The sequence below is a fragment of the Carassius carassius genome, chromosome 21 (assembly GCF_963082965.1).
Source record: "Carassius carassius chromosome 21, fCarCar2.1, whole genome shotgun sequence".
In the NCBI taxonomy this organism is placed as follows: Eukaryota; Metazoa; Chordata; class Actinopteri; order Cypriniformes; family Cyprinidae; genus Carassius; species Carassius carassius.
Genome location: NC_081775.1, coordinates 12,029,784 through 12,101,872, shown reverse-complemented (window position 1 = coordinate 12,101,872; position 72,089 = coordinate 12,029,784). Strand labels below are relative to the sequence as shown.

The window sequence follows — 72,089 nt, the reverse complement described above, 5'->3', positions numbered from 1 at the left end:
CAAATGTAGCTAAGAAATGTCAATTAAGAGTGTGATTAAGAGTAACCAATGGGATAAAAGTGGACCCTAGAAAGTGTGTTAAAAAATGAAGAAAAGTGAAGAAATAAACAACATACCTGATACTCCAGAACAAAAATGAAGATGTTATCAGCTCCCACAGCAAGCACAAGGAAAGGTACGACCTGCAGAATGACCAGAGAGGACGGAACCCCAATCCAGGCATAGAAACCCATTGAGGCTATGACAGAGCAGCCCACGACCAGAATACCACCCAGACCAACCAAGAACTTTGAATCTACCTGAGAAAGCAATAATATGACCTTGTCATCATACTAGACAGGTTTTTTTTTTTAAATTCTTTTGGAACATGGACATGTTCTGAAGTCTGACATGCTAGTGTATGTATACTCCATCTAAAACTCTTTTATAATAATAATAATAATAATAATAATATTAAATTTTACTTATCAGCACCTTTAACAGCACCTTTTTTTAATAGACACTTTTATAAAGCTTTTATAATTATTATTAATTATGCTTTTATGACCTCAAATCATAAATATTCCACATCTGTACAAATTCCATTTAAAGTTTTGGAAATATTTAAAAGGGCCATTTTAAAAACAAAACAATGGTCACTATTTATATGACATCATAAGTATATTTTAAAAGAAGTCTGTTATACTGTATATAGAAAAAAATATTGTTTATAAAATAAGTTTCTATAGCTAATGAATCTATATCTATTTGTTTAACTGTTAGTAATTTCCAGTAAGCCATTAACTACTCTGTAATGCACTCACCAGGATACGCTTGCATGATGAATATTCCCCAAGAGCCACGGCTATGTACAGGAAGATGACAGCGTAGCTTATCATGAATATGGGGATATCCTCTGCAGTTGTTCTGTTTATCTCATCCTCCAGGGACCTCTGCAGAGCACCCAGACAGTTCGATTATGAAACTGTTAAACACTGACATCTCTAATCATTACAGTATGGTCAGCAGCTTCTCACCTCGGCCATGTAGGCAAATGTGAAGTTTATGTTCGGGTTTTTTTGATACTCCTGCACAATTTTAAGGAACCTGCTTTCCCACTCTTCAGCTACCTTAAATTTAACATCGGTTCGTGCGTAATTGTTCAGGGAGAAGGTAAGGATCAGGGCCTCAGCAGTGATGTATTCCTCATCTGAAAATATAATATAAAATGAAAGCCAGCTCAGTGAATCTTTAAGATAATGGTGAGATGTTAGCCACCAGATTTGTATCTTACTCTCATATCCTCCTACAGCCAGGAAGGGGAAAACAGGTCCACCATAGTCTGCCATACAACTCATGCCAAGAGCAGTGATGTCTTTAAATGATAACGGAGAGCTGTGGGGAAGCAGAATATAATTGTGTTATGTATGATATTGTTTTTATAAAGCAGTTCATTAAACAAGAATAATATGAATAACATGAGCAACGCTTCCACAAATAAAAACACTTCAAAATGAAGCCACACTCAGTAGGTGGCATTTTGTTCCTTAGAGTTATCTAAATGGTTGAGTGAATGTTTCAATGACTCATGTCTATGTCTATGTCAATGTCTCATTAATACAGTAACTGACTTATCATAGCATAATTTGTGGTTACCTTGGTTTAGCTATATTAACCATGGCTTTTTGGTTTAATTTGTAGTAAAACAATGGTTAATTTTCATAAGTTATATATCTTAACATTTATTTTATATTATAGTAATAGTATGATATTATAATAAATAGGAGCTAGTCACTGGTTATATCTGAATGGGCATAGCATGTACAGATTATATTCATACTACACACATTACCTGCAGTCTAGGTAACGAGACGACTACAGATATCTGACTTACTTTACGCAGTAGATGAAGTGGTCCCTCCAGTCCACCTCTTTCGTCACGCCGAGCTCTGTCATGTTTGCTTTGGCGTTCAGGTTGTCGATGCTATTTTGGAAGTACTGCGGTAGACTGTTGACAGCACAGTCTGTTAATGAGGGGTTGTCTGGATTGAGTGGTGCATAGCAAACATCTTTAAGACTTGCAGTGCGGTTTAGTCCATCTGACCAGAATTCAATTGCCTGGATTTTCTGCTGAAGCTCCAACAGCTCTATGATCAAATCTGTGAGAAAGAAACGTACACCCTATATTTTAATATGGCTGAAGAACAGAATTTTTTTAGTATGGAAGCATTTGGATCAATTATATACTAGTATACTAAAGCTATACCGTATACTAGTAATGACTGCTTTGAAACTGCTTAAAGAAGCTTCGAAACATACAAATCTTTTATTTCGAATCAGTGTTTCAGAGCTCGAATGTGATTTTGGTGGTTCACTGCTAGGGTGAGTGATATTGCGAACAAATTAAACAGTGTCTAAATATTATTTTCACCGATCGTGAAATGTAATTTTTTTAAGACCTCTCAAAAAACACAAACAAAAAAAGAGAATGTAAGAACAGACACTTCCAATAAAAAGACTCTCTCTAAAATGTTGTTTTTTTCGATATTGTTTTTCTCAGGTGAACATACTGAAGAAAAGATCTGTTACTACTTCTGTTACATTGTGAAATACATTTAAAAATGTGCTTTCAACACTTTTCATGATAAATTAATTTGAGGTAATGTCACCTTTAGAAATGATGCCACTGAAGTTCTGCTCGCCAAAGAGTAAGGAGTCATAGTAGTGGCTGGGCTTGTCTGGAGCGGTCAGGATCAGCTGATTGGTGCGGTAAAATGGATCAAAATGTGCATCATGGAAGGACTTCTCTCGCATGGCACGACTTTCGGGCGCTGACCAAAGCTGGACAGGATCTGTTGTGAGTTCTATGTCTTTTATTCCCACTGCAAATACCAACACAACCACAAGGCAGACTGGGAGTACTATCAGAGGATATTGTGCCATTATGGTTCCCCAGGCCTGGAAAAGAGACCCCAGGAACTCCTGAGTGGCAAGACTGGCTTTATCAGAGCATGTGACATCTTTAGGACTGATTTTATGTTCAATCTCATTTTCGTTTTGGTCCTTAGTGCTCATGCTCATCTGAGTACCTTTTGACTTTCGGATGTGGATAGTGCACTCTAAAACTACGTAACACATTATAAGGAAAAAGATGCAGGAGAAGACCGTGATGCTGATGACAAGGACACCATCTAGTCGACCAATCATGAATGGTTTTGGTAAAGGTGGTGGCTGTGGTACAGCTGGACAGGATTGTTCGCAGTCCTGACAGGAACAGGCCTCGCCACCTGTCGGTGTCATCTCATTACAATTCAATGCTGTTCCTGCAAACAGAACCGCTCCAGGTGGGAGTCCAGCGGTCTGGCTGTCTGACAAGAGCTTGAAGTTAATATCCAGAGGAGCCAGTCCATTGCTCGAGTCACCCTGGAAATCTAACCAGCGTTGCGGCGTACACAGGGTCGAACCATAGCGGCCACACATTGTGGCGATGGCGAAGCCTCCAGTGGCTGGGATTCGTACGTTTTTGCAGGACCTAAACGATGCATCTGAGAAGTTTGTGGCTACGTAAGCCTCGTAACCCACCACAGCTTCCTTGACAATGCCAGTGGGTTGCGTGATGTTTGCGGTTTTCGTAATCTTTAAAATCTGACTTTGGTTGGGACTGCAGGTGGTGGCGCAGTGCATGTGCGCAAAGTTGTCGGCGCAGGATGGGCAGCGGATCAGCACAGCTTTGGACAGCGTCAGGCTGCTCTGAAGAGCTGTGAGCTGTCTGATGGAGCAGCAGGCCAGTGTGTTACCCTCCCCATGGGCCAACATTGGGCACACAGATTTAAAAAGTTCATAGTGGTCTCCTGTGACATTCACAGCTTTTCTGTAGTCCTTACAGGGAACCCTAGGGGGGATAAGAGACCCCTCAACTGAAGGGTTTAGGCCACAGTCCTCATAGAAAGAGCAGTAGCCTGGTTCATGCTGAGCACTTGCGAGAACCTTCAATAAACAGAAATATGACATACATAAAGATATTTAGGTAAACCTAACGTTATCCTATAAATCTGTATAAGTGAATCTTTAGCACATCAATAATAACCTTTCTTCTAAATTCAGCTTTTAAAGTTTCTCTGCATTTGTATATTATTATTTTTTCTTATAAAATAGAAGTGAAATGTATACTTAATAATTTGGAACAATAATTTATCAGAATGATAATATATGATACAATAACTAATATTAATCAAATGACTACTATTCATAATAATTAATTTATCCTTAATATAAATATTTTATGAAATGTAATTAAATTAATAAACAATGTCATTTCTTTTTACAGAGGCCCCACACTTTTTAACCAAAGAATTTACATTATGATTAAAGATGTTATTAATTTTGTATTACTTTTCCAAGCTTAGGATATTGTAATATACTCTTACAATGGAGGCATTAGAAAACCTTAATATGATCATAGTTTTTGCCTAAACATGATATTTTCTTAGATGCATGATACTTTTTTATTTAATGGCATTTATCCTTTTCTGCCTTACATTCCACAGTAAGGAAAGAGTGTGAGTATGAGGTGATATTTGTTTCACATTCACAAAATTTGATCAATCTGAAATAATACACAGATAAATTAAATGAGAATTCTATTTTGTGCCACAATTAAGTGTTTAACAAAGCTAGAGATTGTAAAATCTAGATGTATATCAATAGAAATCTGATTTAACCATTGGCAAAGACCATAAACTTAAATGTTTAACCCTGGAATCTCTATGTGGAAAATCCATACGTATTTCAATATATCATTATTGTAAAGACATTAATTTACATACAGTCATACATTCCTTTGTGGATCAATTTTCTGTTTGTGAAAAAGAAACAAATATCACTCCAACTCATGTTACCGATCCATATCCAACTAATAAAGCATAGAATATAACTACACAGTCACAGCCAAAAACCTTCAATTTCAACATATAAGAGTTTCACATATGTTGTAATGTGATGATTCTCTCCCTCAGTAAAATTAAATATAGAAAATATGTGAAGACCTACCATGCAAGCAGCAAGTGTAAACAATAAAACGGACCAAGTCCAGCTCTTTCTGTGGAAGTGCATTTCTGTTGTTGTCCTGCACTTCTTTGCGTATGGAGTGTTATGTCCAGTGGAGAGAAGGAGGCGGGAGGATGTAAGGAGTTTCAGGTAACAGAGAGATCTCTGCTTGACCTCTGCCTGTTCTGGTACAGTAGAGAAAGACAGGAGGAAATAAATGGCTTTCTCACTCTCATTGGATAAACATAAGTGATACTGATGATGATCAGAGTCTTATGTGGCCTGATGTTTCCACCACCAACCAGAATGGATAAAAGCCAATCCAGCTCATAGATCATTAACTAGATGGGCAGACTATGCCAAAGGCGTGTTACTGACGCGATGGAACACACCTACCAAAACCTGATAAACCCCTGATGACTCTCATTAATAAAATAACCATTAAACAATGTTCTGCACAAATGCAAAACAACTTTATTTATCTTTTTTTCAGTGGTGCGGTTCATATTCATACTCAATATATAACATTATACAGTCAGTATTGTTTATAATTAATAGTTTATATGGTCTGTATTGTATTTTTTGAAAACAGTTCAGACAAGTAAGATTTATGACACAAGAATGAAGAAGCATGTAGGTCTTGTTTGGCCATACATTTTGTATGTTTTTGAAAGAAGTCTGTAATGCTCACCAAGGCTGCATTTGTTTGGTCAAAGATACAAAAAAACAGCAATGTTGTGAAAAAAGTATTACAATTTAACATAATTGTGTTCTATTTGAATATTTTATATATTTTTTTAAAATATAATTCATTCCTGTGATTCAAGGCTGAATTTTCAGCATCATCAGGCCTACTCCAGTCTTCAGTGTCACATGATCCTTCAGAAATTATAATATGCTGATTTGCTATTGAAGAAAACATCTCTTCTTATTATGAACAATTTAAACAGTTGTGCTACTTAATGTTTTTGTGTAAACCATTAAGGTGACTAAACTTTTGAATGGTAGTGTATGTGACATTATATGCCTTTGTTGCTGTAGCAGGACTATTGATCACAAAAAATGTTATTGAATCAAATTAATTGTATATTTCATGTCTATGGATATGAACATCTGTGGCATTTCTTCAGGCTTCTTAGCAGACGCTATTTTAATTATCTAAACAATAGTCTATTATTCGTTTGGTAAGCTTTGAAATAATCCCTTTTGCTATAGCACTCCTCATTGGTAAATGGCCTACAAATAAAAGTGTTTACTAAAGGAATAGAAGTCAATTATTAAGGGACAATATACAGTAAAGCATGAACAAACCCAAAATATTTCACAAACCAACAAATGACAACAACAGAGAGAAAACAGAAATAGGAACAGAGAGTATTAGCAATAGTACATGGAGCAATTCACCACAATGTGCAACATATGAAATGTCTGCAAGTGATTGTTTAAAAAATCTGCTAAATTTTTGTTCTTTATTCTAATCTACCTTTTTTTCCTATATAGTGAGAGTATTTTTAAAATATTTTTCCTTTGCAAAAACGTAACTGGCTGTTATATCCTCTTTCCTTGAACCAACACCAGATAGGACAAAGTTTAACATAATTGTCCTTCAGAATTGTCAGTTAAAGCATTCATATAAGGTTCAGATCTTTGATAAGATTAAACATGCAACTTGATAAACTGATACTTAATGTGCCAAAATTAAGCTTATAATTAATAACAGGATTACTGTTATACAAGCTATAATGGAACAAAGCTTAAGAAACAGTGTGATATACCGTATCTGATGAGATCTTTTACATGTTTACCTAGTTTTACCTTTGCAACAGTAATACAAATAAAAACTTTGAGATTTTTTGTGCATTTTTGGCAGCTGACACCTTTTAAATAATTTAAATAGTTTAGTAGATATGCTATCGTGCTTGTCTTTTGGCACTTAATAACTTAAGGCCTAGACATTCTGCACTGTTTAAACATCCACAGTTTTCTATTCACACAGTGTATAATGAGGACAAATGGTTCATGTAACCTATAAACAAGTGATTCTGACAACATTTGACTTGTGCATATAATTCTTAAAGCATTTTTATGAGAAATTTGGAATACGGCAGGAAAGGACATGCAATTGTGCATAATCAAAACACATTAATAATGAGAGATGTTTGAGGTATTGCTGAATCTGACAAAGGATATAGGAAGGATGGGATAAGTCCTAGGATGTAGGACATAGGAAGAGTGAAGAGTTTGGAGACAGAGATAAATGTGTATTAGCAGACATGTGAATGGAGAATGGAGACTTAATACAATAGTACTCAAAAGAATAAGTCAAAAATCACAAAAATGTCAGCGCACTTTTGCTCCCAAAAAGACTTTTGTAATATTTTAACTAGAAAAAAAAACAAGACTTGTGGCTTTCACTCCATTGTGTTTAGAGGCTGATTAGTCATATTCACATAGATTTATATTTTATGTAAAACTATTTTAAGTATTTAAAAAGCATGCCAATGTTTTTGAGCTCCTGTGCCTCTGTGATTTGTAGTAGTTTGTTTAACTCTGCATGAGTCTCAATGTGCTGAATTATCCTCTAATTTACTTAACGTAAACTTTTACCAAAGATTATTTTTGGTATTTAAATCTGCTTAATATAAAACTATATGAATGAGAACAAGAAGGAACAAGACACTTATATATTTTTTAAGTCTTCTATTCATTTTAATTTATTTGAATTATGTTGCTATATATATATATATATATATATATATATATATATATATATATATATATAAATCCCTCATATTTGGAAAAGTAATTAAAAAAAAAAACTAAAACTTACTAAAAACGTACTGTTGCATTCTATCTTCACACGTACAGTATATCTTCAAGATTGTAAGACAATTAATCCTGTGTAGTTGTGAATGATTACCTGTCCTGTCCTTGAGAATCGAGTTTATTAAGATTAGTGTTATCAGTGTGTACAAGATGACCGATACTCAGGACAGAGTGCCCGTTGCTATAGGAACAGGGAACATATGTTGATCCCTGATCATTCTGAAAGTCTCTTAGGGGTGAAGGGTTTTTTCTTTTTTACATACCTTGATGTATAAATGTATATATTTGTATGTCGACTGAAGAATAAACAATTACATCAGGTACAAAATAATGTTCTTAATTTTCATCTGACTCACCGTCCACTTCCTAAAATTCAAAACACCAGCATTGTCATGTAAATATTGCAAGCTTTAAAATTCTTAATAGCTTTATATATATATATTGTTGTATGTTAGTACTTGAAATGAATGAATCTTTCAAATGCTGAGTAATAAAAGGGATTTTCCTAGCAAAAAAATGTGTCTGACAAAGTAAATGTTAATTAGAATCACATTTTAGGGGTTTTCCAGCTTTTTTTTTTACATTTCAAGGGTGTGTGTCTCTTTAACAGTTATTTTGGATCTTCAAAAGCGTGATGCATCATGCCATCAGAGAGCAGAGTTCTTCAGTAAACAGCTGTCTGGAGATTGAAGATTGGGCACAATAACTTTATTATTTAAGGTGTGGTGTCACAGTGATTATGGTTTCTGAAAGGGTGTGTGAGAATGTTTTTTTCTTAAGTGTCTGACTGTTTGTTGTTGTGTCTCATACATAGTCTTATATTGTGCAGTCACTGTAAATGTTGTAAAACTGTTGTAAAGACTGTAAAAACCAACCAACAGTCTCATGTAAAACATATCTATTTTACAAGGTGGTGATTTCACATGAATTCTTACAATGTGAATCATACGAAAATATATGTTTTTTATAAAACCAGTAGCCTAACATGAATGTCCACCTCCAAAACAGATATTTCAGATTGTACGAATGATCACACAAATTAATCTAAATTATCCAAATTTTCACCAAAATGTAACATAGTTACCCCACTGAAAAATATCTATACTAAAATGTATTTGAAATACATTTGCATTAGAAATACCTTGCAATCATACTTTTAGTATACTAAATTGTTATACTAAAAAAACTGCTAAATTGGAACAAATCATTTTGTACTTAATGCACTTTAATTGTGTGGAATTAGTGCTGAAGTCCAGCTAAATATATAAAATAAACATAAAATAAATTTAGGCATAATATTAAGAAATGTGCATTCTTCACAAGTAGAGCTCCAAATACAGTTAGTTTATTTTTATATCAGTCTCAGACGATATGTCAGTAAATATGTAATTGATTTAAACTATATTTAAACTATATTTATTATGAAATAAATGTATTTTAAATATATAACTTTTTTACTAGTGTATGAATTAAGATTGTAAGAAACAATGTTCAGTTCTTCTAATAATGCACAACAACTATGCTCTTTTTCTATTAGAATATAATCAGATTTTTTTTTTTTTTTAGGTAAATTGGCTTAATACGTTCTATTTAGCTTATTTACATTCAAATAAGCATAATTTAAAAAAAAAAAGAAAAAGAAAATGCCTTCCAGAATATTTGAAGGTTTTCTAGGGGTCTTTACATTGTTGGTTTTCTTGTTACAGAAGCTTCTCATGATGATTTGCTTCCCAACTTTTAATTAATTACACAAAGCAGTTACCGTAAGCAATGATAATGAATTTAAATGTTAAAAAGCAAAAATTCCCATGCTTATTCTTTTCAATTTAGAGTTTCTGTATGGATGTACTGTACAATATATGTTCACCTTTATTTAAGATGTTCTGGCAAGTGATTTCTTGATTGCGGTGATGTCTTGAAAAGTTTAGCATTTCGGCTTTTTGTACCAGTGGGTGGCAATATTACGTAGATTTTGAAAAATCGTTTTGGATTATGCTGTTTGTACATATTTTTATGCATGTTTGTGTGTGAGCATACACAGTAAGTTCAAAAGTCTAAATCCACTGCCACCAATGTTTTTATTTTTTTGAATCCTGATGATCATGTTTTTTAAGGACGTGGAAACATCAAACTTTCCGATATCCTCATGTGAATACGTTCATTGTCTTCACACTTACGTAATCAGTGCACGTCATGAACGACGCAAAGGATTTTGCAGTTGTCACCTACATCAGGCCTGTGCAGAGGTGGGACAGACCGCCGTTTTCATGGTTAACCACTGAGTGAGCAAAGTTGAATGTGATGATGTACTTTGACAACAAGACTCTCATCTATAGGAAGTAACCTGCCTCAACCCACACCCTTTAGGCCGTGCAAGATGTAGATTAATTTGTTTATTCATCAGAACAGACGCAATGGATCCCCCGCAATGAATAGGTGCCATCAGAATAAGAAAAAAAAAAAAAAAATCACAATAATCCACTAGTAATCCACATAACTCATAAATCCATAATTAAATGTCCTGGGGCAAGTTGCATATAAGGTTTAGACTAGTCTTAAAAGTTACTCATAATTTTTTATTTTTTATAATTTATTTGTTTTTATTTTTTGGTGAACATTTTTCAAATTTGGTTACATTAAAACTTAGATTAGTCTAAGCTGAATCCAAAATATAAAACTGATTACCCCTTGGTTTACTGCTAGTTGGTCAAACTAGTTTTTAAGACACTGTCTTAAAACAGAGGCCACGTTTTTTGCAACTGGCCCCAGAAGTGAAAAACTGCAAGTTTGCAAGAAACAAATCCATCATCAAGATGTGTAAATGATCACTTCTGGCAAGTCCTTTATCTTTAATAACACTTTCTCCAGTGAAATGTCTTGATAATTTTGTTTAGTACATGCTTTCCACTTCACTAGACTTTAAATTATGGACTAAAGTTGTGTGAATTATATGTTTATTTTTTCCCCAAACAAAATGAGAAGTTAGGGATGTAAATTTTTTATATATAATATTTATAATTATAATAAATTAATAATTATTTTTATATGAATATTGAAAAAAATATGTAGTAAAATTGAAATAGAAATTATAAAATTAGATGCAGTCTATTTCCTGTTAACTTAAATGTTATTTTGAAGAATAAAGGTTATTCATTTCAGTCTTATAAATGTTTATGTTAATTCAGTGGCAAAAGCGCTAGTATTTGTAAAATTTGTGATATAAAAAATATTTATTTGAAGTCCATAAAGTTCCTTTGTCTTGCTTTAATCACTTTGTTGGCATTCTGGGATGCACTTCAGTGGTTTTCGTCATATTTGACCTATAGGACCTTTTCTGTAGTTATCACACCACTTCTCTCTATTGTGGCGTGCCACAAGGCTCTATTCTCAGGGCCATTTTATTTTCACTTTACATGCTGTCTTTTGGGTCCATTATAGCCAGGTAAGCAAGTAAAGGAATTAATAGAAGAACACCTTATATGTTTGGGGTTTATACAGTAGAAATGCTGGCAATATTAATCTCTGTATGATGGGTGGAAAAGACAGGGCAGTATAAAGTTTGGGTTTGTTCAGATTCATCATCAGTTTTAGCAAGTACAGTATAAGGTCATTCTATTAAAAAAGATATACTGTTTAAAGTCCTACAGTCAGTGACAAAAATATCTAATCAAGGAAGGCAGATAAAATTTTTATGGTTAACACCAGGACATGTAGGGATAAGGGGAAATGAAATGGCAGATAAATCAGCTAAAACTACGTTAACAAAAGGAAACATAGAAATGCAAGTAAGTATCAGTATAGCAGAGGTTAAAAGTGTGATATGGAAGACAATAGATCAAAGGCAAGAGAGGTGGGATAGAGAGAGGAAAGGAAGGCATTTATATAAAATCCAGAGGGATGTTAAATACTGAGTGATTGGAAGTGGAAATCGCTGAGAGTAAGCAGTCATACTGTATCTAGGTTAAGATTGGGGCAATGTTTATTAAATAAAACACTCAAGATGATAGGAAAGCATGATACTGGATTGTGCGAGGTTTGCCAGGAAGAGGAGTCAGTGGAGCATGTTGTCTTGATATGCAGCAGGTATGATGTTCAAAGAGAGCTGATGGGGAATAGGTTGAGAGAGGTTCAGGACATGACATTAAAGGGGCTATCGAGCACACAACATAGAACACAGACTAGAATTCTTATGGATTTCTTAAGGGACACAGGGGTTTTAAATAGAGTATGACGAGTTATAGGAGAACTAAGGAAGGTTAAAAATATTATTATTATTATTATTATTATTATTATTATTATTATTATTATTATTATATAGTAGAATTTGTATTTGTACTGTATGCTTGGGGGAAAAGGGGAAAGGAGGGAATTGGTTGAATTAGTCTGTAAACGTATCTAATCCACACTCCGGAGCAGATGGTGGCAGTAATGCACCAATTAGGCTGGATTCCAACTGCAGAAGAAGAAGAAGACTTTGATACACTGATTTCAAAGCTTAGAGTAGACCAACTGTCAGAAATCTCAGTGTGACTTTTGATAGTAACCTGAAATTTAATAAATTGACAACATGGTTAAAGCTTTTTTTTTTCAGCTTTCTCTTTTGGCCAAGGTCAAACCATTTTTGAATCACTCTGACCTTGAAAAAGCTATTCATGCTTTTATCAGTTCAAGATTAGATTATTGTAATGCACTTTATGTTGGTGAGAGATGCTGGCCTTTCGTTGGCCAAACAGGGCTGTTAGGTCAACAAATTAACTTTTGCTGGATGTTTTGAGGTAATGGTACAAATACTGGGGTGACCAAGCTTTTTCTGTAGCTGGACCCAGACTCAGGAATAAGCTTTCCCCTGAAATGAGTGCCATTACTGACCTAGACCTATTAACAGCTTGGTTTAAAACTTATTTATTTAGAATGGCTTTTAATATCTCGCAATGTTGTGACATTTGTGTGTATTTTATGTCATTTTTGTTGTTGGGTTATATTTGGTTTTTTATTGCTCTGTTTTTATTTGAAAGCACCTTGGTTCACCTTGAGTGTTGTGAAGGGCTATACTGTATAAATAAATGTTGATTGATTGATTGATTTGGATGAGGAAATAGCCAAAAATACATTGTATGGGTCAAAATTATAGATGTTTCTTCTATGCCCAAAATCATAGGGTTATTAATTAAATCATATTCTATTAAGATATTTTTGTACATTTTATACTGTAAATATATCAAAACCTTATTTTGTTTAGTAATATGCATTGCCAAGAGCTTCATTGGGACAACTTTAAAGGGTATTTTCTCAATATTTAGATTTTTGTTTTTTTGTTTTTTACCTTCAGATTCCAGATTTTCGTATAAATCTCAATTAAAAAAAACTGAACCTTACTGGTCACATATGCATTCCTAAATAGCATGTGTTGCTATAGAGTTTAGAATGTTTCTGCATGTATGACATCATAACCCATCTTTGGCTCTCAAGTGACAGAATGCCAAATATTAACAATTAATATTTTAAGGGCCACAGCTCGCTGTCTCTCCTAAATGGCTTTTGCATTTCTTTTCAGCTGGCTTTTGATTCTTGGTTCATGCCCCAGTGTAAGGTCCTGTTTGCAGTGTGACCAGGTGGCTAGTTATGTGCATGAAGACTTCCTGTCCACAATTGAAGGGTTCACTGTCCATGATCAAACTGAAGCAAATCATTGAGCATGTTTACATCAGCTATCGGGACACCAGCAGACAGTTTCACGGTGTACCTATGGTACTGCTGTAAAATAGCTGGGAGACACTGCTATTCATATCTGCAAAATGCTTTAAAATGTAGAAATTGTAGGAAAATGCTTAGTGTTTTGAAAAATGTGAGGATGTTGAGTGCTACCTGATGATTGCTTTAGATCCCACAATTCTCTATCGTGCATGGACAGAATACCAGAGTGAATTTAAGAGGCACTGGATAGAGGACAGGACAGGTGAGCGCTTGTGGAGGCAGATTATGTCCTCTTTCATGTTTTATAGAGAAGAAAAGTCCCAGTCTGAAGTCTAGAGCAAGAAAAACGAAGATGCTTTAGATCTGACAACATGTAAAACTAATGTTGTGTTCTGCTTGTTTAGATTCTGTTCAGTGGGATATGATTAATATAATGGAGAAAGGCAAGAGAATATTTTAGAAACATTAGGAGATTTTTGCTGCCCACGGTATGGCATACATTAGTTTTTATATAGCAAAAACGTGTCAGAATTCTAACTAATTTTGTTTTCTTCTTCTTCTTTTTCAAAGGTCTGTGTCCAAATAAATGTGGTAAGTACTGAGATCCCTCTATATTTCTTTATAATATTATTCTGAATATCTTAACACAAGAAGTCCAAATTTTGTACCAACATATTCTTTGTTAGTAAACCGGAAAAAAAGTGTAGAAATAATTTTAATTTAACTCTGTAAATTTCACAGATAATTATAGTGAAATAGCAAGTAACACATGTAATAAATCAAATGTGATATGGTGTATGTGTTACAGGACACTGAGCGTGTAAAGTATGATATATTTATTGCTCAGTGGGTGTGTGGGTGCATACGGATGCTTGTTTGCTACAGGGCTGTTGTATCAGAGAGTGATGAACTGCACTTCCTGTCAGCATGGGCTCTTTACGTGTCAGTTTGCCACGCTGCCACTAGACTCTGGAGGTGGGACAGACAAACGCCCACGGATACACACACCAAGATGATTTTATTTGACTTCATGAACATGGCACACTTCTCTTTTGTCCTTCTCTCTTCTTTGTATTCTTTCTCTCACACGGTGTTCCTATCAGAGCATCATCTTAAGGCAGATGAAGGAGAGGAGGTGGTGCTGGACTGTTTCCTGCCCTGGCACGCTCTTGTAGTTGGGCAGACTGAGTACCATTACTCCTGGCATCCTGGAGAAAATAATGTACGTGCACACAGACAAACAAACACATCTGCTGTTTTCAAAGAATCCTGAAGCCATTTTGAATACTGTTTTAGACAACATCAGAAATACACTGTACAGTCGTGGCCAACAGTTTTGAGAATTACATAAATATTGGAAATTGGAAAAGTTGCTGCTTAAGTTTTTATAATAGCAATTTGCATATACTCCAGAATGTTATGAAGAGTGATCAGATGAATTGCATAGTCCTTCTTTGCCATGAAAATTAACTTAATCCCAAAAAAACCTTTCCACTGCATTTCATTGCTGTCATTAAAGGACCTGCTGAGATCATTTCAGTAATCGTCTTGTTAACTCAGGTGAGAATGTTGACGAGCACAAGGCTGGAGATCATTATGTCAGGCTGATTGGGTTAAAATGGCCGACTTGACATGTTAAAAGGGGGTGATGCTTGAAATCATTGTTCTTCCATTGTTAACCATGTTGACCTGCAAAGAAACGCGTGCAGCCATCATTGAGTTGCATAAAAATGGCTTCACAGGCAAGGATATTGTGGCTACTAAGATTGCATCTAAATCAACAATTTATAGGATCATCAAGAACTTCAAGGAAAGAGGTTCAATTCTTGTAAAGAAGGCTTCAGGGCGTCCAAGAAAGTCCAGCAAGCGCCAGGATCGTCTCCTAAAGAGGATTCAGCTGAGGGATCGGAGTGCCACCAGTGCAGAGCTTGCTCAGGAATGGCAGCAGGCAGGTGTGAGCGCATCTGCACGCACAGTGAGGCCAAGACTTTTGGAAGATGGCCTGGTGTCAAGAAGGGCAGCAAAGAAGCCACTTCTCTCCAAAAAAAACATCAGGGACAGATTGATCTTCTGCAGAAAGTATAGTGAATGGACTGCTGAGTACTGGGGCAAAGTCATATTCTCCGATGAAGCCCCTTTCCGATTGTTTGGGGCATCTGGAAAAAGGCTTGTCCGGAGAAGAAAAGGCGAGCGCTGCCATCAGTCCTGTGTCATGCCAACAGTAAAGCATCCTGACACCATTCATGTGTGGGGTTGCTTCTCATCCAAGAGAGTGGGCTCACTCACAATTCTGCCCAAAAACACAGCCATGAATAAAGAATGGTACCAAAACACCCTCCAACAGCAACTTCTTGGTGAAGAACAATGTATTTTCATGGAGCACCGTGCCATAAGGCGAAAGTGATAACTAAGTGGCTCGGGGACCAGAATGTTGAAATTTTGGGTCCTTGGCCTGGAAACTCCCCAGATCTTAATCCCATTGAGAACTTGTGGTCAATCCTCAAGAGGCGGGTGGACAAACAAAAACCCACTAATTCTGACAAACTCCAAGAAGTGATTATGAAAGAATGGGTTGCTATCAGTCAGGATTTGGCCCAGAAGTTGATTGAGAGCATGCCGAGCATGCAGTCGAATTGCAGAGGTCCTGAAAAAGAAGGGCCAACACTGCAAATACTGACTCTTTGCATAAATGTCATGTAATTGTTGATATAAGCCTTTGAAACGTATTAAGTGCTTGTAATTATATTTCAGTACATCACAGAAACAACTGAAACAAAGATCTAAAAGCAGTTCAGCAGCAAACTTTTTGAAAACTAATATTTATGTAATTCTCAAAACTTTTGGCAACGACAGTAGTATATGTTTTTAAAAGAGTCCTTATTACAGTTCAAATCTGATAAAAAAAAAATAGAAACAAGTGCAAACTGACTGTAATGTTTTTGGATAAACCTTATTGAATGAAAATTGATTATATTTACTGCAGGCATTTAATATATTTAAATTAAAATAAAATGTATGCATTTAGCAGACACTTTTATCCAAAGCGAATTACAGTGCATTCAGGCTATCAATTTTCACTTGTCATGTGTTCCCATGGAATCGAACCCCCAACCTTGTGCTTAATTAATAAAACAAAGCTCTACCACTTGAGCTACAGGAACACTATATATATATAGCCTTAAATGTAATATTGAAATACACACTACATGTAAAATTACAGTCAAGTACTTTTCATAAGTAAATTAAAATATATGTAGCTACTATTTTCAAAAAATTACCAAAAAGATGATTTAAAATGTACTTTAAGGTAAAATGTGAATTTGTCAGTATTACAAAGTGCATTTTTCAAAGTTTACGTGTATGTGTTAAGAAACAGCCATTAAAGTGGCTCTAAATACACTTGAGTGGCCTTTTATTTCCATAATATTATAAGCAAGTAGCTACAGTTTTTGAATATTATTTGTGCTATTTGTATATGTTGGAGAGTAGCTAGCTAAAAATAGAGATGCTAACTTTCTTCTAATTTTCTTAGTAGCATGACAACAGCTCAGCTGTTTTTTTCCCCCAGTAATAATCTACTTTCCCCAACAAGTTCTAGTTATAGTATGTACATAATGTGTCATTTTATAGTAATGTTAAAGAAAACATTGAATAGCTTTAATATACCTTGTAGTCTACCAGGTAGCCTACTTTTAAATCATAATGTTTTGCTTGATATAAGCTGTAGTTTTAAAATATACTCTCAAATATTGATCTTTCCAGACCAGAGAACAATGATTTAAATTTGAATTATTCACTAAAATGTACTAAAACGCAGTCTGTTTATTATTCACTGCAAGCTGTCAGATGACATAGAGTATGAAGCGTTGACAGGGGAGTCTAAAATTGTCCTCAATCAGCTGAAAGTCAATGAGGAAGGCATGTGCCGCTGCCTCCTACAGGATCAAAAGGGTACTATGCTGTCCAGCATGTATTTCGAACTGAAAGGTAGGTGATGTTTATTGAATTTAATAACTCATTGCAGTCTAGATTTGTCCTCCTCTCATCTGTCTCTCTTTCCTTTCAGTCAACCCACTGCTGTCTACAACCCCTAGACTGATTGTGGCTTTGCCGTCCCTGCCCTCGGCTTATGATACCACACTTCTCGGCCTTCAGAGGAGCAGTCTCATCATTATAGTGATTTTACTGTACTCGGCATCACAGGCAGCCTTGTCATCATAGCGAACCTCATAACAGGATGGTTAGAACATATTAAAAAGGGGCTTTTGAATATAGATCGAACAATAACAAGAACAAAATAGAAACTGGGCGAAAATAAAGACAGGGAAGGAAAGAATGAGTAATTAACTGACAATAACAGTTATTAAGCATTTTGTAGAAAAGGACTTGTGGGCCTTTCCCTAGATTTAGCTTGACATAACAATTATTGGATGGTCTTAAATAATTGTCTTTCTTTTTTTTAATGATTTATTTATATACTTTAAACAACAACAATAATAATAATAATAATAGTAAATAATAATAATAATAATAAAAAATACAAAATTTACAGAAACAGGGAAAGATGAAATGATTGTCTTTTTGTGCACATTTTGTGCTACTATTATTGTATATAGTAGCTGTATTATTTTTTAAGTCAAGTTTAATTTCCATTTAAGTGTAATTTGTTTATATTTTTATTAATTTTCATATTTTCATTTTCATATCAATATTTCATATTTTGCAAGACATAAATGAGATATAATCAGGCCCACATGGAGTTAGAAGATCAGCAGATATCCACAGAAGTGGAATGGATTCACTGTCATTGTTTGTTTATGAAATATCATGGCCAGTGCTCTTACTGTTAACTAAAACTATTACATATCATTTCCATTAATTGCATTAAAGCTGAGCTAAAATAATGTCTAAGTATTAGATGTGGTTCTGTCATGTTGCTTTGTGTCGCTCTGACAGAGTGACCATGAAGGAAAAGAGAGAGAGCAGGAGAGGAGGAGAGAAATGTGACAGAAAGAGGGATGTGATCCAAAGAGAAACGAATAAATGACTACAGACACCCAAAAGACCGATGAGTTCCAAACGCTACAGTGTGAACGTTTAAAAGATCATCTATTTTATTTCACATAGGCTATACAGATTTTTTTAAATAACGTTAGGGTCAGTGTTTTTTTTATTATTATTATTTAATACTTAAGTACATTAAAATAAACACATTTATGTATCATGTGACACTGAAGACTGGAGTAGCAGCTGCTGAAAATTCATCTTTGCAATAAATTCCATTGGAAAACATTACCATGATGCAAGCTCAAAACAGCCGTAAAACAGACACTCATTTCCACTTCCATTTATTTATTTATTCCACCTGTATTCATTTCTTTTTAGTATTTAAATTAATATGGGAAGTCTATGGCCATTTTAAGACATGTAAATGAAAGAAAAAAAGAAGAAGAAACAGCATTTGGCAAAAGCTCATTCAGAAAATAGTGACATCATTATTTGACATGAAGTCATGTGACGAGCTCTGGATTTTCATGGGTAATTTATTTTGGGTTTGTTTCAGTGGTTAATGCCATTTGCATTATTATCTGTCCACCAGGTGATGTCTTATGTTATTCAATTACACACCGAGTTCACAAACATGCACACGCTATGTAAAATAGACCCATTCACTGGAAATGCAAAAGGAAGACATGTTTCAGACACGTTTTGGTTGGGCAGACAAGTTGGAGAGAATGAGAGATCAAGTGAGAGAGGTAAATCTCTTGGATTACAGTGTTTTCTACAATTAATATTCCCCTGCCTACTGGTTAATCCTGGGGATTATCCGCTCTTCTGGCCAGAGGAGAGTACGCTGAAAACTCTCAAACGCTTGTTTTCAAATGAAGTTCCCCTTCGGTAACTGAGAGACTGTCAGACTTCCTGTTCTGAATGGCTCCATTACATCTGATCGACTGTTTTTCAGTTCTTTCAGTTACAGTATTCTGTTGTTCAGCGTGAACAGGTGGCTGCAGTCTTTAGAAGATATTTCAGAAATTTGTATAGACTTTTTTTCACAGTATTTCATACTTCAAAGCAGCATTATAGAAAATCACAGTGTTAAAGTTTATGAAATCCTTATTTTATCGTGTCACTAGGGATTCTGGGGAAAGTCCTTTAAGTAACAGGAAATGATCCATTTTGAAAGTTCTGCTCAGTTGTGATTTTGACCGACAGTTTTTTTTTATTTTCGGCTATTGTTTACCATCTTTCTGCATTTTCCTATTGTTTTACAGAGACAAGTGACATCATGGGAGGCAAGAAACACTGCCAGAGAAAACACAGGTCGAATAGTTCTTCCAAAACATTTATTTATTTATTTTAAACTAAGCTGATTACATTATCTTTTTTTATTCCTCCAGCTTTCTTGCTTGAATGGATTATTTGTTTCTCTGGAACAAAACATAGAATACAAAACAGAACACGTACATTTTTTGATTTTCAAGTTTTGATTTTCACTGGCTTACTCATCAACTTCCTTTATGAGACACAGACGGTTTGATTAAACAAACATGGAGGAGGCATCCCTCAAGCAAATATTTTTGTGATCAAGATGTAGTCATGAGTGTTAATATTAGGCTGTGTCGAAATACCTGATGTATAAATCATTTCTGGAAACAACTAACACAGGAAATATTAAGTAAATAAATAAATAAATATATATATAATATATAAATATCTTCATGTGCACACATCTGTAGGTGATTATTAAAGTATAAAATATTTACATTTCAGTTGTTTTAATTAATTATTTTATTTATTTAATGCAGTAGAATTTGTGAAATATTCATCACCATTGTATCATATAATACATTGATTATATAATGATGCGTATGATAATATATAGTTAAGTTGAATTGTTTTCCGACAGTAAACAGGCCCTGTTTCTGCAGCAAGTAGGGACAGTTCTATATTTTTTTCTCTGCCAAACAGGAAGTTGTGACATTATATAGCTCATTACACTAACCTCAGCCCACAGCAACGTCTTCACAACAGTTTACACATTTAAAATGAACACCCTCATGCTGACACCCTCACAAAACCACATAGATTAATCAATGCTACACTCACACACACACTTAATGCAACAAGTGTTTATTCTGAATTCACGTAACATATGATACAATGGAAACTTTATTTTTTATGCATCTACTCATTCTGAACTCTTGTTTTTCAGTTATTATTAATCTAGGTACAGGAGGCATATTCTTTTTTTTTTAATTCATTGCACTAAATTAACACATGCAGTTAGTTAAAACATGAACAGTTAATCTCATATCAGCAGTGAAGCGAGTCTTCACTAAATCATTTGATGCAATGATGGTATTGCGTTACAAACCAGTTCCCTTTCAGTCGGTCACTCTCGACGCCACGTCGGTGACCGACGAATATGGGATATCGCTTCGATAGACCAATCTACTTCGAGTGTAAACTAAACGAGCCAATGCACATTGGCATGCAATTATTGCATCCAGCTGCCGCTGATCACTGCGTGAGTATAAGAGGGCAGCAGGTGCAATGCATACCAGCTTTTCGCTTCGGAGCCGAGCATTAGTATCGCTCTGCTCAACTGTGTCTGCTGTGAACTACGAGTTCAGCACGCTCTCGGAAGCTTCGTGTGTTGGCGAGACGGCCCTTCAGCGGCGGTCGTTCCTGTGTCGAGTGGATTGCACACTTCAGGCTGCATTACCCCTGTCGTGTTGCAAACGGCCAATTCCCCGAACGGGCACCGCGAGTTTCCTGGGTCGTGCGATGTCCACATTAGTGGTCCAGGAGCGCCATCTCTGGCTGGGTCTGGCTGACATGAGGGACACCGACAAGGTACGGTTTCTTAATGTCCCTGTGTCCCAGACCGGCCTCTTTGGCGACGCAGTCGAGAACTTGGCCCAGCAAGTCTCGGCTGCCCAGAAGCAGACTGAGGCGATCCGACACATCCTGCCCTGGCGGGCAGCTGCTGCCTCTACCCGCCCGCCGGCCGCGGTGCCCCAGCCTGCTCGTCGCCAAGGGCAGCCCCCTGCATCCGCCCCCGCTCACGCGCCGCATCTGCAGCAGCCTCCAAGTGGTGCCGTGGAGCTGGGCGCAGGCAGGCTGCCCCTCCCGCCTCGGCCCCCGTCAAACTTGGCGGTGAGCAGAAGAGCAAGAGGCCCCGGGACGGGTGACCCGGAGAGAGGTAGCTGCTTTCTGGGGGATGGTGAAGGCACCTCTCCCTCCCCTGGAGGAGGGCCAGGCAGAGAATCTGGAAATCTCGACAGGAGAGCAGTTTTCTTCCTCTCTGGGTCCCAGGAGGGCACGGAGAGTTGCGGACGGCCAAGCTCCGGACCTCACTCATCCTCCTCCTTCGCCAGATGGCAGCGGGCGGTTCGAGAGCGTCAACAAAGGCCCTACTCACGCACCCTCTGCCAACCCGTGGAACCAGGTGAGCCCTGCACCCCACACTCGCACCACACTCCGGCCTGCTCACAAGCCGCCCGAGTTGGGTCCCTGTGTTCCACCTCGCTGCCCCACTGCGGGTACGGCTGTGGTTCCGCTGGTCCCGCTTGTACGGTTTTTAAGCGCCTGGTCAGCGCTACCCAGCCCGTCTCGCTGGCTTCTGTGAACCATCAGCCTCGGCTATTCGATTCAGATCACCCGGCTCCCCCCCAAGCTCTGCGGTGTCCGCTCCACTACAGTGAAAGCGTCCGATGCCCCTGTCCTGCGGGAAGGGATCGCAGTCCTACTGGCGAAGGACGCGATAGAGCCGGTCCCTCCAGCCGATATGAGGATGGGGTTTTACAGCCCGTTCTTCATTGTACCCAAGAAAGGCGGTGGGTTACGACCGATCTTGGATCTGCGAGTTTTGAATCGGCTCCATCGGCCTCCATCGGCTACCATTCAAAATGTTGACACAGAAACGCATTTTCGGGTGCGTCCGTCCCCAAGATTGGTTTGCAGCAATCGACCTGAAGGACGTGTACTTTCATTTGTCCATCCTTCCGCGCCACAGACCTTTTCTGCGGTTTGCGTTCGAAGGACTGGCATATCAGTACAAGGTCCTGCCCTGCAGGCTGTCCCGGTCTCCCCGTGTCTTTACGAAAGTCACGGAGGCAGCTCTTGTTCCTCTCAGAGAGCAGGGTGTTCGCATTCTCGACTACTTAGACTATTGGCTGATACTAGCACAGTCTCAAGATCAGTTGTGCGAGCACAGGGATGTGGTGCTCCGGCACCTGAGCCTGTTGGGCCTTCAGGTCAGCTCGGAGAAGAGCAAACTCCCGTGGAGGATCTCTTTTCTCGATATGGAGTTGGATTCGGTCAAACAGACAGCACGCCTCACAGAGGAACGTGCGCGGTCGGTGCTAGCCTGCTTGAATACGTTCAAGAGCAGGACAGCGGTCCCACTGAAACTCTTTCAGAGGCTCCTGGGGCATATGGCGGCCGCGACGGCACTTACACCGCTCGGCCTATTACATATGAGACCGCTCCAGCACTGGCTTTATGGCCGAGTCCAGAGGTGGGCGTGGAAGCGCGGCACTCACCGGGTCCAAGTTACACCGGCCTGTCGCCAAACCCTCACTCCGTGGTCAGATCTTGCATTTCTCCGGGCAGGGGTGCCCCTAGAGCAGATCTCCAGGCATGCTGTGGTTTACACGGATGCCTCCACCACCGACTGGGGGGCCACGTACAACGGGCATGCAGTCTCAGGGGTTTGGACGGGCCCGCAGCTGCAGTGGCACATCAATTGCCTAGAGTTGCTAGCAGTACACCTTGCCTTGAACCGTCTCAGTTGTTCTACTCCCTGACCGAGGGAACTCCCGGCACGGACACACTGGCACACAGCTGGCCTCAGGACCTACGCAAGTAGGCGTTTCCCCCAGTGAGCCTTCTCGCACAGACACTGTGCAAAGTCCGGGAGGACAAGGAGCAAGTCTTGCTAGTAGCACCATATTGGCCCATGTGGACCGGTTTCCCCGAACTAGTGCTCCTTGCGACAGCCCCTCCTTGGCCAATTCCTCTGACGAAGGATCTACTGACTCAGAGATGGGGCACCATTTGGCATCCGCGTCCAGACCTTTGGAAACTCCATGTCTGGTCCCTGGACGGGACGCGGAGGTTCTAGGTGACCTACCCCAAGAGGTAGTGAACACCATCACTTCGGCGAGAGCACTGTCTACGAGACACGCTTACGCCTTGAAGTGGAACCTGTTCGTTGAGTGGTATTCTTCTCGCCTAGAAGACCCCCGAAGATGCCCGATTGCGGTCGTGCTATCCTTTCTGCAGCAAGGGTTGGAGCGAAGGCTGTCTCCCTCCACCCTCAAAGTCCAGGTTGCCGCTATTGCTGCGTACCATGACCCCGTGAATGGGAAGTCTCTGGGTAAGCATGACCTCATCGTCAGGTTCCTTAGAGGGGCCAGGAGGTTAAATCCTTCCCGCCCCCCCTGTATACCCTCTTGGGACCTGTCTCTAGTGCTTAAATCACTACAGCAGGGCCCATTCGAGCCTTTGCATTCAGTTGAGCTAAAGTTTCTTTCATTGAAAACTCTGCTCCTGCTTGCACTGGCCTCCATCAAGAGGGTAGGGGACCTGCATGCATTTTCGGTCGACGATTCGTGCCTACAGTTTGGGCCGGCTGACTCCCAGGTAATCCTGAGGCCCCGGCCTGGCTACGTGCCCAAGGTTCCCACTACACCCTTCAAAGACCAAGTGGTGAACCTGCAAGCGCTGCCCCTGGAGGAGGCAGACCCAGCCCTGGCTTTGCTTGGTTCCGTCCGAGCATTAAGGTGCTACGTAGACCGGACACAAAGCTTCAGGACCTCAGACCAGCTCTTTGTCTGTTACGGAGGCCGGCAGAAGGGGAGTGCCGTCTCTAAGCAGAGGATGGCCCACTGGATTGTGGATGCCATAACCCTGGCTTATCAGGCTCAGGATGTGCCCTGCCCGTTCAGGTTGCGAGCTCACTCAACTAGAAGTGTTGCATCCTCCTGGGCGCTGGCTCGTGGCGCCTCGCTGACAGATATTTGTAGAGCTGCGGGCTGGGCGACCCCTAACACGTTCGCTAGGTTCTATAGCCTTCGTGTAGAGCCGGTATCCTCCTGTGTTCTCACCTCAAACGGGTAGTGGCACTGAGAGGCCCCGGTTAGTGTCGGCTTGCTTAAACTGCTCCAGAGTGTCCGTATTGTAGACCCTGTTGAGATCCTCCATCACCCTAAGCAGCTGGACGCAGCGGAATGTCCGGCGCCAGACCTTCATGATGAATCTGTGAGAACCATGGAAGGGTGGGTTCCATATTGAGACCTAAGCAGTACTCATATGTGTATAGTCCACAGTATAGCCTTAGAGCTTGTGTTTCCCCGGCAGACTTCTGCCTTCCCAAGAGGGTTTTAATCACCTCAAATTTCTCCTTATACTCCTAAACGGATGCTATATGTGTATCTGCCTCCGAGACCTCCTTCGGGAAGGATGGGGCTTCCGCAGCGTCCCGGCTCCAAGCGGACCGGGTACGTTTTCCCAGTGTTATCCAAACCTCACCCAGTGAGGTAGTGCTTTGACAACGGTGAGTGGAGCTACTTGTTCAGAGCCCCGGCCTACGCCTAATAGGGGCGCAGGCGGCTCGCACAGGGCACTGGAAGGGGCAGCACCCATGGCGCTTTGATAGGGATCCCATATTCGTCGGTCACCGACGTGGCGACGAGAGTGACCGTCTGAAAGGGAACGTCTCGGTTACGTATGGTAACCCTCATTCCCTGAAGGAGGGAACGGAGACGCCACGTCCCGTCGCCATGGTTGCTGTACCGCCGCTGAGCTGCCGGGTCCCCGGCTCGGCTCCTCAGCGAAAAACTGGTATGCATTGCACCTGCTGCCCTCTTATACTCACGCAGTGATCAGCGGCAGCTGGATGCAATAATTGCATGCCAATGTGCATTGGCTCGTTTAGTTTACACTCGAAGTAGATTGGTCTATCGAAGCGATATCCCATATTCGTCGGTCACCGACGTGGCGTCTCCGTTCCCTCCTTCAGGGAACGAGGGTTACCATACGTAACCGAGACGTTATCTGACATGCAAAGACATGTGCTTAAAGTCAGACTAATATGAGGCAAGTACAAACACAAAACCTCATATTCTTAAGCTTAAAAGGAGGAGGAGTGTGGGATTGAAGAGTAGCCGCAGTTGTGGGCGAAAGTGTAGGGGAAAAAGACGGGGGAGAGACAGAGTGAATGAAGGGAAATTCAAGACTGAGGGAGTGAATGAGAAAGAAGGACGGATCTGAACTCAGCTGCTCTTTACACACATTCAGGGAAAGAAAAACAGTGCATGGGAGGATCCTCCTCCCCTTCATTTAACAAAAGTGGTTTTAGTTTTGCTTTGTGATTTTAGGGTGAGCTGAATATGTACAAGTGTTTATTTTACAATGTTGAGAAATCCTGTATATTTTGGCAGATAAGAAATGATTTCAATCAGTGCGATGCTACCTTTCATTAAAGCATCAAAATGTGTCTTATCATTTTAACCCTCATGTCCTGTTCGGGGTTTCAGAGAATCATGCAAATAGCTCAGATTGATATAACAATTGAAAACCTGTTTATGTTTATGTGCTGTCAAACGATTAATTGATTAATAAAAGTTTTTGTTTATATAATATATCTGTGTGTACTGTATATATTTACTATGTATATATATATAAATACACACACATGCATGTATATATTTAGAAAATATTTACATGTATTTACAATGCATATGTATATTCATATTATTTTATATTATATTTAATAAACAAAATATTTTTCTTGAATATCTACATGCACGTGTGTGTGTTTATATAAATACATAATAAATATACACAGTACACACATATAAATTATATAAACAAAACCTAATCAAGTTGAATCATTTGACAGCACTAATATATAGCCTATATAAAACTTTTGTTTGGGGGTCTCATAGAGCCTGAAATAAAATATTAAATAAAACAATCAAAAAAATAATTATAAAGTGTAGAGATACTCTCCTGCCAACTGTTTATTTTAATTTTTATCTTAGTTTATAATTATTAGTTTTTCATTTTTGTGAAGTCGTGGCCTGGTGGTTAGAGAATCGGACTCCCAATCGAAGGGTTGTGGGTTCGAGTCCCGGGCCGGCAGGAATTGTGGGTGGGGGGAGTGCATGTACAGTTCTCTCACCACCCTCAATACCGCGACTGAGGTGCCCTTGAGCAAGGCACCGAACCCCCAACTGCTCCCCGGGCGCCGCAGCATAAAAAATGGCTGCCCACTGCTCCGGGTGTGTGTTCACAGTGTGTGTGTGTGTTCACTGCTCTGTGTGTGTGCACTTCGGATGGGTTAAATGCAGAGCACAAATTCTGAGTATGGGTCACCATACTTGGCCGAATGTCACTTCAGTTCATTTTTTAGCTGTGTCAGTTTGATTGAAACAAAATTACTCAAATCGTTACCAGTCACATGATAAACAAGGCAGTTAACAATTCAATAATATCTGCCACCTGGGTTTCAGTGAGGGCTGAGGAAAAATAAGACAAAGACTTAAATATCTAAATTAATGTAATGATATACACGTACATCACCTCACTTAATTGTAATAGAACGTGAATGTTAAGAATAATCTCTCTCTTTTTTGTCAGCATGAGGTATAATGATGTCATTTTAAGTCATGCTGGTTATGTTGACCGCAAGGCGTTTTTAGTTATCTTATGGGGGTGTTTATGAGCAATAGCATAAGCCTGTATTCTTGTGATGATGACTCAAACATCCTCCCTCATGTTAGTAGTGCCATATGTTTGTTGTTGTCATTTAAAATAAATAAAAAGGTGAGCTCAGACCTGTGGGTGATGTTCCACACTGTACAGAAATAAATGTGGGTCAATTTCTTTATACTATTTTTTATTTATTTTTTATCACTGGCTATTAGTTTCTACCTTCATTTAAATATACAATTGGTTACTAGTTTCTATACATTAATTTGAATCTACATTGCATTCCTGGCTACGATTTGCTGTACTTTCCCTCAGATTTTTACAGTAGTGGTTCTACAATAAATGGCAACTGCATACCGTGACAATAGCAGGAAATGACTGTGATCAAATGACTATCAACAATAACTCTAATTATGTGTTGTGTTTATTAGCATGATTAAAATTAATTTTGTTTCTTTTTTATGTTTGATGGACAATTATCATACATAATTGTATAATATAATCATTATATAATAATAATCATAATGTTGACTTACAGTGACCAGTGTTAAGTTGCTGTCCTGGTTGATGAGTCATACTTATACTGTAGTTCACCTGACTCAGCTCACCACAATAGCATAAAAATCCCCAGCCACTCATTAAGGAACAGTTCACCCAAAATTGAACATTTGCTAAAAAATTACCCTATGGCTTCTAAGATGAGTTTGTTTCTTCATTAAAACAGTTTTGGAGATCAATGGATCCTTTGCAGTGAATGGGTGCCGTCAGAATGAGTCCAAACAGCTGATAAACAACATTACACAGCTAATCCAAACTACTTCAATGTATCATTGGATGTCTTGTGACGTGAAACACTGTGTGCTTGTAAGAAACAAATCCATCATTTAGGCGTTTTAACCGAAGCCATTACGTCTAGCCAAAACAGCAGCCCATAATCCATAATAACACTTCCTTCAGTGTAAAAGTCCATCCACTGTTGTCCTCTCACATAAAATCCACTAATATATTTGTTTTGAACTTTTTTTTTTTCTTTATTATAAACAGAGCTTGGTCTGTTCATATTTCTCTCTTAATTCAAAAGTGATTTTTTTCTTTGGGGAAAACAATATTCTGGATAGAAGAGCTAGTTGGAAGCAACAATTTATGATCAGACTTCAGTCAATCACTTAAGTAGCTGTGTTTGTTCATAAAAAACACATTACAAGTTTTAAACAAAAAAAAATTCTGGACACCTTTGTGATGAAGTTGTCCTTGCTTATCCATTAAGATCGGATAAGTGAAGTCAAGTATAATTATAAACATATAAAAGTGCAAATTAATAAGCTTGTGTCATTTTTGCTATAACTGTGTTCTGTAACACCATCACACTTGCTAGGAGAAAATGAATTCAATTATAAAAAGATCCAGGTTCCCTGCCAAAGTAAACCCAAATTATAGTACTTAAGCTGTTATCCCACTATGCAGCACAATATGACTAGTTTTTATTGTATTTAATGGCAGAAAATGACATAGTCTGCACTGATCTCACTGTTAAGTTCTTAATACACCATTTTATTATAAGAAATCATTATCTTGAATCTTGTACAAATCTGGCACTGCGTGATTAGAAATTATTCTGTATTTCTTATGCTTAAGCAGAGGGCAAAACAATGAATACCAAATACATTGCATTCAGAAGTAATGATATTAGTCTTTAAAGCTGCATACAAAGAGCCAGTGCAGAGCCAAAAACAGTGGGGGAAAGTGCAGTGAAAGACAAACAAGCTTTCATAGGAACAGAGAGAGAGTGAATGCAGGGTTTGTGAATGTGACCTCAGATTGCAGACTGCTGTTAAAGATTATCCAGCCCCTTGGGCCGTTTAATTCCAAACATAATCCTGCATCCAGTGTCCATGTTGTTTTTCCACTTTATACCCCATGGCCTATTTCTCCACTGCACATCATTTCATTCACAAGTACAACAACCCCCTCCCCTTTATAGCACCTGTGTGTGTGGACGTGCATGGAGAATGTGGAGTCCTGGACAACCACAATAAGGTAGATGTGTGGGAGGCCGTGCTATTAGCCTTGTTCATGCATCCAGAGAACAACCTGCTCCTTAATGTCTACAACTTGTTCTTAGGGGTTAAAAATAGACGTACATTTGAAATGGGGCTGTTTGTCTTTGCGTTTGTGAAGTCACATATAGAATTGATTTCAGAGTACTTAAAAATCATTCCATAAGGACTTAATGTATTGTATACTTACTGCATATAATCCTAATAATAAACCTTTGGTATTGTAATTAGGCTGAGTTGAATATGTAGTATTCATTCTCAACTGTCATCTGCAGGCAGAGAAAGATATTACCATGTTGTGAAATACTGTATATTTTGTCAGGCGAGAAATTATTTCAGTCAGTGCAATGATTATTTTTATTACAACATAAAAATATTTCTTATTCTTTTAACCCTTGTTGGGGCTTCAGAGTCCCCAGAGCTAATAGATCAAAATATTATTCATCATGATGATATGTCATGATACATTTCCTAATCTTGTGAGAGTTTATCAAAATTTATATTGAAAAATAACTTGTTTGGGGTCTCAGAGACACATTGTGATAAAATTGTAATGAAATTGTCAGATAAACACTTGTCTGATCTGTTTATTTTAATGTCTTCATTAAAATCGCTGCCTGGGATTTGATGAGGTCAGATGAACATATTAAATAATTGAAAGGAAAATAAATAGGTACATTTCTAAATTACTATTATTATTTACACCTAAATGCATTGCAAATATGCTTAATGCACATAATCCTAACAAACCTCTAGGATTTTTATAATCAAATCAACTAGAAATGTCTAGGGTTCAATCCAAACAGTGTTTAGATAATATGCAGATTTCAGATTCATAGTCAGATGATGTGAAAACAACTTTTTACTTATGACTAAATATTGGGATGAGAATATATTGTTTTAATCTAACTGGCATTTACTGGTCCACTTATTTCTAATAAATATTTTTTGTTGTTGTTGTTTATTTATTTATATTTTTATTTGTTTTCAAAAGCACTTACCTTTATAAAATGTAGCCTATTATATCATTGTGTGTTTTGCTTTTTCTTAGCATCTTTTATATCTATTTGTCATTTTAACAAATTGCATCATCCACTGAAACCGTACACCTGTATGGAAAGTTGCAGCGCGGTGTATTTTACCCACACAAAATGACATGGTATGGTCAAGCATGAAAACACATGATCTCCTTCAGCGCGTGGTTTGATGTTCGTGATTTAACGAAGTGACCTTGCAAAAAGCCCTCAAGCCAACCACAAAGGTGTTATAATAGAACGCATTCTAACGTGTGTGTGTGTGTGTGTTGCGGTTCTACGGCTCTATAATGGTACTGCTTAAACTCTCGTCACAAAATAAAAACACGGGTAACCCCAACGACCACGTGCCAGTGGGAAAAGTGTTGCGCGCGTCAAGAGCCATATATGGAATGTCGGTCTAAGTCAACAAGCCATATATGGTGCTTCCGTGCGTGACGTCTGTTCCTTTTGTGGAAAACGAAGGCGTGGCTGTGGCGAAGGAGAGGCTATACAAATACTGTTTCCAATCCTGCCTCGCTGTAGAATCACATCTGCTGACAAATAAAGGACTTTAAAAACTAAGCTTTGACGAAAAACGAAATTGACATTTAAAGACAAAATTATTCGATGTTCATTTTAAAGTAATAAAACTGTGAAAACACGCCAGGCATCTACGAACAAAATAATACAGAATTTATATTTTTTGTCATCTGTTTTTGTTATTGTTTACAGTTCTTCATCTCTAGTGCACAAACGAATTCGTTCCCATTTATTTTAAAGCGCTGTGAAGAATATCCGTTTCTCCTCACGGCTGTTGTTTGTCTGGAGAGGTCATGGGTATCGGCGACCCTCTGGAGATCTCCGGCAGTGAGTTGGTTCAGATTTTGAGGACTCCCTCTGAGCTCTTCGCGTCTGGGGGGTGCATCGCGTTGGACTGCCGGCCGTTCCTCGCCTTCTCACGAGCGCACATCCTCGAGTCCCGCAACGTCAACTGGAATTCCATGCTGAGACGAAGGTCCAAGAGCTCCGTGGTGTGTCTGGAGTGGCTGGTGGCCGATAAGTCGCTGCTGGCCCAGCTGCGGAACGGGGACTTCTCTCCGGTGGTGGTCCTGGATGAGAACAGTCGCTCGGTCCGAGATCTGAAGAGCGAGAGTCTGGCCAGTCTCCTGCTCAGTGCCCTTCAGTCAGAGGTCCAGTCTGCCTCGACGCACATCTGCTTCTTACAAGGTAAACTTCACAGAACTACACATGTTGTCATTGTTTTGGGGGGAATCAATGCTTCAGTTCAGTTCTGAACTATTTCATATATTTCTTTACACTGTAAAATGGTTCGGCAGATCATTTAAAAAGCTTGTGAAAAAAAAACCTTGTGAAAACTATGTGGTAACATCTAAAATACATGTAACAGTAACGAAAAAATTAGATTAAAGAACATTTATAGATGAAAAAGCTATATCTGTCTATCTGTCTATCTATCTATCTATCTATCTATCTATCTATCTATCTATCTATCTATCTATCTATCTATCTATCTAATAGTAGTACTTTATATTATTTACATAAATTTATTTTCACTGTAAAAATGGAAAAACGGTTTGGCAGTAAACTACAAAACATTCACATGGTAACTTCTGATTTGATTTGGAACAGTATGATTTATTATGACTATTTTATATCAACAAAAGTAATTAGATGCTAGTTCAATATTCATATTCATTATGAAATGTAACTTATTTGCATACTGCATAAACCAAAGATTTGTCAGGTAACATAAACATGTGCGTCATGTGGTAACATCTGTATTTATTCCAGTCAAAAAGAATTACAAATATATAAGATATTACAAAGGAGAAAATTACCTTGTTTTACAGTGTATTACATTCGCACCATAGGTTATTTTTAATTCAAAATGTAATTTTTGCTACACTTGGAGGTTTGTTACAAATTTGTTGAGATGTGTGCTTGCTCTGTTTGTCGAATCCTGTAAAATGAAATGCAAATTATCAACAACAAAATGTTTCCTTTGACCAATTCTAGGTGGATTTGACGGGTTCTTCGCACTTTATCCAGAGCTCTGCTTTAGCCCTCCTGTCATGTGCTCAAATCATCCTGCTCTCAGTGATTCAGAGCCCATTGTTTCCGGAAGAAAGACTCCTCTCTATGATCAGGTTAGCTATGTGAAATCTCAGAAACATTATGAATTATCTAACGGCATTTAACATGTCAAAATGTACTTTAAAGACACTCATTGATTTTGTCCTTCGTGATTTCTAGGGTGGTCCAGTTGAAATCCTCCCCTTCCTCTTTCTGGGCAGCGCGCATCACTCATCCAGACGGGAGACTCTGGAGCGATGCGGGATCACCGCTGTGCTCAACGTATCCTCTTCCTGTCCCAACCTGTTCGAGGAGGAACTTCAGTACAAAACTCTGAAGGTGGAAGACAGCCTGGCCGCAGACATACGCGTCCTCTTTCCAGAGGCCATCCACTTCATTGGTAAGTCCTAGTGGCATCCACAAAAATACATTTCTGAATCCTTAAGGAATTTAATAATGACCTAAAAACTAACGCTCAACTTCATTGCATCTGCAGATTCGATAAAAGAGAGTGGTGGTCGAGTGCTGGTCCACTGTCAAGCAGGAATCTCCCGGTCAGCTACCATCTGCCTGGCGTACCTCATAAACGCTCGACGTGTCAGTCTGGACGAGGCCTTTGACTTCGTAAAACGCCGCCGACAAGTCATCTCACCCAACTTAGCCTTCATGGGCCAACTTCTGCAGTTCGAGACGGATGTTTTGTGCCCCTATTCTGTACTAGACAGAAATAACGGTGGCACTGCTTTTTGAACTTTAATATCTTGAACTGGCTCCACTAACTTTCAGAAGACAGATCTACTGACCACAGCTTTGACTTCAAAGACTGTGAAAGATCTGCAAAGGTGCTTTCAGGAAGCTTTAGTTTTATGCTATCTATGGGTGTTGTTTGGGTAATAGAGGGTATCAGCCGGCCACCTGTTCTCGATTGTTTATGGCAATATAAAACTAAACACAGAGGAATGGCTTTCAGTGTTTTCGCAACAACAATGGCATCGCTGACACACTGCTACACCCAGTAGCCCTCATGGAAAATGTAATAATCACATGCCATTGTGATATTCTACTACTATGATCATATAACATCGACCAAAGATAACTTGCATATCGGATATTGATGAAACAGACAAACAGCTTACCCAAAAATGGGCAATAAAGCATTTCGCTTTCATTTTGGCTTGAGCGCTAATATACATTTAGGATGTATGTGTGCAAATTGTTGCATCAGTCAGTGTTCCAGTTGACTGCCGTGACTGATGCTGTGACCATATAAGGCTGTGATGTGTGGTGAGTCTTCTGTCTGGTAAATGTCAAGTTTTTCCATGAAGTTACTGTCTAATTGTCAGTCTCAAACACGTTTTAAAGGGCAACGACCTGACAAACTGTGATCTAAGCTCATTTTAAAAGCAAGTTTAATTGTGTTATGACAGGCACTAAAGCCTTTTTGTAATTTATTTTTATTTTTTATAAAGTGTTATTTTATTCCCTTTATTTTTGTGAATATTTATTTATATATTTTCATCCAAGCAATGCACTTTAAATTAGATTTGTTTGATCTTTTGTAAGCTATGTGGTTCACTTATTTCAGTATGTCAATAAAATGATGGACTCATTTTCTTTAAAGCAGAAGTCAATGTTTTTGTCTTGTATCTTGTTTTAAATTATTACTCAGTAACAAATTATGGTCCCAATTATTACTATAGGCCACAGGTAATGCCACTTTATTTAATATGATTTTCACAATAATAATCTTATGCTTACCAAGGCTGCATTTATTTAATCAAAAATTCAGTTACATTATAAAATATTATTACAATTTATTTACTATTATTTATCATTTACAATTATTACGATTTAAAATAACCTGTTTTTATTGTAATATATAGCAAAATTTACATTTAATTCATGTGATGCAAAGCTGAATTTTCAGCATCATTACTCGAGTCTTTACTGTCACACGATCCTTCAAAAATGATGCTTTTTTTCAGATTTTTTAATGAATGAAAATATCAAAAGAACAGCATTTACGTGAAACCGTAATCTTGAGTCTCGCTAAAGGTAGCCTACTGGTCCCAAACATTTGCAAGTTAGTGTTGCAATACTAAAGCATTCAGAGCAGCGGAGGAATCATAAACAGATACCACTGCTTATTTCTTAGTTTATTTCACATTGCAATAGTCTTTAGCGCACATTTAGGTACTGTCTGTTTTTGCTCGGTGCTGTTGTAATCACGCGAAAGTATTAAAATGGAAATGTAATGCCTTTTGGATTTGCTACATATGATATAAAGCAGCTGAAATATTTTAGCACAGCGCCATCTACTGACAAAGTAAAAAAAACTGTTTCATACAGGTAATACAAGTAATACAGGAGGCCACAAAGTGGCAGTGTTAGTCAAAAAATCTATAAGTATGAGCTGATCTCTACCATGCTCGATTTATAATTATGATTATCATTTAAATCTTATATCGCACTGAAATCGTTGAATGTGTTGAAGGTGAGCAAATGTTAATGAAGAAGTACAGCAAGAAACAGAGGAGTTTGTTTTGTAACTTTGGAGCATTGTGTGGAATTCATCACAAAATCAGAGATCACCAATCAAGTAGCATGTGGGGTGATTCGTGATTGTGTAACAGAAGGTCATTCTGCTTACAGCCATCAGCATCTACAACTCTTTCATTGTGAGAGTGGGCGTGGAAAACACTGATTTGTTTAGCTTTCTGCCACACTTTGATGGAAGTTCTAAACACTTAGGGTAAAACAGATCGCTGTAGCCCATGTGAGGCAGGTCCTGTGATGACAGCATTGACATGGTCTCATGTCCCTCAAAACTCAGAACATCCTCTGTGTGATGCTATTTGGCAAACATATGAACTTATTTGCTTACTCAGGCAGTTTTAAATTTACATTTAAAGTGGATCAAGCCATGTTTCATTTTATTTGAGTTTCAATGATGGCCTCTCGATGTTTCTGAATTACATTTGACCCAGTAAATATTTAGGCTGTTAAGCTCTTACACTGTGATTGAAATCATTAACTATCTCATTTGACACTATTATTCTGACAGCAGCAACAGCTGCCTCTATTTTACTTTGAATGCCTAAACAAATAATTGAAATAATTCTTTGAGGAATATTGGCAGTCTTGTCAGCTCCAATGCACTTTGTCAGCTAAATGAATTTGGAAAACCTGCATGTTGTCCAGGGTTAATTCTGTTTGTGAACTCTTACAACAGCAGGAACATCTCAGAGGGTTTGTTTTTGAGAATCAAGGTTGCTTCAAATGATGTGTGTGTGTGTGTGTGTGTGTGTGTGTGTTTGTAATGATTATGCTGCAATTTAGTGCACATACATTATATTTACAGTGATGCTGTATTATATATATTCATTAGCCTATATATATATATTTATATAATTTATATATTTATATAAATATATTTACTGTAATATTGTATTAAACACTACAGTTAATCAAGTATAATAGTATGAGTCAACACATCAAAATAATACTTTAAACATAACGATTTAATGTACTTTAAAGTAAAACTTTTCATTTGACTTTATTTTAAAGTTAACTTTCTAAAAATTTATTTACAGTATATATTAAAAACATGAAGCTATTAAATACTCTCTCTCTCGAGGATTTGTTTCATTAATATTATATAAATTGCAAGCACAGTTGTTTTGATTAACTTTTAAGATTTGAAGAACAATGCAATTATATATTCAATACAATTAAGTGCACATCTTTTTCACAAGGTTCATCAAATTAAACAGCCTATCTAATATCTCAATCATTATTATCATATGGTTAAATATTCCTGTGTTTTGTTGTCCATAAGAGGGCAGACCTCACCACTGGTTTATAAATGCTCAACCTAACTCTTCCCTCCCACCCATCTATCTATCTATCTATCTATCTATCTATCTATCTATCTATCTATCTATCTATCTATCTATCTATCTATCTATCTATCTATCTATCTATCTATCTATCTATCTATCTATCTATCTGTTATACAGCTATGTTATATACAGCTATATCTGTTAAAAGCAGTCAAATATTTATATAAACCCAGCACTCCACTGAAGAGCTCCCTGTTCGAAATATATATATATATATTGCATACTGGAAATGGTGCGACTCATTCGTTGCATTCGACCCTTTTGACACAACGTCCTGAGTTTTTGCTAAAATCACGACGGAAACACGGGTGATCGGGGAATATAAATCCACTGATCCTAATGGATACGCTTGAAGAGCTTCTAAATTGCGTTTGGGTGTATGTTGCACTTTATCATCTGAAGAGAGCATTAAACCACTTGATCTTTATGAAATGAAGCGCGAATACGGAGCGGAGGAAGCGCTCGGCCGTCACGAGTCCTTTTACGCACGAGAGCGCAGTCTGTCATTAAAGTTTGAAACATTTCAAACAGGTCTCTGTTGCTTTTAAAGTTTATTTACTTTTTAATGTATTGATTTTTTTGTTGGGTTGGAGGTAATCAGCAACACGATCAAATGTAGTTTTGTACAGTTGCGCACCTGTAAAAAAAAAAAAAAAAAAAAACCTATAATTTTTCATTAATATTTTGGTGCTCCACAATGCAGTTTGAGAAGTAAACTTTTCAAACGAATATATAGTCAATTGCATACTCCACTCTTCATTGTGTAAATATCATTATAAAAATCCTATAAAGTTACCTTTATCCGTTTTGGATACAAGTTGTTTGGATTGTTGACTTCTCCAAAATGTATTATCTGAATTGCATCCATTATACGCCTGTATTTGTTTTATGTTTGACAATAGAGTGTTAGGATAGGTCAGGCTTTTAAGTGGGTGGGAAGAGTTCGCCTTATGACGCCCGTCCTGACATCACTTATACTGGGGTACAGAGGAGAACCGCTGCGTAGAGATGAAGCCAGAGCGGCTCGCGCGAGGCGCACGGATACTCCAAACTGTCTCTGAGGTAATGCGCGAGGCAAGTAGGAGACATTCAACTCGATGACTGATGCTGTGACTAAAACGGGGGAAACACGGAGGGAGACGGACGACAAACTGTTTTCAGACATTATACTTCATTTCAGTGCTCTGACATAGTCGGACAATTTCGGCATGCCTCTGATTCTTTATTAAGCCGACTTTCTCCACTCAGGAATGTAACAACGACACAGCTACATCAGACTCCATCATTTATCAGGGTAGTTGTTGCGCTTAAATTCTTTTTGCAAACTTGTGAAAACTGCGAGGGGAAACTGGCACATCGCCGCGCGCTGCTGCGTGCTCTCTGGAGATTTATATTTAAAGCCTTGTGCTCCGTGGAGGCTTGTGCATCTGGGTAACCTAGATTTAAGCATTCCAATATATTTGTTTTGTAAGAGCTTGTTAAGAATTTATACCGTTTTTATTCTTAATTTGAACTTTTGAATATGTAAAATGTTCAAACTGAATAACTGCCAGTCTAATCATTTATGGAAGCACAATATTAGAGAAGATTTTTCATATTGGAAGTTGATCGATCTTTGGTTCTTAAAGCTTGTATTTCTGCATTGGTTTTGGGCGATTTTGTTTGTTTTGTTTTAGTTTTCCCCCTCACATTATCTGTCGTCTATGTATATATATATATATATATATATATATATATATAAATACTAAAAAATAAACCCCTGAAGTTGATAATTTCTTGACAAAGCTGTAAATTCTATTTTTTATCAGAACAGTAAATTATAATTACATGAATGTAATCTATCCGACATCTAATTTATTTGATGCCTGCCTTTTAAATCAAGTTGCACTTTTCCATTATTATTCCATAACCCAGATGACGCTTATTCCAAATTTGAGGCAAAGTAATAAACTATCAACACTCGATGAGATGTGACATAACAATGGCTGACAGAATCTTTAGCTCAGTTAACAATGTATTGTTTAGTTTAAATTAATTTAAACCAAACATATTTTACTAAATTCTAAGAAGCCAAAAACAGCAGCTAAACAAGATTTTTTTTTTCTGGCAACATTCGGATTACTGATAGAGACTTAGTCCACGTGCACCCTCAGTTGCCGCGCTTTGGCAGTCATGGCAAGCGCGTGCTCTGCCGGCACGGGTCTGACTGGCAACAACATTAATGGCACCGGAGTCACGTCTTCACCGACTTGTAACCAGAGCATGATAAAACTCCCTCCATACACTCCAGAAGCCACAGCAGCCTTTGCAACAGCCATCACATTGATGATTCTTTTTACAATTGTTGGCAATATTCTGGTCATCATCGCTGTTTTAACCAGCCGCTCGCTTAGAGGACCCCAGAACCTCTTCTTGGTCTCCCTTGCAGCCGCGGATATTTTGGTGGCCACCCTCATCATTCCATTTTCACTGGCCAATGAACTGATGGGCTACTGGTATTTCCGCTCTGTATGGTGTGAGATTTACCTGGCGCTGGATGTGTTGTTCTGCACTTCCTCTATAGTACACCTGTGCGCCATCAGTCTAGACCGCTACATGTCTATCTCACGCGCTGTCACATACGGTGCACAGCGGACGCCCAAACGCATCAAATGTGCCATTTTGGTGGTGTGGCTGATCTCAGCAGTCATCTCCTTCCCACCGCTACTCTCCATGAACAAGAACAAAGGTGGCGGCGATTCAGATGGGCTGCCACAGTGTCAACTCAATGATGAGCGTTGGTACATACTGTACTCTACTATCGGTTCCTTCTTTGCTCCATGTCTGATTATGATCTTAGTTTACATGCGGATCTACCAGATTGCCAAGCAACACACAAGATGTCCACCAGGGGAGCCCCGCAAAGAGGTCCCAGCCATTGCTACAACCCCTCAGCTCAAGGTCTACACGGAGGGTCTACAAAACGGAAGAGAAGATGAAACGCCCTCTACCTTGCAGAAAAAAACCAGGCCTCCGACTCTGGCCGTGTCCCAAGTGGAGTCCGCCCAGGAAGCAGCGAGCCCCCCAATCTCCATCAAACATCTGCAACCCGCTTTGACAACCGTGACGCCGACCACGCCGTGCCCTTCCCCATCTCCTCCGAATTCATCCGAAATGGCACCTAAGAAACCTAAAGAGGGGAAAAAGGCGAAAAAGATCATAAAACAGCCCGACAATAATAACGGAGAAAGCATGAGCTCGGACTCGGACACAGAGCAAGGTGGAAGGGGGTTAGAGGTCCCTTGCACCCCAGGCGTGACACCCAGTGGCATCCATTCTCCCGCAACCATACAGAAATACAGAGATATGATTGCCACCGCAAAAGGTGCCAAACTAGTGACCTGGAAGACGAAGCAGGAAGGAACGCCCAACTCCGAACGGCGCAAAGCAATGGTGAACCGAGAGAAGCGCTTCACCTTTGTGCTGGCAGTGGTAATTGGCGTCTTTGTCATCTGCTGGTTCCCTTTCTTCTTCTCGTATAGCCTACAGGCTGTGTGCCCGGAGACCTGCACCCTGCCAGAGCCGCTCTTTAAGTTCTTCTTCTGGATCGGCTACTGCAACAGCTGCCTCAACCCTGTCATCTACACCATCTTCAACAAAGACTTCCGCAGAGCCTTCAAAAAGATCCTCTGCAAGAAAACCAAAGGCACATTCTTCTGAAGCTCCTGAGGTGGATCATCTCCTCGGACAACAAATATGCGGTTATTCAGAACACGGACTATAAGAAGCACAATAATGGTGCTGTTGCATTGTAAACGAAGGGCTTTATGTGCTGCCCGGTGAACTGAGGCATTGGATTCCTGGTATTTGTTTTATAAAATGGGGCTAATCCAAAAATATTTATAGACTTTGACAAATCAAGGCTGAACACAAAAGAACTTACTGGGACTATTGCACACCTGCAAAGAAAAGCAACATGGAGGTCGGTTACAAAGGTTATTGTATTTTTTTTTCTAAGAACACCAGGCCTTGGAGATACTGCAAACATGGATTTCACTAAGTACTTCAGAGGTACACCATTCAGAATCTTTACGTACAGCTTTTCCATGGTGATTGGTCTACCAATGCCTACACAACATTACTTCTGAGGAACAAAGACATGAAATACTCCTGTGGAAATCCTTGCCAGGGGCAATGTGTATGAAACAGGCTGACTCAAGTTTCTCCGATCGAACATTAAGGCTTCTAGTTACAGATGCCCCATAGATTTTCTGCCATGCTCTGATGCAATAAGGCTCTGTGAATACAGAACACCTGTCATGGATGGAAGCCTTTCTGTTTCTTTGCATCTTGGACTGGTTGCCAACAGGCTTTAAGCTAACAAAATGTTATTATGAGAACTTAAGATGTGCATTCATATGAAAAGTCATTTTCATTTTTAATATGATAAGACTCTTTGCGTCATCCAAAATGACTTTAGACTTTGGTGACTGTATCAGATGACACAAACCTCCTGATTTCACCGGAGGTGCTCTTTCTGATGTGGTTCAGCACTTTTCTTTGTATAAAAGAACAAATGATCATTTGTTAGTGTACATTGATCTACTGCACCCTAATTGTCTGAGCATTCAGCAGGGTGATACTTTGGGACTAAGGGCTGATAGCAGTGATGCTTTCTATTTCTTTGGTCATTGTCTTTTTTGCTAATGATCCCTGTGTGTGTGTGTGTGTGCCGAGCAAATGTTGCGAATGGGTATGTGTTGTGTCTGACTGCAGTGTATGTTTGGAAATGGATGTTGTGTGTGAGAGGGTGTGCAAATTCTGTTGTGTGGAGGTTTCTTTGTGAGTTCACATCCCTCCCTTGATTCCACTGGCACCAGTTCAACTATATATGTATGTGCTTGATAAATGTGGCTGGTTCACCATATCTGCCAGTGCTTATGATTCAGCTACTTCTTGTGACAATTTTTTTTTACATGTTTTGCTGCTAAACTCGTTTAATATCTTCTTAAACCCGAGTTCATTTCAAAATAATATTTTTATTGCAGGTCATTTTGAACAAATCCTTTTGAGACAATTAGAAAATGAGTCAAATCTAAGATGACAGCTGTAAATTATTGTTATGTAAATGATTTTGTATTTATTTATCCTGCTATTTCCTATTGTTTCTCCCCTCTACATATGTTCACATTTCAAAAACAGACATTAGGAGTTCAGTTCTAGCTACAACATGATTAAAAACCCTTCTGCTGTCCTTGTACTTGATTTTTTTTTATTATTGTATGTGTGAGAATATTGCATTTGGGCTGCATTCTCAAAAGCTTTGCAACTGATGGGATACTGGTAACTGTATCCATTTTGCCTCCTGGACTCCTCTTTCTTCAGTGTAATACTGTTGGTTTTCCACTGCTCTTGAAAAATAAAACCGCTGAGCTGTGTGAGCTAACTGACTCATTGCTGTCATTCATGTGGATTGGACAACATTAACTTAACTTTTCTCCGAATTTAATGCAGATATACTAGTTTCTACTATATAGATATAAAGAGAGGAAATTTGTATTCAAAAAGGCAGATGTTTTGATGTATTTGAATATGGGATTAATTGGTCCTTTGGCAGATGTATGTTGATATGGTTGGATAAACTCTCGCTCTCCCTTAAGGTCAATTTGAACCCTCCAATACTTTAAAAAAAATTTGTATTCACCAGCATGATTGAATTAGGAATGGCGATGTTTCTGTACACAATGCATGCAAGGGATTAAGTGATTAAAACTGGACTGCATTTAATACTTAAAATGCAGGTTCAGCTTCTTTGATGTTAATTGCCTTTCTTTATCAAGACAAAAATAGTGGAACTGAAAACAAGTGTTAATATTATGTGTATTTTACAAGATAAGATGCTCTGAACTCAGACAGGGAAGGAGATTTATTTCTGGTAATTGCAGGAAGATGCTGCATTTAATAATTAATGAAGTCTCATGTGAAGCGTGTAAATAATTTTGTATGAATTAGTAGCCTATACTTTTCCTTAAGCATCTATGCGTAAGGCCATGCTCTGGTAGAGCTTCAAACTCTTGGTTGAAGAAACTCAGAGAAATTTAACACATTCATCCACAAATATGGAAACGTCATTGCAGGGAAATAAATATATTTTTATCCAATGCGTCGGGCTGTCTGCTATGTAAATCTTTCAATTAAAAAGGTTGTTGGCAAAATTCAGAAAACAATTCAGACACAGAGTCCAGTTAATGCAGGAACAGAAAAGTTTGGGGAAATCTGAGACCTACTTTTTAAACGACTGAATCTAATTAGTGGTTGAGTAAGAGGCTGGCAGTGTGGGGTAGAAAACATGCAAACACGTCTTTGCATCCAAAGCCCACTCTTAATTTGCAAAATAAAGTAAATAAGCTATATTTAGTCTCTGAATCCAAGTATGTATTTGGAACAATGAACTTGATGTTCATGCAGATGAATCTTATGTTTGATATGAATTGTAAGAAAACTTCCCAAAGTTTTTAGAGCTTTGTTTGTAATATGTATAATAATAATAATAAGTATAATAATAAAAACACTTTAATCTCGTGTTACCCTGAAGGTGTTTATTTAGCAATGTACATCGTCTTGCTTATTATATGGCTATATTTGCCATGTAAGTAAATAATTAGACACAACATGTTGATTGGAGTTCCACAAAGAAAAACAGCAGCTAGAAAGTGGATTTGAAGCTAGATGAATGAACAAATTCAAGCAAGACAAATACTTAAAGGAAAATTGATTTTCCCTGTTTATCTTACAATCAGAATAGGAATCAACCAAATAATCATGTTTAATAGCACAATTTCTGGTGAAAAGCTGCATTACCCATGATGCTGCAAATAAATCTCCACCAATCAGGGAACTGAAACAAGCAAATTGCACCAAAAGAACTAGTTAATACTCACTTACTCCCATGAAGTATGAGAGTCAACACAAAGTCAAAACTACTTAAATATTGTATGTCATTTGCAACCCATCAAGGGATTGTTATTTCCCTTATTAAAGCCCATTTTTGGGTGAAGCATCCCTTTAAGTGCACACAGTCTTGTACCCTTATGATTTTTAAAACTTGTATTGCTTCAGAGTTTGCGATTTACCTTGTAGCTGGTTGGTTTGATTTGTGGCTTATAACTCTTTATGGAAGGTTTTTTTTTTTTTTACCTTATGAGAAAAATCAATGGGAAAAAGTAAGTGACACAAGCCATATCACACAAGCAATGATGTTGTTTCAAATTATCAGAAATTATCAGAATGACAGCAGGACATATTAGACACAATATTGTCTATTTTTGCTAAATCAAGTAAAATAGTTCCACATGCAGCCATTTAAGCAGCACTTTAATAAATAAGAATTTTTGAAAGAATCTTTTGATGGAATGATTCATTAACATAATTACAAAGACAGCATCTGAATTCCAAATTGCATACTCTTTTACTCTTTCTAATATAGCAGAAATAGCAATATCAGTATGTTAGTATGCTATTAGGAGTCATCTCATTATTAGTTTTATTCTTTTTATTTTAACAACTGGATAGAATGAATGACATAAGACTCGCTCATAAAGGCATCCACTTGTCAGCACTTACTAGGTCAATGCTGTGACGTTCAGAAAAGGTCACTGAAAGATCATAACAGTGTGTTATATATATTTAATGTATGAAGCATTAAGAAATGTTATGAATCAACTTTTTTTTTCTAAAAGATCCGATTTGTTAAGATTATCTCATGTCCTTCATTGACCAATTGTCAATGTTTTGAGTGTAGAGAAGACAAGTTCAAAAAGTTCAACAAGTTAAACTTCCTCTTAAGTGTCCCTTATTACCCTCTCTGTAACTGACTTTCCACTGTACTAATCTTAAACATACCGATAAAAAAACAAAAAACACCCATGCACATACAGTACAGACCAAAAGTTTGGACACACCTTCAAAGAGTTTTCTTTATTTTCATGACTATGAAAATTGTAGATTCACACTAAAGGCATCAAAACTATGAATTAACACATGTGGAATTATATATGGAATTATATACATAACAAAAAAGTGTGAAACAACTGAAAATATGTCATATTCTAGGTTCTTCAAAGTAGCCATCTTTTGCTTTGATTACTGCTTTGCACACTCTTGGCATTCTCTTGATGAGCTTCAAGAGGTAGTCACCTGAAATGGTCTTCCAACAGTCTTGAAGGAGTTCCCCGAGAGATGCTTAGCACTTGTTGTCCCTTTTACCTTCTGTCTGCGGTCCAGCTCACCCCTAAACCATCTCGATTGGGTTCAGGTCCAGTGACTGTGGAGGCCAGGTCATCTGGCGCAGCACCCCATCACTCTCCTTCTTGGTCAAATAGCCCTTGATGCCTTCAGTGTGACTCTACAATTTTCATAGTCATGAAAATAAAGAAAACTCTTTGAATGAGAAGGTGTGTCCAAACTTTTGGTCTGTACTGTATATCTCATAAAACCCATAGAGCTTTCTTTAAAATGCCTGTATGATTCTGTAAACAAGAGATTTGTTTGACCATTTTGTTTCAGAAATGTCTTGAGCCTGTCTTGAGCCTGATGTGACCGCTCTGCAGTGTGTCCTTTCTTCTCCAGGCTTACCCGACCCAAATTCTCATCCATGGAAATTCTATAATGTCCATGTGTTTGGGTCAGCAAACTATTACAGTACATTTGAAAATGGATTAACTGGACCATGGCTGGGAATGGATGGGAAGAGGAGGGGTTGTTTTTTGGCATAGACAATCAAACAGGAAATACAAAGTGTGTTCAGTCACAGCCTCATCACGTACCACATCTCATCATGTCTAACAACTGTATTATAATCCACTGAGGATTGCCCTTTTAGGACAGCACTCGGCCTCAGTGGTGTATTTTGCTATCTGAGAGAAAAGCTAATTTTTTTTTCTGTTGTAATATCAATGTATATTAAAAATAAGACAGAACATAACAAGTGAGGAAAGATTTACTGAATGATATATATAAAAAAATAATAAGCTTCAGTTAGTTATACTTATACACAAAGGCTTTAAGTAAAGTGTTATCCAGGATTTTATTAAAATTGCTTGACTGTTTATTATTAATATCGCAAAATCAGTCACGTGGTGCGACCAAACAGAAACAAGAGTAAAAGTCATATCATCAAAGATATATGGTGCAACCAACATGCAAAACATGAATAAAAACCACAAAAAGTCATGTGGTGTGACCAACATGCAGAAACATGAATACAAAATCCTTAAATCTGAGTTAAATAGTGTGACTAGCAGGAAATTATGTCACAGAGAGGACCCTTAATGGACCCTGATAATTTGATAGTTCAGGATGTAAAATGTCATGTTGTATGGCCCTCATCTCAAAAAACATAATGATAGTTTTGAAATAATTAAATATAATTTTTAAGTTAAAAAACGATTAAGTACACTCACATTTTTTATTTACCCACAAGTCACTGTGACCAAGTAACAATGTAAGGAAAAATGACTAGGGTAGTGACAAATTACCAAGCTGAAGTCAAAATTTTCAAGTAGGAGCATATTTGCAACACAGCTTGGAGCAGTGTGACTGACTGTCATATTTGAATTCTTCAGAAGTAAATTGTTGGCTGATACAAGGCAAAGCTGTTGGCAAAACATCTAAATTTTCAGCATTTCCGTGGTCACATTTTTAGCAGTGAGTCTGGAAAGCTGGAACAGTAGCTTGGAGGGTCTGAACTTGAGCCAAAACAGCACAGATTGCTGTGAACATCATTTACAAGAAGCCTGATTCTCCCATGCACTCGCACAAGAAGAGTCACCCATAAATATTTATGCTGTGTGGATGTGCCATTACATTATAATTTAAAAATGGCTGTAGCTGTTGCGGACAACAGGAGCAGGGAGGGTGGATCTGGAAAGTGTGTCCTATCAGAAAGACTGGATGGGGAAATTTTGGGCGAGGCAAAAAAGACCCTGGGTGACCATCGTGTGAGAGAAAAAAGACTAAAGAGACATCTGGAGAGATGAGAGGCTTGACAGAGGGAGATGAGAACAAAAACTGGGATGAAGTAAAATAGATGGACTGGAAGCTAAAAGTAGAGACAGCTCGGAATAGATGGGAAATGAAATGCAAAGAGAGTGAGAGGGATCAGGAAAGAGTTCATGCAGCAAGATGTGGAACAGAGAGAGCCAAATAATGTACACTGAAAAAAAGAATCATTTTCAATCGCAAATAGCTAGTAAATGTCACAGTTAATTAAAGAATTTGACTGTTTCTTAACCTTGAGAAATGTTCATAATGAACTTCAAAAGTTCAATCAGAATAAAATATGACTTTTTTTCTCATTATTCACACAGCATATCTCTAAGAAAAATATTTATTTGATAATTTTCTTAAAAAAGAAAAATAATAATAATAATAATAAAAAAACTTACAAGATTTTTAAAATGTTTTGATATTTTTATTAATCCATTTAGTTGAATATATAGTTCATTCCGAGGGCAATTAGAAACACGTTGTTAAACTAGCTTGTGATATATCATAAATTAATGATGCATCTCACTGTACTGACGGATGTAAAAGTCTTTAAATTGATAATGTACATGAGATGCCCTCTGTCCATAAGGATGAGTAATCTATCATCAGATGAATGAAAGAAATTAAGCATGAAAGAAGTGTATAGTTCAATCTTTATTTATTAATTCATTGCTCAGTGACATTTGAAGTCAGAAATGTAAGTCGAATCTACTGTAGAATACACTCCACTACTTTGAAATCTGAAGATTTTAAAGCACTAGGCATAAAAAACAAGCCTGTCTTTGTAAACATATAGTAAAGCAATGCAACCATTTAAGAGAAAAAGACAAGAAGAAAACCTCCCTCTGCATCTGTCATCTACTAGAACTCTGTGACTGCACAGATTACAGAGTCATGAATGTTTGATATGGTTGATCCCAGCTTGTGAGCAACTTGCCTTCTGTCAATAAACTAAAGCCATTTTTGTAGCATACTTCCTGCTCCCCTCAACATCTCTTTTCCAACAAGTAGGCTAAAAACATGAATTACACCAGCTAATTAATCAAATTCTAATACATTTACAAACACAGCCAAGCCAAAATCACTGACTTGTCTTTCACAAGTTTCACTGAGACATCTGCAAGAGTCCAGAACGAAGCTGGTTCCACAAGATGTGTGGCTGAGGCGCTACGTTAAGTGACAACTCCAACAAATATCACAGTTCCAAACCTGAGGGAGGGATGACATCGTGTTCAGCATCTGTTGTGATGACTTAACACTCGCTGGAACCATATGGTGATTCGCACATCACTAAGTGTCCACACTGCAGTCAGAAGATAGTGTATAATTACCAAGAGCCCAAATGAAAGGTTTGAAAATTACCACATTTCCCTCAGTGCTGGTAAAGTAATGAGTGTGTGCATGCAGAGGCATCCAAGTGACTCAAGTAAGACAATGTTCCTGCCCAGCTACTTGGGTGGAGGTGGACAGGAGTGGCTAATTGCTGTGTTATTGGCCCAGAATGAATGTAATACTTAATTAGACCTTTTTGCACAAGAATAAAAATAGTTACATTTCAGAAAAGTTGATTAAAATACTACTGATTAAGACTGGGTTACATTTTATAATAATTGTTAGTTGTAAGTCATATATAAGTGATTAGTTAATGACGAACTAATCATTTACAAAACATAGCTATGTGTTCATAAATGATTAATAAGTGATATGTTAATATTTTTTATCTGTTTGGTAGATTAAGTTATAAATAATTTACAAATGATTAGAAAATGATGAACTAATCATTTACAAAAGTGTAAATGACTTTACGTATTAAGTAATATGCTGAAAATTTACAAATCTGCCATAAGTTATCTTAAAAAATAGCATATCCTGAAATAATCAAACAGATCCTTAATAAATGGTTACCAAGTTACTAGTTATTATATTATTGATCACTTAGAAATCATTGAAATGCCAACATTATACTATCTCTGCTAAAATACCCCACGTGTGTCAGAGAAGACATCTGTCTAGACCCTCACCAGTCAGCCATTACATTGCAGTTTCCTACAAAGTATTCAAAACCTGTTGTGTAAACACATGAATAAATCATTTACAAAGCTTTCTGCATCCCCTAATCTAAAATGTAAACAATTCATCACTTGTAAATGTGTTACACATTAATTGTAGATCTTTCTTACCTATTACACATGATCTGTAGGTGCATACAAGGCATTTACAACACTTCCTCATCCCCTAATTTAACGTGTAACCTACTCATCAGTGGCTCACCAACTGATCCTCTGCAGATGATAAAAACATCACAATAATCCAGAAGTAACATCTTATGAAGTAAAATGTACGTGTTTGTAAAAAACTAAACCTTCATCGCTTCTGTCCAAATATCCATAATTATGCTTTCATGTAAAAAGTTCAGTCTGTTGTCCTCTCACAACAAAATCCACCAAACTATTGGTTCAGAACAGTTTTGGACTGTTTTCACTTGTAATATCTGTACATATTTTTCTCCTGATTCAAATGAGACAATTTTTCAGTGGAAAACACTTTAGTATAAGGACCAATTCTCACTATATCAACTAGTTGATGCTATGCCTATTATCAGGTCTTGAATTGAGGGGGGATGGCATCCCACTTGTTGTAAAAAATTATGAAGCATCCCCTTGGTAAAACCACCATCCCCCCTTACCACCCCCTGGAGTTATGTGTATTATGTAAAACTTACCCATGGAAATGAAATCTTGATTATAATTTAAGACATTCCCCGACATTATGTTATGTGTGACGATAGTAGAGCTGACAAATCAAGTCGCTGACTGCAATAAACAAACCAAAACACGTCTATAGAGTCCAAAAGCAATCTTTGTGCAGAGAAGCCTTAGAATGCCCTTATAATTCAAGCAATGAAAGAAAAAAAAATACCCATTTATGAGTTTTTACGTTTTTGTATTCCTTGCACAAGCAATGAACTTTTCTGAATATTTTCTAATATTTCTGCACGAGCACAAAAGTGATATTAATGTTATACAACAGTGCATAGTAACACGGTGTTTCGTTCCTTGAATGAATCAGATTTTGAACGAATCGAGTGAGCCAGTGACAGTCCATTCAGATGGACTCATTTGTTTTGTTTCTAATTGAATCTGCCATTTTTGAAAGAATCGTTCGATTTGAATGATTCAATAAATCATTTATTAAAACATGGACTTGCTTCCACCTACTGGCGGTACTATTGTCATCATTATTTATCCATGACATTCCTAAACCAGATGTCAGGGATCGGGCAGACCCGGTTCCAACCAATCACCAGCGCTCACTCTCTCCCGAATACTTATCACCAGCACCTGATCTCCATTACCCCTGCACTATAAAACACATCCGGAAACCCCAATGCATAGTCAAGCCTCCAACAGGGATCGACCTCGTGAACTTGTCTCCCATTCACCTCGTCTTCACGAAGACTCCAGCCGTAAAGTATACTCACATTTGAGAAAGTAACCTGTGTGTATTTGTTCTCCTGTCTCCAGAACACTCCAGGCATATTCCATGATCTGAACTCCCCTAAGTGCCTTGATATCTCCTGAGTGCCTAAGTGATCCTTCGACTATTGAACTCCCAGTGCAAGAGAAGAGACAAGGATCGGAATCTCGTATTGTGTGGCTTTGAAGTCTCGATATATAAGCATTCTCACCTGGCTTTCACAGAAGCATACTTACCTGGCTTTCACGGACACAAACTCCAGAAAACCCCACACCGCGTTTGCACTTCCTTCCCTCGCACTATTCCCTTTAAATAAAGACTGTGTTGAATCCACTTGCCTCCGAGTACTAACCTGACACCAGACAAGGTGCCAGCACTACCAGCACAAAAACACATTCAACAAATTGTCTGTTTATTAGTACCTGTAAAGCACATACTGTATGACCATATTCTACATCCCTAATCCTACCCAATACTTAAACTTAGCAACTACCTTGTTAGCTATTAATGAGCAGCAAATTAAGAGTTTATTGAGGCAAAGCATAGTTTGTTAATAGTGAGAACTGGACCTTAAAATAAATTTTGACAGAGAAAGCAATATCATGGATAGAGGGCTCATATTTTGGCAGGAAGGAATGGTTGAAGTTAAAGTTAACACCTTCAGTTTAAAAATCTTAATGGATTTGTTAAATATGTAAAATAAAGCAGTTTTTACAATTCAAAAGTTGTTAACTGATGGACTGGAGTCTTTTGGATTACTTGTGAATTATTGTGATGTTTTTATCAGCTGTTTGGACTCTCATTCTGACGGCACTCTCATTCTGACGGCACCCATTCACTGCAGAGGATCCATTGGTGAGCAAGTGATGTCATACTAAATTTCTCCAAATCTGTTCTGATGAAGAAAAAACTCATCTGCATCTTGGATGGCCTGAGGGTGAGTAAATGTTAAGCATGATTCAATTTATATTATTATTATTTTCGCTTTTAATGAGCATGAAATTACTGTGACAGATAATTATAAGAGAGATTACTATCATTAAGCCACAGCATGATAAAGAGGGATTGTCCCGACTTTGCTTCATGAATGTTACACTTGACATTACCAAATCAATTGGCTTTACTTGTTCTTCTGTAAACGCTTTTGGGATTTTAGACAACCATGCCAAGTAATTACCAGAGTCAATCAATGTGTAATAATAACCTCAACATTTTCTTGCCTTTGTGCAACTGAGAAAACCTTATGCATCGCTGAACTGAGACTTTAAGCAAGACTTAAAGCAATACAATGGAAAATGTATTGCTGTGCAAATTTCCCAGTGCACAGTCAGCTGTGTCCAATGTGTCTACTAATACATTTCAACATTAACAAATCCACTGAAAAACGTAATACCTCAAGAACCCAGTGTACACTGTATCTACTCTTTCATTAAGGTCGCAGAGGAAGATTGGAGAAATGCCAACTCAGCCAGACTGATGTGTTGCCCAGGATCTGCCTTTTGGAGTTCAAACTATTGTATATTAATCATATGCCTCTGATCACAAGCCCCCTGAAAGTCTTAATCTACATTAATTCTACTTTAAATCGTACAGTGTGGTCCAAATGTCTGAGACAGCTAGTGAAATTTTACAAGTACATTTAGTCATTTTTATCCAAAGGGACTTACAAATAATAACAATAAAAGCCATCAAAACCAACAAAAGAGCAATAATATCCAAGTATTCATTTATTTATTTGTTTGTGTCCTATTTTCTTTTGTAGTATGTATAAAATAAAATATTTCAAAATAAGATAATACATGAATGAATATAATACAAATTAATATACAATAATAAATGAAATTTGATAATAATGATAATAATAATAATAATGTATTTTTATCTATTTTAAAAATGCATTTTTGGTGATATGATAGTAACAGCAACCATGCTTTATGTTAAAGGGATAGTTCACCCAAAAATGAAAATTATCATGTTCATCAATTATCAAAATTATGTCATTAATAACTCACCCTCATGTCGTTCCAAACCAGTAAGACCTCCATTTACTGTATCTTTGGAACACAGTTTAAGATATTTTAGATTTAGTCCGAGAGCTCTCAGTCCCTCCATTGAAGCTGTGTGTACAGTATACTGTCCATGTCCAGAAAGGTAAGAAAAACATCATCAAAGTAGTCCATGCGACATCAGAGGGTCAGTTAGGATTTTTTGAAGCATCGGAAATACATTTTGGTCCAAAAATAGCAAAAACTATGACTTTATTCAGCATTGTCTTCTCTTCCGGGTCTGTTGTAAGAGAGTTAAAAACAAAGCAGTTTGTCATAACCGGTTCGCGAACGAATCATTCGATGTAAACTGATCTTTTTGAAACAGTTCACCAAATCGAACTGAATCGTTTTAAACGATTCACGTGTCCAATACGCATTAATCCACAAATGACTTAAGCTGTTAACTTTTTTAATGTGGCTGACACTCCCTCTGAGTTAAAACAAACCAATATCCCGGAGTAATTCATTTACTCAAGCAGTACACTGACTGAACTGCTGTGAAGAGAGAGATGAACACCGAGCCGAGCCAGATAATAGAGCCTAGAACTCATGCAGAGAACTGTGTGTACTCAAACAAAAGCTTTTCGAATGGTAAAAAGATAAGGTATGGGAAGCAAAAATCAAGGATAGACCGACAAAACTAAAGAAACCAGAAGAGAAAAATTTAAAATACTGGCAATTTTCTGAACAGATAATGTGCTTCATGGCTACACAAAATGAAAGTGCTTTATTGGAAGGTTACTAAATGATGTTGACATTCTTCTCTTTAATAGGTGTTGAGGGGCTGTGATATTGTCATTTCACTGGTACCTCTGGAATTACTGTTATGAGTCATCCTTATCATCTCTTTATGGCCTTCCCACTCACTGGCATCTCCAAAATGTGAATTCACATGTGATTGAGAAAAGCACCAATTATGTTTCATGTTTGAGGATGAGTTCTGAGTTCTCATGCATGTTTTCAGGTAGTTTGTTATTGTTTTCACTGCAAACCTTTAACTTTTACTCACACACACACACACACACACACACACACACACACACACAAACAAACATATATATAGCTATTCAATATTATAAAGTATTTGTTATTATCAGTATTTTATATTATTCATCAGTTGAATTTTTGTGATTTTGCTAAATAACTGTTACAATGGTTGTTTCTGCTGTGGGATAAAAATAAATAAACAAATAAAACTATATGGCAGACTTTTTCCCCTTGCAATTCAGTGCATATCTCACAATCCAGTATTTTTTCTCGAAATTTTGAGAAAAAAGTCAGAAGTGTAAAATAAGAAATATATTTCTCAAATAAGAAATATGCACAAATCTGATAAAGTCAGAATTGTAAGATATTTACTTGCACTTTAAAAAAAAAGGCACAATAAAAAAAACAAAATCACAATTACCTTATTTATTTATTTGCCATGGGGGGGGGGGGGGGGGCATTTATTTATGAATTGCAATTTATAAAAAAAAAAAGAATTGTGAGATATAAACTCAAAAAAGTCTGAATATTTAGTTTATATCTCACAATTATGAGTTTTTATAAATGTCGAGAAAAAGTCAGAAGAGTAAGATATAAACTTAAGAAATTTGTGCAAATCTGATTAGAAAAGTTAGAATAATAGAAATAAACTTGCACATTTTGAGAAAAGGAAGATAAAAAATAATTTTGAGATAAAAAAAAGAATCACAATTACCTTATTTATTGATTTATTTATTTTCCATGGTGGGGGGAGAAATTTAATTGCGAATTTAATTTTAAAAGTCAGAATTGTTAAATATAAACATGGAATTGCGAGACAAAAAACAAACAAAGTCTGAATTCAGAGTTTTGGAATACTCTCAATTCCATTTAAATCTCATTTCAATAGTTCACGCTTACATATAATTAGCTGAGGTATGGAATGCGTATTTGGCGTGCTGTCCGGGGAAGGACTCCGAGCTCGGGAATGGCCCGAACCTAGAGTACCCCCCCCTTCCCCGTCTATTTATAAAGTGAACTTGAAGTGAGGAGATGGGGTGGAGGAGGGATGCTGATAAACCGTCAATGGATAGAGGTAAGTCAGCGATATTTATACTATGGGATGGATTACTTGATTATGGTCCACCTGTGTTGATTAGGCTAAGTATCTGACGCGCTCCTCCCGAATCTTATTAATAAAATTACATTTATAGCTCGCAAATATGTTTTTTCTCCAAATTGTGAGTCTTAATTACCTTTTTCATTGACAGAAATGAAGTTCTGTCAGTTTCTGAACTTCTGGTTCATTCAGATATAATATGCATATTGAGTATCTGCCACCTCTGCCTTATTTACTTGTTCACCTTTTCAGCTGTAGCTTATTTGGTGAAACATCGAGATTCTTTGACTTTCTTATGACTTGTCATTGTATCATTATTGAATGGAACACAGTTTCATGAATCAAAGTGCTGTTCATTTCTCGCTATATTGGAAATTCTTTTATAACAGAAAGTGGCAGTGCAAGCTTTTGGGGGTTTGTTGAATGGATCTCTACAAGCAAGATGATGTTTGTTATAAAGCAGTGCCCTCACTGAGATATTTATAAAGTGTTGGTCTTTGCGACTGTGACAGCATACTAAAGCGGTGGTATAGAAAAATACTTGTGCTGAGTCAGCTCACACGGGTGTGTATGTGTGTAGCATGGACTTATTTGTGATTTATGATTATGCAGCATTTTGACAACTTCAGAAAAGGATGTTTATGCATATTTGAGCAAAGGAGAAAAAGTGTGCACTTGCATGAAGGAAGAGGGATTAATGCCTCAAAGCAAAAGCAATGTACATTAGAGCCAAGTAAGTTACACTGTCAAAGTCCAGAAAAGTATAAAAAAAATCTTCAAAATAGTCCATCTGCCATCAGTGATTCAACCGTAATGTTATGAAGCGATGAGAATACAGTTTGTATGCCAATAAATCTCTCCATATCACTTTATACTGCATATGCTCTTCTGTATCAGCTGTGCCACAATGATATGCTGTTTCTATGTGTATTTAGCTTTGATTTGAAAGAAAACAGCGCATCCTTGTGGTGCGGCTGATACAGAAGAGCATACGGCGAAATCGAGAGACACAGAGGAGACTGTTGTCACAGGAATCGTTGAATAAAGTTGTTATTTTTGCTTTCTTCGCTTACAAAAAGTATTCTTGTTGCTTTCTAACGGTACAGTTCAATCACTGATGGCATAAGGAATATTCTGATGGTGTCTTTCATACCTTTTTGGACCTTGACAGCATTATTCACTTGGCAGTCTAAGGGACAGTCTCAAGCTTCCCAGTTTTCATCCAAAATATCTTAAATTGTGTTCCGAAGACGAACAAAGTTTTTACGGTTTGGGAAGACAGGGGCGGGGAGGGTTGTGGGGGTTGGGTGGGGGTAAGTGAATAGTGACAAAATTTACATTTTGGGGTGGAGTATCCCTTAAAGTGTTAAACTGTAACAAATTAAATTGTCATGTTGCCATGGGGAAAATCTGGAATTTCTCAATCAATCAAAATTGGTGCAGAATTTAAAGGAATATTTCACACAGAAAATTAAAATTAGCTATAAATGTTCTCACCCTCAGGGTGAAAATTTTATTTTCATTTTATAGTGATAAGACAATGATTTTATTAAATTATGTGATATGACGAGTGTTTTATTAATTGAATTATTAATTAAATAATAATGATTCCTCAAAATAATATACACCTAAAATCCAACTAAGCCACTCACCAATCCATTTTAAACCTATTCCGATTAAATAAATCTCATAAATGTTGATGTTCAGATGTCAAAAGTTAAAATAAAGTATATCACAGACAGTTAGTGCAAACTGAAATATATTTAGCTTATACATTTATGGTCAAGTGGAAAATTAATTAAACTCTCTGCTCTTTGTGTCGTTGTGCTAATATGATTCAAAATTACACATTCCTCTCACTGGGTTCTCTAGGCTTAACATTGTGTACGTCTACCAAGGAATATTCTGATGGTGTCTTTCATACCTTTTTGGACCTTGACAGCATTATTCACTTGGCAGTCTAAGGGACAGTCTCAAGCTTCCCAGTTTTCATCCAAAATATCTTAAATTGTGTTCCGAAGACGAACAAAGTTTTTACGGTTTGGGAAGACAGGGGCGGGGAGGGTTGTGGGGGTTGGGTGGGGGTAAGTGAATAGTGACAAAATTTACATTTTGAAATTTACAAAATTTACATCTACTATTTTTGCTAGCGGGCAATGTCTGAGCAGTAAGCCTACTGCAAAGAACTGAAAAAGTGAAAGAAAGTGCATGGTGGACAAAATCACTTAGTGATCTTCCTGCTGCACCTGCCATCTCTTTTGTAATCATACAGAAAAACAAGCATAGCTCATGTGGGGTTAATTAAATAAGGTCTCAAAGTTCTCGCTTCGGAGTCTGGCAATTTAACAAAGGAAACTGGGACTATTAGTAGAGAAAAGTCATCTGTCTTGTGGCAGCTGATGAGAGGCATCAGCATTACCGGGCGAAGAGAAGCTGAAATGAGAAGTGTGACCGTCACGGTCCCATCTGAAAGCTGCTAAATAATTATGCTTCATTATCGCATCAGTGACGCTAATAAAATAAAAACAATAGCCGCAGCTATCATTATCTAGGATAAAGCACATCAGTGACCATGTGTTAATGTGTTGTGGTGATAATTTGCCAAAAAAACTGAAGTGTTGAATAGCTGTACGTTTGACTTTTGAATTCACAGTTTCGCAGAAAATTTGTATTTTATTGCTGTTTGGCTCACATATACTTTTACTTGCTCATGAACACAGTTGGAAGGCAACGTTGGAAGGTGTACAAAATCATATTTCGTCTGTTGACAGGCTGTTAAATTTGTGCTTCAAAAAAAATAAATGAGAGATACAAATGTGTTTTAGGTGGTTATTAATCATTTTTCACCTTAGTTTTATCAGTCGGGACTCTCAGTTATGACACATGCCAGTCAATAAAGGAAGCAATATCCAGCATCCTTTAACTTTAAAGGGGTCATTGGATGCTACATGCACTTTTACAAGCTGTTTGAACTGAAATGTGTGTTGGCACTGTGTGTACACAACCACCCTAAAATGAGAAAAATCCACCCAGTGTTTTTTTTTTTTTTATTGTTTTTAAAAAAAAAATCTCATTAGACTTCCCCTTTATCAAACTGAGCCAGTCTCAGATGCCTGTCTTTGTGACATCACACAGAGAGGCTCTCCCATGATAGTTTGATTGACAGTAGCGTTTTAGCAAATACTGGACTGGCATCTTACCTTAGACCAACCCGGAGTGACTGTCATCAGTCCACCATTGTTTCAACACCGGAGCAGATGTAGACAAGAATGTCTCCTAAGCGATTGAGGTGATCTGTTTTTGGATCTAATAATGAACATAGCAGTCGTCTTTTACTCCCAACATCTGAGCCGCTGAAGACGCAGTGAATTACATTTAAATCGCCTTTTCTAATAATGTGCTAGTTAGCGAGTTTTATGATTAATGTTTTGTTAAATACCGTGAAAACTCTGTTTATAAATTATGTTTTTGTCACTTTCTGTATATATTTAACTTTTGTTTCACAGAAGAAAAAATAATTACACAGTCCTTAAGGGGGTGTTTTCCCCCATTCTTTCCTATCACATCAGATAGGCATTTATTTGCAATAAAATTAAGGAAATAATCAAAAAATGAGTTAGATTTAGGGATGGGTGTAGGGAGGTCTTTATTGCCCCAATGCGGCATCCATTAAATAATTTTAGTAAGAAAGATAATTTACACTCAACACATTATTGCATACTGTTTTATATTGTACTAAAGTACTGAGGTACAAATATCTGCCACTTGCAATAAGTAGTATAGCATCTAACTATTATTACTGCAAAGAAAATACTGCTATATTTAACACAAGCTCCTATATATGTGTGTGCATATATATATATATATATATATATATATATATATATATATATATATATATATATATCCTCTTATGTCATTCCAAAGATGTAAGACCTTCGTTCCTCTTCAGAACACCAATTAAGATATTTTTTATGAAATCCAAGAGCTTTCTGACCTTGTACTGATCATACTGAACATTTTCAGTACAGGTCTTTCTTGTGTACCGAATGCATGTGCTGAACTTCTATGTGCATAACGTATTTACAAATTTAATTTACATTACAATAAAAAAATAAAAAAACTATCAATGTGTTGTGTAAAGAATTTGAGACCTGTTTTCCTCAGCACATACAGTTTACATCTTACAGTTTTATGCTTATCTATAAATGTTTCAAATTCATGAGAGTATTTCCATTTTGCCAAAAAGGCTTTTTCTGACATTAAGCGAGCATCCATTCACTGAAGAAGCAGCAGTGCGTGAATGCACATCAAACTGATGGAGTGCAATATAATTGCAGTGCAATAATACTTACTAAAATATACATTTCGCTAGATATTTTGCACTCAAAAAGTGAAAGAACTTCATTTAAAACAGCTAGAATGATTTCAGAATCAAATCAATGAGGGTGTTCTAGCTTTAACCTTATGGTGAAAATATGATGACAGAATTTTCCTATTTGTGTGAACTATCCATTTATTTTTGTCCCATCCATTGTTATCACTATGTCAGTCATTGCAATTTTGAGTGATTCACTTAAAAACGAATTAAATCTTGATCTCACAGAGTCTCTTTTTTATTATATGATTTGTGAACATGCAGAACTCGGCACTGGACAAAAAGACATTTTTAGCATTGATGGGATTTTAACGTAACGGCCATTACGTTCAAGAAATCAACAGATATCTGTGATTGGCTAAATACTGTAGCTCAAAGCTGCAAAAAAATGTTGTAAACAGAAACCTTTCATGTTCCTTGAGCACAAAGACAAATATGCACTGAAGCATCTCACAATGCTTGTGAAGAGTCTGCCATCATGAATCTGAGATTTCAATCAGAACTCCAATTTAATTTAATTTAGTTTGTGTCTTCCAAAGCTTGCAAATTATAAAGCTGACACTGCAGTGAAACATGTCTCACATACATGTCTCCTGGGCTTTGAAATAGCAATAACATTTCTCATGTCCTATCCAAGAAGATCATTTAAAAGAATGTTGACAAGAAGAAAAGCTTTAAGTTTGAAGGCTTTTAGGCTTGGAGGAGAAAGTTTTGGGCTCCTTTTCTGTCAAGCTGTGAGCGGATTAACCATACAGTATCTGACCAAACAGACCTACTTTCTTGCTTCTATCCTCAGCCTTGCTTTTATTGTAACACTCATATTTCCACACCATGGAATTCCATCTTTCTCACGTTTTACTTTACCGAAGAATACCTGTGATCCAGCAGACCGATGTGGTAAACATAGGACAAATGACAAGATAAAGACACAAACATAGCAAAATCAAAGGACAGGCAAGAAAGTGTGCTGTTCATTAGTGTGGAACAGCTAAAAGTCAAGATGATAGTTGTTCTGCCTCCTATTTGACAGAACATACATCAGTGCCCAAGTGAAAATATAACTGCACAATTTCCCAAATGTTTCATTTTACCAGTAAAAACATGCTGATAGTAACATATCGATTGAAATGACACATTCTTCCAAATCATTTTTCAGAATGTATTAGGATTCTATGTTGGTTGCCACATTTATATTAAGATTTTTTTTTAACCAAACATTATCAAAAGGGTTCAATGGACACTTCTTTCTCATGATTCTTTGCACTGCATCATAACCTCTCTCTTTCTCTACATAAACATACATAAAAAGTACATTGAAATATTGAAAAACAGGAAAAATATATACGGTAAGATTTTTAAATATTACAATACAAAATAACAGTTTCTTATTTTAATTTATTTTAAAATGTAATTTATTCTTGTGATGGCAAAGTTAAGTTTCAGAACGAACCATTAATCTAGTCTTTAGTATTACGTGATCCTTCAGAAATCATTCTAATATGCTGATTTTGTGCTTAAGAAACATTTCTTATAATCATTGTTCAAAAGTGGTATGCTGCTTACTAATTTTCTGAAAACCATAATGCATTTTTTTTAATGAATAAAAAAGTTTAAAAGAACAGCATTTATTTGAAACTGTTTTTTTTCCCACTTTTGATCAGTTTAATGTTGTGGAATAAAAGTATTAATTTCTTTCACGCACACATTTAGCATTTTAAAAGTGGTTATTAGTGATGAAAAAAAATGTGTTAGGATTTCAAACTGCTATTCATTAGCACAAGCCTTTGAGTAACTGTAAAAGCGGCTCCTTTTGATTTGAATGAATTGCGATCATAACCGTAATTTCTGACCCCTGCACCTTTTCAACTTTTCAAAGATCTCATTGTAGATTGAAGCCTCAAAAGATCAAGTGACACCATAATTCATAGCAGCTATTTGTCTGGCCTGCTAATGGCTAAGTGTTTGAACAGCTACACGATCAATACTCTGTAGCTGTCCAGCTCATTAAACTGCAGATCCATTCTTCTATCAGAATTGATCTTGCAAATTTGCATCACCCTCTCATGCAAAGTGCAGTATCTCTAACGAATATTCACATTTCACAAAGGACAGCGTGATGGTTTGATTTCAGTAATGTTCATTTCACATCAAATGTGTTAGCAGTGCTAATTTGCCTCGCACTGTTTTTCCGCCATGTCGGAATATGAGCAAAATTCCAATGTGCTACTTTATTCCCTTAATCTTCACATTTTAACTGACCTTGGCTTATACAAGATCCAGAGTCGATGGAGGAGCAGTGGAGTCACTCTGTGGAAAATGAACAATGACATTAACCTGCTCTTCTGAACGACAGGGGTGGTGAACTTTCATTGGCATTTAATTGTCTGTTATCACATCTCATAAGGCCAGAGTGTCACAGTCGATTGAGGAATGCTGTGGTAATTCTGAATAATTTTATCATTGATTATAAAATAAATGATGGTCTTTTATCCTCCCTCTTGTGTAAGAATAATTCACATTTTCACTGGCTACACAAATTAAGCATTTTCTCATCTGCTTATATTCTGCACTGTAGTAATGACAGCTCAATGAAGTAAAAGCTAGTGGAGGGAAAAAGTGTCCCCATACTGCAGTCGACACTAATCCTATTTGTGCTTATGTATTAGGATTTCAGAATGTGAAGAGTGTTCACTAATGCAGCCTACCTGTTAAATCCAATCTACAGAAAGTCAAAGTCATTCTGCTGCCCTTAAAAGTCCTGCTTTCATCTTTATAGATTTGATTGGATCTTGCAAAATAGGCACTTTTTATCAGCCAGTTGTTTTCTTTTACAGATACTCCTTGAGCATTGTGTGGTTGACAAGTGAGTGGGAGAAAAACTATTTCTAGTGAGATTCTGAGGTGCGAATCAATTGAATATTTCATTATCCAATGAGGCCACAGGAGAGGATTTGTGAATAATGGCAGTGAAGTGATGCAACTGATAGGTCACGTGACAAGGACAACATGATGAATGCAGTGCATCTTTATTTCATTCATACTACACACATTCAACAACACAGAACTTCCTTTTAGTAGTTGCTAAGTACTTAATACTTATTCAAAAGAAGTACCTACTAAGAAAGTGTGAGTTTCTGGATGCAGCCAAATGTGCCGGGCACCGTGATTTTGCGAAGGCAGACATGTTCCTGGAACAACATCTTTTGTTGATCCTGGACAAACATTACTGTCCAAAAACATAGATCTAACATTATCCCTACCCCTAAACCTAACCTAATGCTTAAACATAATGTATCCCAATAATCAGAGGGAAAGGATAGCTGATAACAGGAATGCAGAAGCACCTAACACTGTTGTAAGCCTAAAACAGACATTTCCTCTAAATGTATCGCTCAAATATGATGGGTTGATTGGGATGTTGTTCCAGGAGAACATACTGTTTAGGACGAAATAATTCACTACAATGAATCAAGCCTTCCAAAGCTATAATAAACAGAGAATTATTTTAGACAAATATATAAAATGAATCAGACTTACCAGTGCATGCGAGAGAGCTGACAGTGTTGTTGTTTTGTAAATGGTTTACAAATGCCACATTAAAATGGAGATTGTAGCAATACACCTGTAATCGGTGTGCACTCTGCATTCATAGAAATGACAGTCATGACTCTTGAGTACCAAGCAGATACATTACAGGAATGAAATTAAAATTATGTTGTTATATAATTTTGTTATATGCTATTTGTAAAAATACACTTTATATATTTAAACAACAGGTGTGGTTTTCTGCAGTTATGTTTTATTTCCACACCATTAGTATATTCTGACAGCTTTTAATGGGTAGAGCAGTCATCAGTCTGAGTGGGCCAACGTCACTCTAGCCCTTTACTGTATGCAGCAAAAGACTGTGCAAGTCAATTTTGATTTCTTGCTCAAGAAAGGTACACTCCATCTAAATAATTAAATTAAACTGGTGTTAGAGTTAGGGTTAATACTTTAGTATTCAAGGACAAGACCCATGCACAAGCTTTAACTTACAACAAACTGGTTTAATTCCAAGTACAAGAAAGCTATTTTTTTAAACAGAGAAAAGCTCACTTACAGAGAAGAAGGAATTTACATAAGTAAAATTAGCAAATGCCACATCATATTTGCATTTTATTTGTTTTTACTGAATTTAACAAGAAGATCTTGAATAGCTTAAAGTATAAGAGCCATGCTAACACTGAGCAAAACTTATTTGAAACGTGCAAACATTTTTCATATACTGTTTGAATGACACTCCTCTGCACTGATTCCCATGTCAACGACTTGTCACAGGACATGCTAACTCCAGATGGTGATAGCTTAACCACCTCAGGTGGTTAAGCTAAAACCATTCGGCAGCCCTTTGGCATAGCCTAAGCTACCTATACAAATTCAATAGTTAGCAGTTTGCATCATTTCCTTGAAGCCTTTAAGTCGACCATCTTTAAGTGAACCATTTCCTCTTAACCCAGTCCCTGGTAGTGTTGTTTTGGTGGCCTGTTTTAATTTTAGTCTAGTCTTTGTGTGAATCTTTCATTTGAGATTTTATTAGTTTTAGTCACGTTCATACTCTTTTTAGTCTAGTCTAGTTTTAGTCAACAAAAACTGATTGGTTTTAGTCAATGAAAATTGTATTTTAGTCTCTTTTTAGTAATGCCATTCTATTTAACCCAGTCAATATAGTACAAGTACCTAGTAGTATAGACGAAACAACTATTTTATTTTAGCCAAACCCATTTCAAACAAGGTTATCTTATTATATTATTGTTACCTTAGACTCAAAAATACATCTTGGTGTCGCCGGGAGTTCGCTTCGATTGCGCGCGAACTCATTTCGCATGGTGGAGTGCACAACATTTTTTGTTACTTTCCGCATAGCTCCGCATCCGAACATGCACGAGTTCAGGACGATTCTAGCCAAAAATGTACGTCTTTGCCGGCGTTTGTGTGAAACAGAAGCAGTTTAATGTGAAGTTCAAACTCCATAAGGTGCTTTTTTTTTGGAAAAAAAAGTTTGCATAGTTTGTCCAAGGCTTCTTATTTGAAGCACGTTTTATTTTTATTGTAGCCTATAAAATAGAATTAGAATTCATTTAGATATTAATTATACACTATTTGCTTAAAGTTGTCTTGTGTTTGATGCGTAATACAGCCAATAGTTAAAGATTGTACATAAAGAAATTATTAATTAATCAACTCATTCATCACAAGACTTGTACTGGCAAATTACTTCTTCTCACTGGTGATTCCGACGGTTTTAGAGGACAATTACTCCTCGTCACTCCCCTGTAGTTTCAAAGAATAGTACAACGGTCAACGTGACAAGTAGGTGGAAGGTGCGCTCACAGTCAGTGGTACAGTATAAATCCAGCTTAACTTTGTTGTCGTCTTTTAATAATGCCACGAGTGGGGCTTGAGGAAGTGACGCTGCCTGCGTCTGCGCAGTGCGACCTGATGCAGCCATAGACAGTAAAAGAAATGGACACAGCTACCCCATTGGATTCAACGGAGAAAAGTGAAGTAAATTAGAAGCATGCACTTCCTGGGGTTTGGGCGTACTGTGCAGACTCAAACTGAGCTTGATGACATGAATGTCACGTGAGCAACCTGTAAGCCTTCTAATCGCTGTGCCAAGAGAAATCTGAATCACCCATAGGCGGAAATCGCAGGGGGGTCGGGGGGGTCTGGGTCTTGCCCCCCCCTAAAATATAATTGAAATATGTGTATTGTAAATAATATAATGATATATAGTTAAACTAATTGTGTAAGTAGTAAAACAATACAAATGCAAACGGAGCAACAACTAAAAAAGTTTTAAACATCTCGAGTTCCCCCTGCTTTGCCTCACATTGCTTTGGTCCATTGCCTGCTCCCCTTTTACCTCACCACCACCGACACACACACACAGTCCGGTTGCGAGAAAATAACGTGTCGTGTTTCAGTAGTTGTGGAACTGTAGTAAGTCAAGCTTACTTTATTCACATTAAACATCGGATGACATGATTTTTTTCTCTTTAAAATAGATGATGCTGAGTCATTAATAAATCTTGTCCAAAAAATATTATTGTGTACCAATTTACTTTTGTCACCGATGTAGTCTGCGCTGTTAGCGATTATAACGTTTACCCTTGTTTTATACAGGCGTTTACCTAGCTTGTTTAATAACGTCTTACACACGCCCATAGTGTACGCATATACAAGTCTTGTACGTTAGATTACACTATTGCGGGTGCGCATTTAGATTTTCCCTCGTTCACTATGATTTAGTCAGTTTCAGTGGCGGCTCGTCGGGTGAGGCAAGGGGAGGCACAGTTTCCCCCAAATTTTGAGATGAAAATGAGGAAGATTTAATGTTAATAAAATTCACTATTCATTTCAGATCATGTTTTAGAATGTATATATTTTTGTTTGTAATTTCACAGTTAATACCATTTCATCGAAGCTCCGCTTTTCTATCGCGAATGTGCCGAATCTGCAACAACACTGCTATTAAATGTGCTATATAAATAAATAAAAGTTGAAGTTAAGTTCAAATTCCATTGTATTTTGGTGGCTTGATTGTGTAAACAACTTCAAAAACATTGCAACAACAACAACAAAAAAATTGTTTTGAAGAATGTTTTGGTCAATTTAGTCAGCTTTTTGATTGAATCAGAAAAAAAACTTTGAGAAGAAGGATAATGGAATGGTCTCCATGCAATAGTAAGGCTTTCCTCTCTGTACACATATCCTGAAGTACAATTTTGCCTGTTTTATTGCTGTCCCCAAAACTTGCTCGTGAGAAATGTTATGTTTATTGTCCCCCCCAACATTTAGATGAGATTTTCGCCCCTGGAATCACCCACCGAATCTTGCAGATGTTGTTGAATAATTTTGTCCTGTTGCTTTTATGGCTCTCTATGGGCTTCTCCCTTGACTTCATGCCTCCACATCCCCCCGATTGTCTCATAGACAGTAAAAGATTGCCTGCGAGCTTCTCCTCCTGTCCATATGGTAATTTCTCTACTGCGCGACAGAGAGTCACAGGTTATGACGCAATCGTTAGCCAATTTTTTACAATAACTGCTTCTACAGGGCCATAACGAAAGATACAAGGTAATGGGGCCATTTATACATTTTTGTGTTGCTTTAGAAATAATGAATGGCAAATGGAGTCTTTAAATGCCTCAGATGTAGAGTTATTTGCTGTCAAAGTGACGCCAAAATGAATGGGAGTCAATGGAATGCTAACAGCAGGTGGGGGTCCGCTAGCCAATGACGGCGCCCAGGGATGCTTCACAAAAATATTTAACCCTGCCCCCCTGGATATGTAAAGCGATAATTCAGACACACACAGGAAGTTTTACCCTTGTCATACACAAGTAACGGACTTACACCAAAAAGTCTTATAAAACTACAAAATTTATTTATACAACAAATAAATAATAAAAAAAACTAAACACTTGTATTCATAATCAAGAGAGCAAAAACACATTAGATGTAACTGCTACAATTCAAGGGCTCGGAATAATGTCAATCTGGCGCTCTGGTTAGACAGCGAATGAGAAGGGCTAACACACAAACCACGCCAATAAAGTCATATGTAACAGTACACAGTCACACGTGAGATTTACACAGCAAGGGCAAATAGCAAGTTTAAATACCAGTGTAACACTTCAAAATAACCCCACACATTAAGGAATAATGGTAAAACTAAATTGGTTTGATCAGTACAAAAGCCCTAAAACCAATTCACATATAACCAATTAAAAATAAAACCCAGACGAGCAGCCAGTATACTCCTAGACCGAGAGAAGGTTACATAAGCAAAACATCACAATTATATTATGCATGGAGCGGAGTTTCATCGACACAGTTCACAGTCTAGTCACTCACGACCCCGCCCACTTGGCGCTTGTAGTGCAAAGGGAAGAGGCCCTAGAGGTGAGGTGATGGCAGCGACCCACACACGAAAATCCCAGCTCCAACGACTCCCAGGATTCGGTGACCAACAGGAGAAACCGGAACTGTAGGGCCGAGCTGAGAGACAATGGGAGGGCAATCAGTCCCAAATAAACACACGTAAGTGCCCACTCTTTCGTAAACGATCAGAATTACCACTTCCCTTGATATGAGTAAATAGCGCGCGTTGATTGTTCTCGTGGGCCTCTCGCTGTCAGGAGTCAATCGCGTTTCGTTGTCACTGCGTGGAGTCGAATATCCAACACATCGGCACAAAGGCAGTCGAGCTTGTCTCGTTACGGTCTCTCTCACGGTCCAGGAACACACCCAAAGGACTGCATGCTGGTTCTTATATTCAGTGGATCTACCAATCGCGTTGTACCACTGGCTCGTCAGTAACATTGAACACACCTGCAACCACAGACTTGCAAATACACATGTACACTTGGTAGACATTAACCCACCCTCACAAGGTGTCAGACAGTCAGTGTTATCCTCCCGTTACATTTTCCCCCAGCCTTTAATAATGGTCGCCCCGAACATAGTCCATAAGAGTCAATCGGCCAATGCCATGGAGTGTCCAGACAGTTAGAGTATGTAGCGCGCAGGTGTTTTGCCACGGGTAGCACGCAGGGGATATCGACGAGAGTCCTGATCGTCGATGACTGCAACAAACTCTAGGGCTGGGTCGTGACTCATAACTACGGGAGGTAATACTACAGGGTCAAGCTCAGGGGCTTCATGAGTTTGTGTGGCTGATGCATAAGGAAGGGAAGTACTAGCAGCCAAGTCCACTGGTTCACAGCGAAGACTTGGATGGTCAGTCTGGTGTTGGGGGGCAAGAGGGAGTGAAACTAGAGGAGTAAGGGCCAGTGGTATTGTCCGAGGCTGCGTCGGTTGGGGCACTGACTTCCACTAGAACAATCCTCTTCATTGCGGCTGGTCGCTTGTTGGTCCCCAGGACAAGGCCGCAAGTTATTGCGGTGAATTGTTCGAATGGGACCCTCTTTCATCTCGGGCCGAATGCTAAAGACGGGTTGATCCCTGCGTGGCTGGGCCACAACTACAAAGGGTGTAGGAAGCCATTGTGGAGCTAGTTTTCCTCTGGCTCTATGGCGGAAGTTCCTTAACAGTACCCTTTCCCCCGGTAAAAGTGGCAGGGTTCTAGCATGCCTGTCGTAGCTAGTTTGGTTCCACTGCTGACGACGTTCAACACTGTTGCGTACAGTGGCATAAGCTTGAAGGAGAGTTCGATGGTGGTCCCTAACCCAACCTTCCACATCACCCCGATACTGTGGCGGTGTGACTTCATGGAGCACATCCACGGGCAGTCTGGCATGGCGGCCAAAAAGCACATAATGAGGAGTCATCCCAGTGCTTGAGTGAGTAGTGTTGTTGTAGGCTTGCAAAAGGGCCGGCAACTGACTGGGCCATTTAGCGTGCAAGTCTGCATCCATGGTGCTCAGGAGGGAAAGGAGAGTACGGTTGAACCGTTCACAAGCTCCATTCCCCTGTGGGTGGTATGGCGTAGTGCGACTTTTCTTACAACCATACACAGCACAAAGCTGGTACATCAGGTCTGACTCAAAAGCTCCCCCTTGGTCGCTAAGAATACGCTCTGGGCAGCCAAATGGGAGAATGAGTGCTGTCCATATAGCCTTGGCAGTAGTGGGAGCAGATTGATCTCTGGTGGGCACTGCCAATGCGTAGCGGGAGAATAAATCCGTAATCACAAGGATATATTGAAAAGTGTCAGAAGGCCTCCCAAGGGACAGATAGTCTATTGCCACAACTTCAAAGGGGTAACTGGCAGAAATGGGGCACAAGGGTGCTTTTTGTGATCCTCCCCGTTTGCCCACCACGCAATTAAGACATTCGGCCGCCCACGTTCTAGCATTTGTGCTCATCCCCACCCAGTAAAATCTCCTTCGCAGTAGCGAGACCATTTTGTCACCACCTGCATGACCTGCAGCTTTGTGATATTCTTCCCACACTTGTCGGGCTTGAGCCATTGGCACAATGATTTGTCGCACTGGAGCTCCAGTGTCTGGCTCAGTGACAAGTCTAACAAGGGCCCCATTATGGAATTCCAGCCGGTCCCACTCCCTCAGCAAGCAACAGAGCTGTAGAGACAAAACAGAAAGGCAATTAGTTATTGGAGGCTCACCTTGTGTCTTCCAGATACGTAGCTGCTGCAGGTCAGGGTCCATCTTCTGCTGGCGCTCCCATCGTCCTACCCTCTCGGGTGACTGCGGGGATGTGGTGCTCTGTGCTGCATGTACCACAATGGCTGCTGTCTCTCCTGGTATTCGAGAAAGCACATCGGCATTCCTATTAGCAGTCCCTGGTCGGTAGCGGATTTCGTAGGAATAATTGGCTAGCTGGGCCACCCATCTCTGCTCCGTCGCCCCCAATTTTGCAGTCTCCAGATGGAATAAAGGGTTGTTGTCAGTGTATACCGTAACTTGAGCTCCCCACAAATAGTCTTTAAATTTCTCAGTGATGGCCCACTTCAAGGCCAGTAGCTCTAACTTGAAGGAGCTATAGTTTTGGTCACTACGCTCTGGCGGATGGAGGCTACGGCTGGCATAGGCTATAACCCTCTCCCTGCCTTCTTGGACTTGGGCAAGGACAGCTCCAAGGCCATTCAGACTTGCATCCGTGTATAGTCTAAATGGAAGTTGAAAATCAGCATAGGCCAGTATCGGGGCACTGAGGAGGGCCTGTTTAAGTGACTCAAAAGCGACCTGGCACTCGGGGGTCCATTGGATGGTTGAAGAGGGGCGATGGGCATTTCCCTGCAGGAGCTGGTTGAGGGGGGCCGCTACCTTTGAGAAAGCAGGGATAAATCTCCGGTAATATCCTGCGAACCCCAAAAATGAACGCACCTGTTTCACTGTTGTTGGTGTAGCCCAGTCGCGGACGACTGCAGTTTTCTCTGGGTCTGTTGCTACCCCCTGGCCGCTGACTACATGTCCCAGATAGGTCACCTTTTTCTGGAACAGATGGCATTTACGAGGTTGTAGCTTCAGGCCATGCTCCTGGAGGCAACGAAAAACCTGCTCAAGATGCTGTAAGTGTGTGTTAAAGTTGGGCGAATATACAATGATGTCATCAAGGTAAATGAGAAGAGAATCATAAACCTGAGCACCCAGGCAGCGTTGCATTAGCCTCTGAAACGTGGCTGGAGCATTACAGAGGCCAAAAGGCATGCGTTCAAACTGGTATAGACCGAAGGGAGTGGTAAAGGCAGTCTTCTCTTGGTCTGCAGGTGACACTTCCACCTGCCAGTACCCGCTTGCCAGATCCAGAGTCGAATACCACTGAGCCCTGGTGAGGCTGGTAAGAGACTCTTCTATACGTGGCAATGGGAAAGAGTCTTTATGAGTCACTGCGTTAAGCCTCCGATAATCTACGCAGAACCTCCATGTCCCATCCTTTTTCTTTGCCAGAACAACCGGGGCAGCCCATGGACTTGAACTCTCTTTTACAATGTCATTCTCTAACATACCTTGTAGTAGCGCCCTGAAGTCGGGGTAAAGGTTAGGGGGAACCGGTCGGTATCTTTCTCGAATCGGTGGAGCTGTGCCTGTGGGGATCTGGTGTGTGACAACCGCAGTCTTCCCAAAGTCGTCTTCATGGGCCGCAAACACGTGGGACCACTTCCGCAGTAGGGCTGCCAGCTGGGCTTGCTGGCCCCTAGTCAGGTCCTCACCGCACAACGCAAGGGCTGGGTGATCCTCAGTCTGCGTCTGTTCTACGTGCATAACATCAACTTCAACCAACTGGGGTTCGATGTTTCGTAGCACGAGTCTGGAACGTCCCTTTATGTCTCTTGGGTCTATCTGGGTCACCGAAGCAAGGGGGCGCCGTTGTGGCAACTCTAGGGGGAATGGGTTTGGGTTGCAGACACGGAGGGGAACCTTCCCACCTTGCACCTAGCTCAATGATCTACCAACACACCACTCCTGCCCTTGGTGCTCCAAATCTTCAACTAAGACCACACAATTAGGCTGGTTGGTAGCTTGTGGGACGTGGGCCCAGACGATCATCTCACTTCCCGGGGGTAACACTACAGGTGGTTGTCGCTGGAGTTTAGCCACACCTTGGAGCTCTACCTCAGGCATGGAGCTGTTTACTCTTTGGCAGGCGGCGAAGGCTGCATCCCAGGCTTTCTCTAAAAGTCCATATTCTGTGTTTATGCAGTCATCTCGTACGATAACCACCCCCTTCTCATGCACTTCCACACCCCCAATGTTAAAATCCAGTACTGCATAGCCCACATAAGGAATTTGAAGTCCATTAGCAGCTCTCAAAGCCAACCAAGATATTTGACTGGGATCTTGCATACATTCGTCGCTAAAATGACGCTGGAACAAGGCTTGGCTAAAGAGTGTAACCTGAGAGCCAGTGTCTATTATGCATGGGATCCGTCGCCCTTGGACCAACACTTCAACCTCTGGGCACCTACCCACCATAGAGGGCCTTTGTAGGGACGTGGCTAAGGGCCCCTCCCGGTTCACTGGCCCTGCTGTGACCGGGGGTATCGAAAACCCGACTGAGCTGGACGTCTCCTTGGACAAAAACGCTGTATATGTCCCCCTTCTCCACAATCATGACAGATAGCGCGGCCTTGAGCATCCCACTGATAGCGCTGTTGGTCGGAGGGGGCTGACCCCAAGCGTTGGCGACGGGGGTCACGGTCGGAGTGAGGACGCCAATGTGGCTGGAACGGTGCCTCAGTTGCTGGGGATTGTGTTGCTGAGGCTTGGCCCAGATGCCCCTTCAGTTCTTCTACCAAGGATTTCCCCAAAAGTGTTAGCTGCTCCTTTAATTCCTGTTGTAATTCGGTTCGCAATGAATCCTTCATTCGTTGCCAGTCTAAAGCATTCTTCCCTTGGTCCTTCACTCCAGTTGGTGTCGCTGCTGACCTTGATGGAGGAGTCAAAAAGGTTGGACAAACCTGAACCTCTTCCTCTGGGGCCAGCTCTTGTTCTAGCGCCTTCGCTTCTCTACAGGCATCAGCAAAAGTGGATGTTGGGGTCCGGCGGAGCTGTCTTGACAATTCCTGCTTTATCAGTCCATGTCTCAAACCCATAACGCATTGAGTTCGCAGCAATTCATCATCTGTTCCAGCAGTCAGGGGTTTTCTGGCCCGCCACCTATGATGCAGCTCACGTAGACGGAGGGTAAATGCTCCTACCCCCTCCCCCGGTTGCTGTTTACAAGTAAAGAACTGAATACGTAGTTGAGCAACAGGCTGCTGACCACCATACAATGAAGCTAGGGCCTCTAGAATTTTTACATCAGTATTTCGTTCTCCTTCAGCCAATAGCAGGATTTCTCTTTGAGCATTCCCCTCCAGTGCACTCAGCACAAAATCAACCTGCTGTACCTCATTCAGCCCCTGAGCCCGAATAAAAGCCTCAATTTGGTTTCTCCATTCTTGAAATTTAGAGGGCTCCCCTCCACCAAATTTTGGGACCCATGGCCCTCCCATAAACCATGGCATTAACGCATTTACCTGGGGCTGCTCGTCGTGACTCATATTACTTGTGTATGTCAAGGGCCCTGCCGACTTACGCCAAAATAATGTAAAGCGATAATTCAGACACACACAGGAAGTTTTACCCTTGTCATACACAAGTAACAGACTTACACCAAAAAGTCTTATAAAACTACAAAATTTATTTATACAACAAATAAATAATAAAAAAACTAAACACTTGTATTCATAATCAAGAGAGCAAAAAAACATTAGATGTAA

The 72,089-nt window shown here is 38.5% G+C and overlaps 3 protein-coding genes and 1 pseudogene across 3 annotated transcripts in view; 3 read left to right on the top strand and 1 right to left on the bottom strand.

Annotated features, from left to right (window-relative positions):
• The window catches only part of LOC132097546 (NPC1-like intracellular cholesterol transporter 1), a 16,357-nt gene extending 11,103 nt beyond the window's left edge, over positions 1 to 5,254 (bottom strand). The window contains exons 1-7 of the mRNA XM_059503331.1: positions 5,029 to 5,254; positions 2,649 to 3,966; positions 1,874 to 2,138; positions 1,274 to 1,374; positions 1,017 to 1,189; positions 804 to 932; positions 117 to 299 (exon numbers count right to left, since the gene is read on the bottom strand). Of these exons, the coding sequence (XP_059359314.1) occupies positions 117 to 299; positions 804 to 932; positions 1,017 to 1,189; positions 1,274 to 1,374; positions 1,874 to 2,138; positions 2,649 to 3,966; positions 5,029 to 5,091 (2,232 nt within the window). The 5' untranslated portion in view covers positions 5,092 to 5,254. The remainder of the gene's footprint in view (positions 1 to 116; positions 300 to 803; positions 933 to 1,016; positions 1,190 to 1,273; positions 1,375 to 1,873; positions 2,139 to 2,648; positions 3,967 to 5,028) is intronic.
• An 8,083-nt stretch (positions 5,255 to 13,337) lies between these two features.
• LOC132098256 (izumo sperm-egg fusion protein 1-like) lies at positions 13,338 to 18,309 on the top strand (annotated as a pseudogene).
• A 12,609-nt stretch (positions 18,310 to 30,918) lies between these two features.
• Positions 30,919 to 34,057, top strand: dusp2 (dual specificity phosphatase 2). Its single transcript, XM_059503327.1, has 4 exons — positions 30,919 to 31,570; positions 32,381 to 32,511; positions 32,618 to 32,837; positions 32,934 to 34,057. Exons 1-4 carry the CDS (start codon positions 31,177 to 31,179, stop codon positions 33,185 to 33,187), a joined length of 999 nt encoding a protein of 332 aa, XP_059359310.1. The 5' UTR covers positions 30,919 to 31,176; the 3' UTR covers positions 33,188 to 34,057.
• A 4,022-nt stretch (positions 34,058 to 38,079) lies between these two features.
• LOC132097541 (alpha-2B adrenergic receptor-like) lies at positions 38,080 to 41,737 on the top strand. The gene has a single exon (XM_059503326.1). It carries the CDS (start codon positions 38,512 to 38,514, stop codon positions 40,036 to 40,038), a length of 1,527 nt encoding a protein of 508 aa, XP_059359309.1. The 5' UTR covers positions 38,080 to 38,511; the 3' UTR covers positions 40,039 to 41,737.
• The last annotated feature ends 30,352 nt before the right edge of the window (positions 41,738 to 72,089 follow it).

Excerpts from the sequence above, each read along its gene's own strand:
- dusp2 (XM_059503327.1), top strand. The coding sequence starts at position 31,177 with ATGGGTATCGGCGACCCTCTGGAGATCTCCGGCAGTGAGTTGGTTCAG. Across the intron at positions 31,571-32,380 it reads GCACATCTGCTTCTTACAAG|GTGGATTTGACGGGTTCTTC; the intron begins GTAAACTTCACA and ends GACCAATTCTAG. Across the intron at positions 32,512-32,617 it reads AGACTCCTCTCTATGATCAG|GGTGGTCCAGTTGAAATCCT; the intron begins GTTAGCTATGTG and ends CGTGATTTCTAG.
- LOC132097541 (XM_059503326.1), top strand. The coding sequence starts at position 38,512 with ATGGCAAGCGCGTGCTCTGCCGGCACGGGTCTGACTGGCAACAACATT.